This window comes from Pithys albifrons, chromosome 11 (assembly GCF_047495875.1).
Source record: "Pithys albifrons albifrons isolate INPA30051 chromosome 11, PitAlb_v1, whole genome shotgun sequence".
NCBI classification, from domain to species: domain Eukaryota; kingdom Metazoa; phylum Chordata; class Aves; order Passeriformes; family Thamnophilidae; genus Pithys; species Pithys albifrons.
This window is the reverse complement of record NC_092468.1, coordinates 11792455-11864543: the sequence shown is the minus strand read 5'-3', so window position 1 is coordinate 11864543 and position 72089 is coordinate 11792455. Positions and strand designations below refer to the sequence as shown.

At 41.5% G+C, this 72089-nt stretch overlaps 2 protein-coding genes and 1 long non-coding RNA gene across 5 annotated transcripts in view; 1 reads left to right on the top strand and 2 right to left on the bottom strand.

Annotated features, from left to right (window-relative positions):
* The window catches only part of LOC139676893 (uncharacterized), a 9880-nt gene extending 9121 nt beyond the window's left edge, over positions 1-759 (top strand). The window contains exon 3 of the long non-coding RNA XR_011698742.1: positions 1-759. This exon is cut by the window's left edge and continues 647 nt beyond it. This is a non-coding gene — a long non-coding RNA (uncharacterized lncRNA).
* A 14509-nt stretch (positions 760-15268) lies between these two features.
* Positions 15269-18617, bottom strand: CHST2 (carbohydrate sulfotransferase 2). Its single transcript, XM_071566532.1, has one exon. It carries the CDS (start codon positions 18202-18204, stop codon positions 16909-16911), a length of 1296 nt encoding a protein of 431 aa, XP_071422633.1. The 5' UTR covers positions 18205-18617; the 3' UTR covers positions 15269-16908.
* Positions 18618-29523: 10906 nt separating this feature from the next.
* U2SURP (U2 snRNP associated SURP domain containing) lies at positions 29524-68879 on the bottom strand. Of its 3 annotated transcripts, XM_071566088.1 has the most exons (28): positions 68775-68879; positions 62370-62417; positions 59487-59585; positions 58303-58417; positions 57790-57923; positions 56625-56666; positions 55813-55880; positions 54431-54525; positions 54312-54347; positions 54131-54213; positions 53583-53748; positions 52946-53157; positions 51965-52008; positions 48657-48761; positions 47422-47488; positions 47172-47335; positions 45992-46154; positions 45430-45509; positions 44339-44426; positions 42654-42776; positions 41647-41803; positions 41209-41304; positions 40570-40636; positions 39474-39636; positions 33039-33149; positions 32083-32201; positions 31149-31325; positions 29524-30035 (listed from the first exon to the last, which is right to left on the bottom strand). In XM_071566088.1, exons 1-28 carry the CDS (start codon positions 68817-68819, stop codon positions 29897-29899), a joined length of 3006 nt encoding a protein of 1001 aa, XP_071422189.1. In that variant the 5' UTR covers positions 68820-68879; the 3' UTR covers positions 29524-29896. The 3 variants fall into 3 exon arrangements, with proteins under 3 accessions (XP_071422189.1, XP_071422188.1, XP_071422190.1); XM_071566087.1 differs by lacking the exon at positions 56625-56666; XM_071566089.1 differs by lacking the exons at positions 51965-52008; positions 53583-53748; positions 54131-54213; ... (7 more) ...; positions 62370-62417; positions 68775-68879 and having other exon boundaries at positions 52946-53076.
* Between the last annotated feature and the right edge of the window lie 3210 nt (positions 68880-72089).

Genomic DNA, 72089 nt, shown 5'->3' with positions numbered 1-72089 from the left:
CACACCAAGGAAGACAGTGGCTTGAAGAGCCTACTTGTCTTAGATCCTAAATGAGCCACAACAAAGGCTGATGGCAAAGAGCCAACTTGCTCACATCCCAGCTTTATTCTCCTCCACACTTGCAGCCCAGCTCCATGGCTACACCAAGCACTTGTCCGTACACATATTTTGACAAAGAAAAAAAAAGTCCAGCCACTTAGTGTTGGGGATTACATTAACTGAGGCTAAGTTCAGAGCAACTTCTTAAATAGCTCTTGTCTGATCTATGAGGCAATCTCTCCACACAGTATATGAGCCAGGAGCATGGGTTGCCTTCCTGCACTGTAGCTGTCCCTTGTCAGGGACAAGAGAACCCAGAGGGCAGCACATCTGGCAGAGTTTTCACAAGAAAAGAAAAGCTGCTTCAGTGAAAGAAAAGCTCTAAATTGGTAGCAAACAATAAACAATATTGTCCAGAGAATGGATAGCACCCAACCCTTGTATGGATCAACTGAAATCAGGTGTTGCAAGTTAGTACTCAGAATTTCAGCCAAAATTTCTAATCTAGTGCTAATGATTTGAAAAAGCACAGATGTCCATTGCTGTGTACCAGCCTGCAAACTGTTTGCACAAGCAAAGTTTAATCTCAAAAAATAAATATGGGCAAAGGGAAATATTCCTGTTTACCAATTAAAAGATCATTTGCATAATCACCATCTGGAGTCACTTTTCCCTCCCCACAATTAAAATGAATGAAGAGACCCTTTCCCTCTGTGAACAGTAGATGTGCCCTTAATGGCTTTAGCCTTTATCTTGTTTTGAGTCAGATACTGAATGATCTTTACTTACTGCTCTAAATCAACTCTGAATATACCCTTTGATAGGACTGTTCTTTCTCAATTACATCCATTACTGTTAGTCATCTGCTTCTTTCATTTACTCTGGATCTTGTCATGTGCTCTTAACATAAATGGAGTTTTGCCATTGATTTCAGTAACAATAAAGTGGGAAACAGCATTAGTCACAACACAGCAGGATCTGACAGCACTAAGTCATAAGGCCCAACGCAAATTTTCCTTGCATCCAATTTACTTCTCACTACAGTGACGGAACCCAAAACCTGAGCCTTTCCTCCTCCTCCTCTCCTTCCAAGCATCTCTGTGCAATGAGCAACTAACTCTGCATAAGGTCCCTCACCTATGAGAAAGGTCATATTTGCGGACATCAGGCCTCTCTTTTGGAATTAGCCAAAAGAAATTCTGCTATGCACACAGATTAAACAGTATTTAATAAGCTACCACTACATAATGCATAAATTTCATACATTGCACAGTGCTTTTGTGGGATTAACTGTTGTAAAAGGCATTTCCAAAAGTCAAGCCAGCCATGTAGTTATTACTCAATAACTTTTAGACCAGAACTCAGCAGCATAAGTCCTGTCCAAACAGGTATATATGGGGTTTTTTCCAATAAAAATGGAGATGACTACAAGATTTCAACCACTAAAAATACTTGGGACTTCTGGAAACATGAGTTCAACAAAAATTCTTTTCTTCCTCCAGATTTAAGAGTATTTCATCATAATTCACTTAATTATATACCTGCTCTGAGCAGATATTAAGAATTTCATGGGCCTTGTAGAAAGAAGTGAGATTGTGACAGCAGTTGACAGGGTGCCTAGTCCATTGTAATTCAAGTATCAGCGAAACTTTACTACCTGAAGATTAATTTTCATATTTGGTACATCAACAGATGTTTATCCAGATATTGGTGTTCAAAACAGTTTTCTAGTTAAGGAAATTATTGACAATTTCTTAAGTTCCACAAAAAGTGGTGTGGCCCACTGAGTTACCTTGACAGTTTTAGATACTCTTTGGATGACAGGTATTACTTAAATGATAGTTATTCACATTACTTTTCATCCACAAATATATGCAGCATGAATAAGAGTGATAATATTTGCAAAATATGTACAGACTTTTACTCAATCTCAAGAATATATGAAGTCTTATTTCACTGGGTTTTAAAAATGAAATTCAGGTGACTTCACACAAAAATATTGTGGTACAGGAAAGCAGCAGAATCAAATCTCAAAGTACATAAAGGGAATAAATATTAAATGTAGGGACAACAATTAAAATTGAATTACTGGAAATACTGCTATCCTCAATACTAGATTTAGAAAATAAAAACATGCAATATGTTTGTACATATTGTATGTACAATATTGTATTGTTCAATATGTATGTACAAAGTGTCTCCACCCATGGCAGGGGGGTTGGAACCAGATGATCTCTAAGGTCCCTTCCAATCCAAAACATTCTATGGTAATTATATATTGAACTTAACGTTTCTTTTCATGTTCTTCCATATGCAAAATAATTTTGGTTCAGTTTGTGTGTTATTAACTTTCCAAAAAATGCATTTCGATTTCATCTGTAGCCTAATTCTGAACCATAAGTTAGATTGATTTAGTACACATTCACTAGATTACTGACATGGTTTAATTCATGTTATTTACAATTGGGAGAGCTTGACTATAAGTAGAAAATAAATTACACAAGTTTATTACACCCTCCCTCTCACTTACACCAAGGAGCGATTACAATGAGAGTTATAATCATGGAAGATTTAGGGATGGACACACAACTGTGCTGCTGGTTCAGCATCCAGAAACACAACACACGGCCCACATACTGATGAGGGCACATTATGCACAGTTGTCTGCACAGCACAGGCACAACACTGAGCTGGGCTTTTCTCTCCTGAAGCTGCTCTGCAGATTGGCCTGTGCCTTGTTTGGGCTCCATCACCAGGCGCCTTCAGCAGGGGCGGCACATCACACACAGAGAGCATGAACCCAGCAGATGGCTGCCACTTCTTAGAAGATGACACATGTTCCCAGAGCTGGCACTCAAGATGCATTAAAGATCATTTGATTTCACAGAAATTTGGTCTTGCATTGTTCATTAGGCTGCCATAAATATTTAGTACCTCACAGTTGGCTAGAAGCAGCTTTATGACACAGTTGTGTTCTATAATCTCACTTTTCCCTCCCCTTATTCAAAAACAACCCATATAACCTTGGCTATATATAACACTGGGGAGTGTAGAGCTATCACATGGCTTCTTTGAACCCTGCAAATTCAAATAAATTTGGAAGTACTACCCTTTTTGGAAAGTACTTGTGCCAGAAAGCTCTAAACCACAGAATCCATAAGCCAGTCCTTCTCTAAGAAGCAAAATGATTAAGCAAGATTTCAACTTCATTAATCATAGGAAAATTCTTGATTTAAATTTGCACATGACCAGGTTAAAGGTATATGATTTTTAAAAGGAGAGAAAACCAATTAAGATTTATTAATAGCTTTCTATCCCTCTTAAGCATTCTATACTCTAAACCTATAACTTCAAGAACCTTGTGTTGAGGAACTTCAGGACAGCATCTCTGAAACAGATCCCAGAGAGCTAAACATTTTCTGTGGAAACTGGCTAATTCTAAGAGCTTTTTAAAATAAGCTTTTTAATTCATGTGTTTTTTAAATGCACTCTACTAACACATTTGAGAATCACTTTTATAATAAAACAAGGTACCAGCCAGCACATTGGGAGTTTTCTATAAAATTGAGTAATGCTTCTCTGAGAGAAATTTCCAGCCAACTCATCTTGGATTTGGCATGATTATGAATCTGATGAGCTTCATTCAGAAATATTTGTCCTTTGCTGAACTAAGAAGGCCACTGATTTTTCAGCCCCATCAAATAACCATCTGATTTTGTTATATTACCTACTGAACATTTCTGTTTTCCTTCAGAAGAGCTAAACTTGCCATAGGAATAGAGGTACTCAGTAAAAATCAGACACATTGTCTAATGAGTCAGTGCGTGGCCCATTACAGCTGATGCCCTGCCTATCATTTCACATACTGAAATGTAAGGCATTTTGTGCTGAATATATTTAAGAATATAATACACAATCAAATCTGAATCCTGATTCATGGCAAAAATGGCAGCATCCTTTTTAGTCATTTCAGTCAATCAATCTGCATATTAAAGGCTCTTTTCAAGTTTTTAACAGTGAAAAACTAGGGTGCCAAGACATGACCCCTCAAGGTAGCACTTCAGTGAGCATATTTGATACTAAAAACCAACTCATTCTGTTCCCATGCCAAAAATCAGGCATATGCACAGTCAAAAGGTATATGGAGGGAACAAGGACTGGGCTGCATGTGCCCTGACAAACTTCTAGGTTTTCCTTCAGGGACTACAGGGGTATTTTCTTTGTTGTCTGAAAGGTTTTTATTTTAGCAGCCACCAGAGTCAGCACTGAGGTGACTGCCAAGGCCATCACTTAACTGGATCAGACTTTGATCCATTACCCAAACAAATACTGCAAGTGAACTTGATAGATCACCTGTTTAGCTTGTTGCTTCCACTTTCCAAGCATCTGCAGCTTTTCCCAAACTCACTGTATTGACTTTCTGACAACAAATGTCACTACAGTGAAATCATGATGAAGCAGCAGATAAGAAAGCAAGAGTGCCAGATCAGCAACTCCAACACCCACAATGCCTTAGAAATAAATAGGAGATTCAGGAAGCCAACTGCTTTTATAAATATATATATATACACACATATATAAAATATTCCTGGAAATACAGGGCAAAATTCCTCTTTTCCTTGGTTTAAGTGCATGAGATCATGCTAAATTTCTGCTAGGACCAAGTGTTCCTCTGACCCTACAGCTCCATTATAAGGAGATTTGTAAGCAATACCCTTGCTGCCTGGGCACAGACTGCTATAAAACTCTACATGAGAGAAGCTGTGAAACAATTGCCTGCCAGAGGTGTTGCTGGGATGTGGAATAGTTTCACACTGGTGAAAGTGCCAAGGCTGCTCCATAGTCAGCTGCAGAGCAAAACATGGAACTTACAAGGACATCTTGGGCAAGGTGAAGTGCCAGGAACTGAAGAAAGCCAAACCCAAGAAGCAAGACAAGTCTAAATCAAAATTCAAACACCTGGAAGCAATTACTAGGGATTTCAGTTCCACTTTAAGGAGGGGAAGAATATACTTCAAAGGCTGTTCAGCCTAACAGAAGGGAGGAAGTGTTGTTACAATGCAATATGCGTTATTAAAACAAGAAGACACAAAAAGCCCTATTTGTACCTCTTTACCCAGCCTCTATGGTAAATCTGTCCTGCCATACCTCAACTCCCAGTCCTTTAGTCAGAAATTGATTTTAATGGCAAAGCTTATCAGGCAGCAGAATCAAGTGTAAAAATGAAAGCGATCTCCATTTTCCTTCTTCAGACACATCATGTTTCCTATGGCCTGCTCACGTACCACTAGTTCCCTAAATGCCTGATGTAAGCACAGAAAAGGCTTCCTCTTTCTAGATTACCTTACAGCTCCCTTTTTTCCTTAAGAGGGGTTTATGTGAAAATTAAATGTCTGTGAGTTAAGACCATACTCTAATCTTAATGCAATTATAATTTAAAAATCTATGCTTAGTTAAAAATAAGAGTACGTCAAATCAATGAACTAAATGCCCCCTGTGCCCAACCATGTACTAATCCTCCAGGCACTGAACCACCTCATGTACCACAACACCTGCCAATGTATATGTTTATCACACAGCCCAAGCCTGGATAGCCAGAATGCAAATGTATATGTAATTAGCAACATTGCTAGACCATTTTAAAAGACTTTCTGCAAATATGTTCTTAAGCAATTGACTATTTTTATGGCTTTTTTTCCTCACAGCCCTTGGCTCAAAACTCTTGATTATTCTCAAGGGATTTAGACAGAAATCAAGACCTCTGGGACACAGGCTCCCTGTAAGGCAGGGTATCGTGTAGGTTACTCATGGCTGTTTTAAGTCCTAATTGCCCCCACCTGGGGTTGTCCAAAACCCCCAGAGTTGTGTAGGAGCAGCATGACCTCTTCCACCCATCCTCATCATAACCTCTCCCTGCAGAGAAGCCTCACTCATGTCAGAATCAAGTGCCCCACACAAGCCACAAGGTGCCTCTCCCAGGTCAGTCTGCCACAAGAAGAGTTAACGAGATTTTACAGCTAAGTACATGGATGGTGGAGAGGAGTAGATCTGCATCAGTGATGTATCCAGTGGTCTGAAAAAACAGAGTTCTGCACATACATAAGGATGCCAGTATGGTGCATTTTTGTCACTATTATAGTCCAGTAAATACCAAAGAGATATTGCTTTCACTGAAGTACCAGAGAGCTGAGTTAGAAACAGTAATAGCTTTGTATAATGAGATATTTACTGTTTCTGCTAGAATAGCCATATGTCAAACAAACTTTTCAGACAATAACATGGTCTATTGTGCCAGACATGTTATCATCTCCTCACTGCCCTCCTTGTCCATCAAGCCCCAGAGTACCCAGCACTGCCTTGTACCCCAGGATGCTGGTACACTAACAGGCAGTGTAGAGACAGGAAGTTTATTCACCATCTGGGTATCATGGGATATGCACACTTCTCCCTCCAAGACCACCTGCATAACATGGAAGTAGAAAGCCCAAGCACTGGCAGCCTCCAAAGGGAGCTCTTTGCTCTCCTCTGGGCTCAGATGAGTCAGAGAAGAAATAAGAAAAGTAGGCATCTTGATTTAGGTTCAGTAACCTAATGCAGAAGAACTGCTGGGAGCACTTGAGATAATTTTCTTAATTATAGAACAGAAGTACTAACTAAATAGTTATGAGAGGGTTTTTTTAAGAGACAAACCATTTTAAATGCATCATCCGCCTGTGCACTTAGCTCCTCTTTCTCTAAAATTATGTTGAGATTTTTCATTTCTCCCATTTCACCTTCCCACAGGGATAAATTCAGCAGCTATGCAGAAAGCTGTTACATATTGCCTATATACCTAAGGCAAGAAAATCCAAGGTTTAAATGTGACAATAATTTACGTCTAATGTTTTAGCCAAGAGTTACAGATTACAGGGACACACATTCACAGGGCTCAGAGCAGTCAATAGGACTTCAGCTGTGAGCCACACACATGCATTTTCTCAGCATCTCCTATACAAAGGCAGATAAGAGAAAATGAGAAGCCATTACTAGATGCTGTACCAAGATCTGAAGCCTGCAGTGAGGAAAAGACCATTGATTTCTTGATCTGATTTAAAGAATCTGTCTAAGTATAGTTTACAGGCTGTGCCACAGTCAAAGCCACCTATTGTGAAACATTAAACTCCAAAATATTTCTTCATTCAGATAGAAATGACAAAGATAAATGGCTGGCTACCACTCAGCATTTACCCAAATTATTCATTATGGAAGGACTAATTAAGTGACAGGGAGCCTGATCATCTCCAGGTTCTGAGACACAAGCAAGGAAACGAGAGCTCACCTGTACAAGTGGGGTAGGAAGTCAGTACAGGCACATCCATTTCAGAAATCAGAGGAAGAGAAACAGACACTTTCTGTAATTCACCTGCAGCTGCAGGTATGGGACAGGACTGCCATTAGATACACTAGAAGACTCCACATTGAACCGCAACAAGACTTAAAAAGGGTAAGGACGCGCATACAGATTTTTCTGTCAGTACACCTGTGCAAGGAACCATCAACTCCAAAGACTCTCCTTACCTGTAGGAGAGTTGCCTGAGCATGTCCCTCAAGAGGTGGACAGGCACAGGAGTTCTCAGGTGTCCAGAGCCCAGCAGGACACCATGCCTGTGGCACCACACAGCCCACAGCAGTGTGCCAGCATTCCACAGCACAGACAGGAGTCCAGTGACCTCACAGCAGCAGAGCACCCACAGAGCACGACCCCACACCCCAACAGCCCAGGCAAACAAAGCCTTCACACCCTTTGGCTGCAGTCAACAGCCCATGGACATCACTACTCCACAGAGGCCCCTCACAGGCTGGAGTCATTCCCCAGAATACAAATGGGGCTCCCCAGCAGCAACAACAGGGCTTCCAGATAGGAGCTAATTCCCAGCTTCCCCACAGCCTGGCCCAACACTGTTCACCCACCCTGGGCTCCCAGGGGACATAGACCTTCCCCACACATCTCATTTCCCCCTCAGAATCCCCTTGACTAAACATGGGCTTTGTGCCCTATTGACTCATTTATGACACCTCCCCAGAGGAGTTTTCCTCAAGCTCCAGCCACTCCAAGAGTGCTCCTGCCAACAGTAACAGACTGCTGGTGCCCCTCTCCTTGGCACAGCTCAGCAGACAGTGCTCCAAAACCAGCTCCCCCCTCACACACAGCCCTCACTGAAGCTGTGTCCCAATGCCCCAGTCACCTCACCCTCCACACTACCCCGACAACACAGCAACCCCCCAGTGACCCACCTGCATCAGTCCTGAGGTGCCTCCTATGCTGTGGGTCCTGCATACCATCCATCCACCTGCATTGCTCCCAAGTCTTATTTCTTGCTTCAGTGCACTCAGGAGCCTTCTTGGTCCCAGCTGATGCGCTTCCATGGGTTTGGTCAGCTCTTTACACTGAAAAGCATCTGAGCATGGCAACCCCACCACCTGTCCCCATTGCTCAGAGCACAGCAAAGCCTCTGCACAAAAGAAATTTTTGCTCAGGCAACTTTCTGCAAGTTCATGGCAGTCCTGGAGCTACAGACACCCAGAGTCTGCAGCACCCCTTCCCCTCTAAGATGCCACAGACAAAACTACCCCACAAAGCACCTCCTCTGCTGTACTTATTCCCCGCCCCCACCCCCCCCACCCCCCCCACCCCCCCACCCCCCCCACCCCCACCTCCCCCCCCCAAGCCCACCCCCAGGTGATCTCCATCAGTGCTGCCCCACCCCACCCAGGTGTAGCCCATGAGCCTGATGGCACAGGGCAGTCCTGAAACCACACAAGCCAGCTTGGCCTGGCATGCACTGCACCTGGTAAGCCACAGACAGAAATAACGGGCAGATCAGCCCCCTAGTGTGACCTAGGAGGACAGGGAAGACTTCTGCTTTTATCCTGTTTTCCTGAGAAACTGTTATCTGTCTGTGAGGTGACAGGGTTGAGCAGCACAGCCCCCAAGTACTTTCAGGTATCCACATTCCTAATTAACACCTGCAGGGCACAGCCTCCGGAGAGGCAGTGGTTGCCTCTCTGGTGTGGTATCAGACACCTTTCCTATTTAAAGCAAAACAGAAGGGAGGGGGCTCATATGTCTGTGAGTTGTGAACTGGGATGAGGGCTCCTGGGCTAAAATAACACAGCAGGTACTCTCTGGGCATTAGCCACAACACTGCACTTTTATACTGTTTATTTTTACCTCTGCTCAGTATGAATGTGCAATTAGGGACCAGATATTAAACTTACAAAATCAAAGTGTTATGATCAGCTCTGGCTGCTGCATGCTCAGTCCCATACAGGACCAGAGAGGCAGAAAGAACTGTTTCCCACCACTTAGTCTTTACCATTGTACCTCTGTGAAACAGGTATCCTTCACCTCTGGCAGTTTGTGCTGGACCTACAGCCAGCAAAGCAGGTGCAAAGCACGGAATGCCCTGGCGGTCAGCATGCTTCGACCCCAGCCTCTGCTCTGGCAGTCAGACCTTTTTCACTGCTTCATGAGAGACTCCCAATGTCTCCAGCCCCCCCCCACGATGGCACTGGCAGGGTCTGTGTACCCAGCCTGTCACAGAACCATTTAGGTTTTAAGATCATCAAGTCCAACCATTACCCAGCACTGCCAAGCCCATCACTAAACCATGTCCCTCAGTGTCACATCTATGTGTCTTTTCAATACCTCCAGGAATGGTGACTCCACCACTTCCCTGGGCAGCCTGTTCCAGTGCTTCACAACCCATTCAGTGAGCAAATTTTTCCAAATATTCAATCTAAACCTTCATTTATGCAATTGAGGCTGTTTCCTCATGTCCTATCACTTTTTACTTGGGAAAGGAGAGAGTAAGCAGATATAAGGGTGTTCTGAAGAAGAAAACAGGGCACCACTTGACCAACTAAGGTAGTACACCTAAAAACATCTGCTCACTGAGTGTGGAAGGTATCTGATTTTAGTAAATGGACCAAATAATGTGAGATCTGAAGAGCTGATCCCAGATCAGAACAAGAAACATCCATAGTAACCACCAGTGGCAATTAAGCAAATAATGAAAGCTGCCAGAAGTGACTCTGGAAGTTACATAAACACTAAATATGTCACTTTTCCATTTTATATCTCCCATGATAAACTGTTATGAGACATGCACATGGCTTGAAACAGATAATTGTTGATAACCCTGACTGGTGGGAGAAGGAACCATCTGGCAGATGGAAAATAAGAAGGTGCCAAGAATTTAGCAGACTAGGGAGCTTGGGAATTTTTGCATAGAGGTCTGAAGAAAGGCATATTTAGACAAAAATTCAGCAACTCTGTTTCTATCTATACACAAAACAAACTGAAACATCAAAAGTATCCAAATAATTATGAAAATTATTCCTGTTTGAAATTCATCTTGAAATTGTGAGCAAAATCAGTGAATCTAAAACTGTGAACTAAGAAGTGAGGAATTCTTTCTGCATATCATGATTAATCACAAATGGTTACAGCACATAGCACCACCACTTTTTATCTTCTATTCTTCAGGTCTCCATTCTTGCTGTTTTTAACATGCAAATGCCTTTATTCATCCTCTCCTGACCTTGCTGCATGGTATCATTTGTTTCTTTCAATTTTCCTTAGCAGCATTTCTTTCTTCCCGTAGCAGAGAAAAAGCAACTTCTGATAAGCTCTGCTTTGTATTCCTTTCCTTTCTTGTAAGTGAATTTCTTTTCCCCCTGCTCTCCTCTTTATCCCTCCTGGGTAAAACAAGGGACATTGCTGGATGCAGCATTCTAATTGAATCCGCATTTTTCCACTGAGATCACTACTCATTAGCCATTTTGCTGCTGACCCTTCACAACAGCTGAGCTGCAGCCAACATCTATTGCCGTCAAGGGGAAGTGAGGACATGACTCAAGTCAGTAGTCACAGGCAAAACACAAAATTAATAAATTTATGTAAGATAATTAGTGATTTGGGGCTGGTTTTGCTGAAACATCATGGGTCACCATGAGGACCATAAAGCACTGCAACAGGTTGCTCAGGGAGATTGTGCACTCTCTGTCCTTGCAGCTTTCCAAGACCCACCAGGATAAAGCCTGGAGCAAAGATAAAGCCTAGTTTGATCTCATGAGCTGGCCCTGCTTTGAGCAAGAAGTTGGACCAGAAACCCCGAGAGCCCCTCCAATATGAATTTATGAGGCCATGATTTCTAGAGGCTCCCTGAAACACAACTCCACTGACTCCTGCATAATATTGCCATTCTAAAGAAAATGGCAAATACAGATATTCCTGAAAATGCCACTTAATTCTTACTAGCATCTTCAGAGTTCTTAAAATTGTAGCTGCAGAACCCCCTCCAGTCAGCAACTTCCACTCCAACTGATGCCATTACAAAAAGGTTGCTCATCAGATCCCACCAGCCTTGCTCACTCAGCCCTGCCTTGCTAATAATTTTTCATCTGGCGAGCTCCTGCCACCTAATTTCCATCCTGTTTTTGAGCATGAAATTCCTATTTTCATTCAAACTCCACCAGAATAATGCAGTTATACCCAGACAGAAGTTTATGCCACCTCATCCTAAAAGATCTGCAGGCTGCCCTGGCTACTCACCAGTTTTTCTGATGGGAACACACCTACTACAACCTTAATTCCCTTCTCATCACCCTGTTTACAACAAGTACATTCCGAGCTCAGACACTGAAGTGGACACCAGAGAGCTCACCCACATCAATGGGTGTAAATGGGTCCCTCACATACAGAACTTCCTTCTGTGAAGGAATATGACATGCATTTTTACACACATTTTACAGCTTTAACTATAGAAGCAGATGATTCTTTAATCCCAGTTCTCCCATTTGCAAGGCCAATAAACTATGATTTTTTTCATAGCTTTCACAGTATCAGTGTGTGTGAGGAATGCTGGCTCTTCATGCATCAAGGGAAGACAAGACACCTAAAGTTTTGCACTGATTCTCATTGAATTTGCATTGCTCCAAACTCTAAACACTCAATAATGCAGGCCCATTCTTGTGATCTTTCATGATCTCATGATACAAGGAACTTGAAGCCTCAAATGAAAATAAATACAAGGAAATTTTCCAACTTGAAAACCACTCTGTGTTGTACCAATTCTATGCATTTTCTTTGCAGAAATGACAACTTACATGAAGAATCATGGAGGTTATGGCACCCAAGAGCCATTATTTAGACACATTAACTGAACTCATTTGTTGCCAGGGAATCCAAATAAACCAGATAAACCTTATTTTTTACTCAAATGTGTGTAATATAATCAGTATTGCTGAAATGTTATTTCACATATTTTTTAATTATAAAACTTGTACAGTTTTGTAAGATCTTGCTCAGGATCTCTGACACAAACTGCAAACCACATCTGCAGATTGCCAGAGTAACTAGAAGAAAGTTGGATACGTCAGTGTCAAGCAGTCTCCCCTCAGGTAAAACCTCCAAATTAAATCTGCTTACCTTATTCATATGTGTAATTCTAGCAGAGTAATATTTATACAACACCCTTAATTGAAATGGCACTAGAAAAAGAACATTTTTGATCCATTTGATTAAGTAACATAACACAGGCAGCATTTGCCTGATGTTCAGTCTGTTCATGTAAAGCAGCCCCACACAATGTGCCACAGTTGTCACTCACTGCTCCAAAGAGACTCGTTCCTGCACTAACGGGACACGCAGGAGCAAAGCTGAGACACTGACCCTTAGATCAGCTCTTTGGGTGTGTAAGGGCTCAAGTTAAGCATTTTTCACTTTCAATGGCACAGCAACTGGAAATGAAGGGGGGAAATACAGAATAATCTCACTACTCTTCTCATGGCCTACATGAAAAACACTTGTCTCAGGATTGATTATAATCACCAGTATTTCATCTCCAGAGACCCACATTCTAATCATAATGGGAAAAAAATGGTTTGTGGGTTTAAATTATGTTCCCCTTCCCAGTCGGGGTATGGAGTTTAACAATTGACAAATTACAAAGTGATTGGAAAAATAAAGAACTTCCTTCTTTTGTTAGAAATATTTAAAAATACTTGATCTAAAGATTTCTTCATTTTCAGCTCTGAGGTTAAAGGCAGCAACTTGCACACTTCTACACATCTTTTTAGTTGATTCAGTGGAGCAGAGAGGGTTTTCCTGCCCTGAGTGATCATTGCCATTTGCCACACGTACAATTTTCTGGCTTTGTTCACAGCAGAAACCAACACATAGTTGCTCACTGGCCTTTCTCTTTCATCAAGCTGATGGGCCAAGTCTTCAGAACAGTCTCCCTCCCATGCAACTTAGTGCACCCTGTACCTTGTATATGCTATTGATTCTTCACTAATACAAGTATTAGCTTCAGCTGAAGAAACACACTGTAATTATTAAATTGGACAGAAAGCAAACCCAGGCACTATTTTTAAGCATAAGAGTCAAGTTTATTTAAGTGTTCTGACCTCAGTTAGCTGTCCCTCTTCACAAAAGGAAAAGCTCTTTTTTACCCATGTTCATCATCTTTCTGATATACTATTTTGTCTATTATTTCCACATTTAAAACTTTTTAACTATTTTTTACATTCCTCTAATCCTCTTTTCTGAGTACAAAAAAGGACTAAAAATAGTCTTTTAACTGCCAGTTGTTCACATATGTCTTTTTTAATACAGCAGCATTAAACATAGGGCTTAGCCCACCAGCATTTTACACAAGCAAGGTCCCATTCACTTCTCCTGAAGCTTTACTCAAACAAAATTGCAGTCCTTCATTTTCACAGAACAAGCATTGCATTACTTCTGTTCACCAAAACACGCCGAGGTACAATTGTACAGTATGTTGGGTGATTCCTTGCTGCAATGTAGTAGGTGGAGCTCAAATTATGGACCAGAGTCAGATGCTGTAACTCTACTGGCAGTGTTCATGTGAGTAAAGTGAAGCAGATGCTTGCAATGCAACATTATTAGAAGAGCAGCGAGTGCTCTCTCAGAACAACAGGATGAGCTTTTTAATATAATTAGAATCCAAAGGAGATTTTTTGAAGCTAAGTCAATTGGGATCATCTGTTTCACACTCCCAGAGGCAGTTAATTCCTGCTCACTTTACTCATCCTGAAAACTTTCCCAGAAGAGACTGAGGAATTCTGCACACAGAAATGACTGTGCTTCAGCTTCCAGAATCAAAAGAGCTTATGCTGGAACATGCTATCATGAAAAAGTCTCATTTAGAAACGTCAGCAAAGTTCCACACTCAAGACAGCAGGGGCTGAGTTCCCAGCTCAAGGTCCCATCCCGGAGGGAGCTGGACTGGCCCGCAGCAGCAGCACCTGCTCTGCACAGGGTCCCAGAGCTCCCACCTGCTCCGCCCAGGGTCCCAGAGCTTCCACCTTCTCCGCCCAGGGTCCCAGAGCTTCACCTGCTCCGCCCAGGGTCCTAGAGCTCCCCCCCTGCTCTGCACAGGGTCCCACAGCTCCCACCCTGCTCTGCACAGGATCCCCCAGCTCCCACCCTGCTCTGCACAGGATCCCCCAGCTCCCACCTGCTCTACACAGGGTCCCCCAGCTCCCACCTGCTCTGCCGGCAGCAGCGCTGGCAAACACGCGCGGCAGCTGCGGGCACACAGACAGGACGGTGCGTGGGGACTGGGGCAGCCTCAGAACGCAGTGGAGGGGTGAAAAGCAAGCGACATGCTCTATAAGCGGATCAGATTTCCAAGCACTGCCCCAGGACACTCCGATTGAAGAAAAAACCCCACAGGATACAACCCAAACCCACACATCCAAAATCCACTCAGCACCGCATTGAACACCTACAGTGGTAACACAAAACACCTCATTCCACAACACAAGTACCTCAATACATATTTTAAATACCAAATGAAGTATCCCTCTTTTTTAGCACTGCTGTCTGGAATTTGGTAATATATTCTAACAGGTCAATTAAAAGATCTCCCATTGCTAGATTTTGTGTGATTTTACTGATGGTGAAGATGAGCTGAGGGAACATGACATGTAATGCAGTCATTCAGCAAGTGCATAGGCAACCTTATGCAGTAATTTTTGAACTAGTTTATTAAATGTGTTTCTTTTTCAGAGTAAGTTCAATATCTAATGCCAAAATTTCATCAAGAACTCAAAAAGTCTAGTAGCCAGTTATTGGCTGTTTAACTTAGAGTACTAATACAAGAAATAGACATGTTACACATCACTGAAATTTTCACAGACACGCACACACACATGAGCATCCTGTTTATATCAATTTATTTTCACAGATCAATTTCCTTTTTCCTACTCATACTTTTCACATTTTCTGAAGGCACAACACCCAAATAGGCAATGTAAAATGTACTTCCTATAGAAAAGTCTGTAGTCTCCTAAGAGAACAGTTTGGCAAAACCATGTGTGTTTAAAAACCTCAAGTTCCAAAATGAGCCTTCAAAGAGCAGCAGAGACCACTACCAAGAATAAAAATTACTTGAGGTGTCTGCACTTCTCATATGCAACACACCGCTTTAATAAATCAGGACTTTTTCCCGGAAATTACAAAAGCAGAAATAGCAAAATCTTTTTTTTTTTCAATCATCAAGTTTTGACGATGGGACAGTCTCTAGGCAAGCTCCCAGAAAGAGCCAGACCACCATCTGGCTCCATCACAGAGCAATGACAATTCACAAGCAATGAGTCTCCAACCAGCGCTCTGAAATCAAATGCTAGGCTGGCTCCATAAAAGCTCTATTACAGCTATGAACACACAGCTGTACATTTCCTCCCTCTTCGTACATAAATATACCCTTGGACACAGACAAAGGGAAAAAATAAATCATTCTATGCATTTTTCTATGCTTCCCTGCTATGCCTGTTACCAATGAATGTCAAGAAATATCTTACACATCTTATGTATTGTTAGCACTATAGAATATATATAATATATATAATTTTATTTTTGTTTTTATACATGCTAATGTTTCCAATATGATAAATGTCTTTTTGAATCCTGCATTTCTTGTCACACTGTAGATCCACTTCTATTTGACAGTGACTCCTGGACATACATGTCAAGACAAAAATAAATACTGCTGTGATGGCAAACGTTTTAAAACTCTTAGGACACTCATACAGTGGCACTTAAAAGACTTTTTAAATACAACAAAAAAGACAATAGTTAAATAGAAACCTGCTTTCACACAGCCATAAAACCTGCACTACACTTGTGAGATCTCTACATGATTCTGTGAGAGCAGCCTCTAATCTTTGAACACGTCAAGTGTTGCACTCCAGCCCTCCACCCATACCCTTTAAAAAGTCCACTTTGCTATTTTAAGCAAGCATCCCCTCCAGCTGTACATAAGCAACACTAATTCCCAAACAATTGAGGTAATTATAAAAATGAATATCATTTATTATTTTCTTTTATTACTATCATGTCTGAACATTTGCTTTCATACAAAAGTCTGATTTTCAACATTATTTTTTCCAAGGGCATCCCCTCTGTACCAAGGGAGATAAAGAAGTGTTAGGAATTGTGCAAGAGTTTTTGCTATCATCTTCAAACCCACAAGAACTCCATAAACAAGATTTTGGTAGAGTAACTGCCTAGCTCTTTAGAGAAGGAGAAAGGGGCTTTACACAGACTTTCAGTTCCACTTGATTTCTTTTTTTTTAAATCGCATCTAACCAAATGCAAGGGGGGGTAATTTTTTTTTAAGAAAAAAAAAGAAGGAAATTAAAAATAAATCATCACATTACTATATGTTACCCTTCAGCAGTCTTTGGAGGAAATTGGAAGCCAGGCTGCTTTTCCCGGCTCCGTCCCTCACTCCAACCAGCCGGAGCGGCTCCGCTGCCCGCAGGGCTCACCCCCCGCAGGGCTCCCCGCACAGCCCGTCACAGCCGCGGCTTCCTGAGCAACGTTCTGCTGAGGTCCTTCACCTCCTCGGGGCTGCCCACCCTGTCGTAGCCCAGCAGGGCCATGGGCTGGTGGCAGTACTCCTCCACCTGCTTGATCTGCTGGTAGCTGAGTGCAGTCCTCCAGGCGCTCAGCGCCTGGGTCGCGTTCCGGGCCGACACCACGAAGGGCTTGGAAGAGTAGCCGGGGCCGCTGGTCATGTTGAGGGCGAACTTCTCCATCTCCGGGCTGACCGCCAGGTTGACGAAGCCGTACACCTGCCGCAGGGTCTTGATGGGCTCGACCACCAAGTCCTCGTAGCGCACAGCCATGTAGTTGCCCTGGAGCCAGTCTGGGGGGTGCAGAGCAGTCTGCAGGGTCTTGGCCATGCTGCTGCAGATGACTTCCATGGCACCCAGAGCATGGTAGTCCGAGCCGGCCCCCACCTCCTTCTTCCCTCCCAGCTTGTGGCCAGCATCAAGGAAGGGCATGCGGTGGATGTGCGGGTCCCGGCTCCGCACCACCTGCAGGCTCTCCCGGATGAGGCCGTGCCGGGACTTGATGCGGGAGCTGGCGACGGCCCGGGGGTCCCGCACCAGATGGATGACTTTGAGGTCCAGGGTCGGGTCCCGCATGAGCGGGGCGAGGACGCCCAGGTCGAACACGCGTACGCCCTTGATAACCAGGGTGCGGTACTTGTGGCATTCCTCCTGGAAGCGGCTGAGGCGCTGCGGGGGGCACTTTTTGCACACCCGGTCGTCTACCATGCCCACCACCTCCTTGCGGTAGGCCGGGCAGAGGGGCGAGGAGCAGATGACCTTGTTGGTGGCCGCCCCGAAGATGCCGAGCGTGGTGAGGTTCTTGCCAGCGCCCGCCGTGCTGTAGAGCTGGAAGACGGAGAGGTCGCAGCGGTACAGGGAGCTCAGCATGTCGCGGGCCGCCCCTTGCAGCGAGACCGCGTCCCCGGGGTACAGCTTCTGCCAGACGTGCCACACCGGCTCGTAGAGGAAGAAGACTTCGGGATTCTGGTTGAAGAGCTCCCCGAAGAAGGACGAGCCCGAGCGCCAGGTAGTGAAGACATAGACCAGCTGCCGCCGTGCGCCCGCGGGGCCGGGGCTGCCGGCCGGAGGCGGCGGGGGCGGCGGCGGGGGCTGCTGGCGGGGGGCGCCGGGGGTGTCCCCGCAGCGCCGCGGCTCCCGCCGCCACTTGTACTCCAGCAGGTTAAGGGCGGCGAGCAGCAGCAGCAGCGCGTAGCCCAGGCACAGCGCCAGCGCCTTCCGCCGGCACACTTTCATGCTGGGCGGCGGCGAGGCCAACTGTTGCTCAGCGCCCCGGAGCCCCGGGGCCCGCGGCGGGCAGGGCGCGCCGCCCCCGGCGCCGAGTCCCGGCCGGCCCCCCGCGCCCGGCCCGCATAGCGCAGCCGCCGCGACGGCCCCGCCGCCCCCGCCCCCGCCCCCGCCGCTGCCCTACTTAGCAGCGGCGCTGCCGCCCGCCCGCCCCGCGCCTCTCCCGCGCCGCCATCGCCGGGAGCGCCCGCGGGAGCCGCCGCAGCGCAGCTTCTCGGCGGCCGCCGGGCCGAGGCGGTGCCGCGCTCCGCTCCGCTCCGCCCCGCAGCGCGGGCGGCAGCAAGGGGCGGGCAGGGGCCGTGCCGTGCCGTGCCGCCCCGTGCCGCCCCGCCGTGCGGCGGGAGAGCCCCCGTGCCGCTGACGCCGCCGTGCAGGGCCGGCCCGCGCTGGCCGTGCCCGCCCCGCGCTCCCCATTGGCGGCCCCGCGGGCACGCACCGCCCCGCGGGGGCGGGGGAGCCGCCCCGGACCTGCCCCGGTCCCGCGTCGGTCCGCGGTGCTGCCCCCGCTACGCCCGTGCGGCTTGGGGGACAGCGGGCTGCGGGAAGCGCATCCCTGCCGGGGGTTTCCGCCAGCCCTGCCCCGGGCACAGGCGGCTCACCGGGGACCCCTCGGACAGCGGAGCTGTGCCGGGATCGCGAATAGTAAAAGGAGTGTGGGAGGGGAAGAGGGGTCCGGGCCCAGCCCCGCGCCCTGAGCGTGGTGTGTGCAGAAACTCAGTGGTCCTGCGGGAACACGAGGAAACCGCAGCCCAGGCTGGATCTTCCTGACAGAGCTCAGGCACGAATCGCTCCGCTCGCAGCCCCCCGCGGTGTTTAAGTGATGCCCTGCTCCTGCCAGGGACCCCGAAACTCCGCGCTCCAGAGCGGCATCAAAGGGGGAAGGGCTTTCTCCTTAACCTGTGTGCTCTGGGGCTCTACATCCAGCCCAGTGTATGCAGCGGAGCAGCTCCAGGCACCACCGGTGCTTTAGAGATGGCCACGTCCCCAAAAGGCACCTGAAAATGGCACTGAATGGCAGGTCCGTGAGGATAGGACACCTGTGGACACAGGCTTCGGGCAGTGGCCGCTGTTGTGTCCAGGCATTTTCTCAGAGGTCCCTCCCTTCCCCAACGGAGCTCAGAGCAGTCCGAGGGGGGCTCGCGAGTTATAGAAGCACTTGGCGACACTTCTGTCCCTTGCTTTCTCTCGCATCAGTGTGGCCTATACCCCGCCGTGCAGAGACTGTCCATGTCCCACGCTCCAGGGAGGCTGGAGCTGCTGCGGGGCTGCACCTGGCCCGGGCACGGACTCATCCCCCCACAACTTTGCCCTGGAACATTTATTTTCTGAACAGCGTAAACCCGACACTACAGCAAGCACGTTTATACTCAGAGAGCAGATAAAACACAAATTCATGTCGTTTGTGTCTTGCCTGGTAACACAGTGTTTGAAAATGGCAAGAAAACAGGGTGAAGGAGCTAAATGTGTAAGCGATCTTTATAGCCTTTATCAAAACATTTTCTGCACTTCTCCCACATTTTCTACAGGGATATAAACAGCCAGGCTGCCTCTCTGAAAAAGCTTATAAGCCCCTTCCAGCCCCAAAGTGAAGGGTGACGTCCACAGAAGGAGGGCTCTTCCCTGCTCACTCCCCAAGCCGCGAGTCTTGGCAGCGAGAGCAGTGCAAGGGGAGCAGGGAGCCCCCCTGGTATGAGACACCACAGGTGTCCCTGCCACCCACACCCTGCTGTCCCACCTACAGCGATCAAACCACACAGGACGAGGCAACAGAACCGTTTCACAAGAAGCCAGTGACGGAGCATTAAAATGTCACTGTGGCTTTTCATGTAGCAGTAACTTGTTAATAGCAAAATTTAAACAACCACAAAATATTTAAGAAAAAGTTTATGTCATCAAACAGTAAGGGGGGAGGGGAAGCCACTTTATTGTCACGTACAGCAATCAAGAAGAAGCCTTTAAAGCCACATTCTGAAAAAATTATTTGTGTCCAGTTGGCAAAAAAAGCCTTTAAACTTGATGAGTTTAAAACAATTGGTAACTTTTGAAACATTGTATATAGTGAAAAAGGATAACCCTCTAAAGCATTTTGTGGCATAAAATTCTTGCGGTTATTTTATTATTTAGTTCTAATCTCTGAGTTCTTCACATGCAAGACTTCTGCTTATATCCCTTTTATAAAGGTACACATCAAATATTTATTTGGCTTTCCATGCTCACTACAGAGGAAGTGACTATCACCCAGCTAAAGCAGAAATGTTTACTTTTCACTTTGGAATAGTCTGTAATAGCATCAATTAGTCTATATTAGGTGAATAACAACAGCAGTACTGGGACACTATAGCTCATAAAGCAATATCTGCTGCCAATATTGTACTGCAGCACTAATGCAATAAAGGACAGAGACTACAGGGAGCAAAACCAATTCACAGCAGTGAAAATTCATTAAAATGCCATGAAGTTAAAATTAATCCCTTCTTTCCACTTAACTTCGTTCAAGAGAGAGAAGAAATTTTCTGAAATAAACCTACAATGCCAGCTCCAGTTCTTACACAATTTAAAATTTAGCAAGTAACAAATAAAGATAAGCAAACATGCTGCAAATATCACATCTGAAATGGTAAAACTAATCAGTAAACCCAAACATTAAGAGCTGTAATTAGATTCTGCACCTTCCCTGCTGTTACACAATGGTCACATCTCTAAATCAGTGAGTGCAGGAGTACTGACAGCAACGCTGCCTCCATCAAACTGCTCCACCCCTGCTTGGGAAACACAGCTCCAAGAGGCTCTTTAATTCAACCTACATGCTGCAAAAGAGAGTCTTATTTTTCAAAACTAGAGCTATAAATATATTTATGCTGTGCAGGTGGATTCAAGTACCCATGCAGAACACAACTACCATCAGTCTGGTTCAGTACAGCTGCTATATTTGATCCTCCCAGAAGTTTCAGCCCTGCCAGTCAAGTTATCACTTCAAGTAACTCAATATCGATGAATATTGAATAAATTTATATGGAAAATATTTATACAACCAATTTTCAATTCACAGCTTGGGAGCTTTTTTTGTTTTATAAATCATCTATACATCTGTTGCAAAGTCTTAGAAACATATATGGCAAAAAACCTTAAGTGGTAAGAGGCACAGAAAGTGTGTGAAAGAACATTCTGCAATTGAACAGATAGAGCCCTTCACCAATTTATTCAGACATTTCAGTGTACATTTTCCACCTTCTATTTACTTCAGATCAATCTATTTTAGGGTCATTAATTTCAGTACACTAGATTACCTATGTGAAATGATAAAAAGTTCCTTTTTCTTTGAGAAGTAAAATTCATCATTAAAAAAATAAAAGTCAAGACCCCCACACTTATTTCTAGATCAGCTTCACTTTTTGAACGTAACATCCACTTTCCTTTAATAGAGCAGAAAAGAATACACCTTTTCCAGTGCAGGTAGTTCTACACTATAGCCCGCAGATATAAGGTGCTGTATTTACCTAAACTCTGCAGCCAGCAATGTATAAAGTGAGGAGTAAGTAACTATGATAAAAAATCCTCAATTTAAACTATGATGGGAAAAAATATTCTTTTCATTTAATGCTTAAATATTTTATGTTGCTGTTTAATATTTTATATTTAGTAACTGTATTTATGAATTTTACATGTAATATTTAGGCAACCCAAATCCTGACTCCTTGAATGTCTCCCCCCCTCAAAATGATACTGCCCCAGTCAGAATTCTCCAGGATCACCCCCTCAACATCCCTTAATTTAAGCAATGGGGCTGGAAGAGCCCATCCTTACTGGAACACTTCCTGACTTCGTTTTTTTTTCATGTTTAAAGACTTGCCTTTCTCATGTTCACAAAGAATGTTTTTTTTCCTTAAGTTAGACTTCAGCAAGACTTTATCTATTAAAATAAATTGGGTTTGGGTGAAAGATGAAGGTTTATGCTGTTGCATACCTACTGTAAGTTCTGGGTGCTGATTAAATACTCCTGTATCTGGCCTAATCTATTCAGGACAAATATAGATGCTGAATTCCTCAAACAGTGCTCAAAAGTGAGATTCTTAAAACTGAAGAAAAAGTTATAGACCACAAAACGTGAAAAAAATTTATATAAAATTGAGTAGCTCTCCAAACTTAGGAAATTTATGAATTTGTTTAAGACTGTATTTTGGTGTCATCACTAGAGGTGAGTGAGAATATGCACAGTAGCATTTAGGATTGGAGATGTTTATATTTTGCTCCCTTCCTTTTAGTGCTGTGCATGAAGTCTAACATGCCATGCAGCAGTGGCAGTTGATTTCTCTCAGAACACACTTTTTTCTGGTAATGTTGAATCCTTCAACAGCCATTTGATTAAGCAATGGGTGCAGCAATCTGCCTTCTAAAGGATCCATTTCCTTCTGGATGTTCCTTCTGAACAGTGCAACTGTCCTTCTGCTGTGCAGAAACAGCTGGCAGGGGCCAAAATTAAAGCAATAAATCAAAAACAAGAAATACAAAGCCAAGTGGACAGTCTGTCTATCTGTAGCACACTCCCCTAACCTTCCCCATGCCCCCCACCCAGTTTTTCTTTTATATTCACTTCCACTTGCACGGGTGACATTTTCAATAAACTTAATTTTAATAAATATTTATACATTCTTGTTTGTGCAGCTGAAGGAATTCCAGAACTTTGTGAATGTCCTGGGGACACTGCTGTGTAGATTAGTCTCTATTTGACTTTTATTAAAATTTAAAATATTTTTTAGCTGTTGTGTAACTGGGTTAAGTTCTGAAGAAAATTAAGAGATTATACTTTTATAACCACATACCTTTAAAACAACAAGCAACACACTGTTTCGCATCAAAGGCTTCCAAAACCTTTAGTGGGTCACAAGTCGAAGCTACCTCAGCCTCGCACATTAAGGCATCTCTGAACTCCCTACAGCCAAACCCGTGGTGCTGGGTTGATGACTGTCCTGGCACCCTCCACCCCCATGGTTTGCGGTGCCCAGGAACGTCCCTTCAGGTGCTCAGGGCAGCCCCTGTACTGGGGGGCTCTGCCTGGGCACTGGTGTCACCTCCTGCTGCGCTGCAGGGTCCTGGGGGCCTCCCTCCTGCTGGCTCCCCAAGGACAGCAGGCAGCCCTGGAGCTGAGCATCCACACGATGGAGCAAAATAGCTGGCCCTCATTTGACTACAGACCGGACAAATTTAAATCCTAGGGAAGAGAGAAGCCAATCCTTGTCTAAAATTTCAAACACAGCTCCAGACAAAAGAGTGAAAATTCAGTTTGTCTCATAACTAATATACAACATGCTATAAATGTCTAGGATAACCTTCTTGAAATTAATGCATTGCATCTCTTCAAAACTCACAGAGTAACATAAATAATTTCCTGTTAACTCTTGAAAATCCTCAGGATTTGAGAAATGGGGACTTTGTAACATTATCAAATTTCTAGTCCATTCCACAGTGAAACCTCCCTGCCAGCTGAAAGATGAGCTCCCCTGGTGAAACTGAACTGTCTGCAAACCAGGCTTTATTGCAAAGTTGTGGGTTTTTTAATTATCTAGTATAGTTACTCTCTGCAAAAACAGGATGAGAATTCACAGCCCCTCAGTTCACACAATGGACAGAACTCAATCCCAGTCTCCTGTCTTAAATTTTATAGCCAATTCTTTTCCAGTTTGCCCAAGGCAATATTCTCCATTCAGTTAATCAGCAGACAGTTCTTTTCCCATAGCACATGGAAGATAACCTAAAATGCCAGGGAAAAAACATAAATCACCAGCAACCCAAGATGCAGATTTTATGATGAAAATGACGAGTATCGGCTATAATGAAAACCTCTATACAATAATAAGTTCAGAAGATTCATCTCCAGTCTCCTGAGTTTCTGTTTGCAATAGTGCAGTGTTTGCTCTGGCAGTATTAGCAGGTGAAAACAGCTGGCTAAATCATTCCTGAAACATCAGAGGTGTTTTTTAGCATGGCTAAAAAAAGATCAAAACTGGTTTCTACTCCCAATGATGACTTTGGTAATGATTCTTATTGCTGGTAATAATCCTGGAAGTTCAATCCTGAGCACAGGCTGATCCATCTTCCACAAATCCAAACTGCATGGATGAATTTCACCCTCCTCTTCCCACAACAGCTAAATTTTATAACAAGAACAGTTTGTCATACAGAATTAAGCTATCCTGCTAGGTTAAATCTTACCATGGAAGATTTCTGAGAGCTTTACACAGACCTTACGCTTACCCTTTCTCTGTGCTCACCTCTGCACAGGCACAGTTACCGTGCACAAGCTCTAATGACCCAAGTCTCAGACCCAGGTCCAGCCTCGAGCCCAAAAAGCAGAATCAGGAGGTTCCACACTTGCCTGAAGGCCACCACTTAACAAGGTCTTGAAGAGTAAAACTGATGGTCTGTATGTAAGGCAAACAGCTACAGGAAGTTCCCCAGTCCACACAAAAGGAAAGTCCAGGGATATCACAACATACTGTGTTCCTGAACTCTGAGCTCCAAGTAAAGATTGTTTGTAACTGGGACTTCTTATCTATCCCAAAGGAATACTCTGGGCTCTAACAACATCAAGAGTTTGTATTTCAGCCTTTCCTTTCTTGTGGGAGCATCTGAGGTCTCTTCCCTCTTTTTGGTCTTTCACAGATCTTGCAGAACCTAAATCATCTTGGAGGCATTTGCTCTTCTTGATGGATTCAAGTGTCACTGGAGAAAAGGAGAGAGGCATAGCCAGGGTGACAGCTCACAGCTGCCGAGATGGTCCCAGTTCCACATTTTTCCTTCCGTGCATCTCATCCCATGGACCTGCCCACCCTGTGACTACACTACCTTTCCGCAAGGAAAGCTGTCCAACAAGGCAGCAGGAAGGCCATAAAAGAGAACAAGAGGCACAGGGAAGGCAGGAACAGCACCTGCACCACAGAGCAGCACCAGAGTGCCACACTGGCCCAGCCACAGCAACAACCTCTCACAACAGCACAATGTTCCCTTTGCCTGGAGTGGCTGCAAACTGTTGTGAGTACTGAAAGGCTGTTCATCATCTCTGAATCCGAGCGGCAGTGCCAAGTGGGAGTTTTCTTTGTTCAGGAGAGAATTATACAGACAACTGCACAGTGAGCAGCCCATGCCTCATTAATGAGCGTGAGGAGCACAGAGGTCACTGTTGACAGAGGAAGAGCAGCAGCCTTTACAGTTCCACAGCACAGGCAGAACCAGCACCAACCAGCAGAAGAGCTGATGAGGCCAAGGAACTGTTTGTGCATAACAGGCACAAACACTGCACTCTTCCAGGTTAAAAATAAAACCATTTCTGGATATCAGCAAACTGACAATTTTATTGTCGCCATTTGGAAAATTTTCCGCATAAAATACAAACCCAAAAGCAAGGAAGACAAAAAAGGCCATGTGAAACTACCATTTCCCCTTTAAATAACCACAAACAGAAAACTTTCCAGCTTATGACAGTTATACAGAGAACATCCTAGCACAAGATTAGACATCAGAAGTGACAAATGGCAGAGGCCTACCCATGAAAACTGACTGTGCTGACAGAAGCAGGTGGAGGAAAAAATAGTATGCAATTGTTTAAGCCTTCTCCATCCTACAAGGGAAAGAGATTTGGACAAAATTAAAATAGCATTTTAGTTATGATTCTTACAAGAGTGGTTTACAAACTGAGGAGCAGCAGCTACAGCAGAGGCATGAACCAGCAAAGAGCTGAAAGTTTTGCAACAGCTCATGAAACAATGAGAAAAAGAAATTTTAAAATACTATTATGAGCTGTTTTAATAAAATCTAAGTCCATGACTTCAACAGCCTTATTCAGACAAACTCTGATACAATTTTCAGGGTCGGATTGACAATATGATAAATATGACAATTTGATAATTCTCATGATGACGAGCAGTTGATTATAAGAGAACTAAAATTCTCATCTAGGTTATTCCACTGCTGCTGTCTCTCTGCTGTAGAGAATTCACATTTTCAGTGTAGACCCACAACAGCTGAGAAACATCCCTCCCCAAATTCCCCACGCAGCTGCATGAAAGTGCAGCAAGCCACCTATCTAAAAGCTAGATACCAAGTTAGACCTTAATCCATCTGCAGAAATACAACGCTTTTAATTTTTATTTATTGAAAGCATTGATCCACTAAAGCACTGTAAATGCCTGTGGAGGAAAACCCCACAAGTAACCTGCATGAAGGGAGGTGGGGGAGGACACATGCACGTGCCCAAACAATAACCTGACACCAACTTTCAGCAACCAACTCTTCCTCAAACAAAAAATACATGCAGCTGGTATGCACAGAAGTCAAAGGAAGTCACAGAGTTTTTAAAAAGGCAGTTCAACTAGAAACACTTCAGCAACACTGGTAAGGAAATAATTTAATTATTGGAAGGAGACTGTACACCAAGTAGCTTTTCTGCTCTGCATCAGGGCCCACAGGTCAGGCCTGACCAAGCCTTATGGAGACACTCTTGGAGCCAGGACCAGCTCAGAAGAAAGGGATGAACCTTCAACCATGTTCCAAGGTGTCCTTCACAGAAACATTGGGGTGCCCTGGAGTGCAGGGTGGGCTCCACCAAAACCCATTCAAAGGGCAGTCTCCAGTACATCTCTGGAACATTCCATGGACATTCCAAGGTGACCCCACTCTGAGATGGGCCTGTTTCAGGCTGCAGGGGCTTCTCAGCCACACTAGAACTTGGACGTAGCAGGCAACTTTTGGTTCCTCTGCTTTGGCTAAACCCTCTGGTGTCATCCATAGGGCAGGGCAGGAGAGGACGGAGAAGTGTGACCCACTTATGCCTCCTCCCCTTCCCACAGCAAAGGGCTGGACACCCACAGACTGAGGGGTCCCAGAGGACAGTGGGCTCTCTCTTCCCCTACAGCCACAGAAACCATTGAGAGACACTGGACCCCACCTCCCTGGGTCAGGACTTCATTCCACAAAGATTCATTGGAATGCTACTTTCTGAATCCCAAGATGAATATTGAATTACTGTGTTCACCATTTCACCCCAAAGGGCTGCAGAAACACAAGTCACACAGTAGTGGCACACTGAGACTGTACCTTTTCATTGCAACATGACCTAAAGAACAAGAAATTTCCCAAGAAGCCTAATTTTAAGTCTTCAATATTAATTTTGCATCTTTTACAGAAGATTTGTTACCACATGCTGTCTCCTTCACGCTTTTCTCTGTGGAAAAGCCAAGCTATGAGCAAAACTGTAAAAGCAAGAAGAAATCAAGAGTAAGTAGGATCAAAAGATGCTCTTTTATACAGCACAAAAAACCAGGCATCCAGTTAAGGATACAGATTCCTAATTGCTCTTAAGAGACTCTCAGGTAAGAAACAGCTGTTCTAGAGTCCAGGGCACAAAGCAAAGAACAAGAGGTATGAGAATGGTATTTAGAGAATAGATACTGCAAAAAGGTATGGCGTAAAAGTCTAATGAGTGTGCTACTTGGCTTAAGTCTTTTATAATCACTGATGAGAATTTTATAAAAGCTGAAATAAAAATTAATTATTGAAAAGTACCTGAAATGCTGAGTGATTTCCTACCCCGAGGGCTTTTAGCTATTAAATGAAATATACAATTGATTCTGCAGATAGAATATTCCTGTGGCAAACCATCTTTAGTCTTACTTGACCCAGAACATTGACATTTACCCCTCCTCCACTTATAAACAGTTACAAGACAGAAGTAATAAAGAAGTTAATTGGATCTGAAGCGATTGATTTCCCACTGCACAGTCAGGATTCTCCCTGTCCCCAATTGGTTTTAGCAACTACTTTTTGCTCCAGACAACCTCATCTAGTCTGTGTCAGGCGTGAACACACAGAAGTTAAGAAAACAGATTTGTTTCCAACAGTTTAGCTACCCAAATTTATGCATCTGAAACACCTTATGTTACAGGGAGAAAAAAAATATAAAAAATAAACTCAGCATATTTCTAAAACAGATTCTTTATAATGTAATAGAGATAAAAGGTGTATTATTTTCTCATTATCAATGCTCATATTCAATACTCATTCTAGGAAAGTCTTTATAGTACACATGCATTCTCCGTATTTTCAGTGTTCCAGATCATCTTGGTTCTTACTAGCAAAGAGCATTCTTCACTTAATTATCACATTTGCAACAATTTATATAATGTTATAACAATGTCTCCCATTAGAAAAAACTAGAGAAAATATATCTTTTTTTTTCTTTTCAAGACCTTTTAGATCCTGCTTCTGCAAGCACTGCAATGAAGTTATATACAAGTATAAGGTAAGATCTTCCCCAGCACAATTAAACTCTGTGTGTGTAAAGCCTGTGCACACCCCAGTGTAACAGTAGGCCCCCATCCAGCACTCTGTGCAGTAAAGCACAGCTTTTGCTTTTACAAACAGTTCACCAGAGGCCAGATCCCTTTAATTTTTTGCTTTTATTACAGTATCCCCACACCTCCACATATAAACACTGAACCCTCTCCATTCCTCATCCCTTCTCCCCTCCCACCCACAAAGGTTGCATGGCAAGAGACTGGTGAAGCAATTTAAAACAACATCAATGCCTAACACACAGAACAGGTCTGGAGAAGGGGAAGCCTTTCTCATAAAAGGAAGTTAAACAGCCTCTTGATTCAAAAATACTAATAAATACGCAGTAAAAAATTAACTTTTCCCATTTTGAAGAATTTCCACAACAGAGGAATAAATTCAATAAAAGCATGTAAAAGCTGTGCTTTTGGAGTAAAAATCAGTTTTAGAAAACAAGAGTGTACTGTAAGTTGCAATTATTGTATCTATGCTTAGAAGGCACAGAGCCTCAGGCTTGCTGTCCTTTTAGTGTTCCCCATGTTACTGAGATACCACATCTATGCTGTGCAAACACATCCATATGACATGTCCCTGCAGAGGCCCTGTTTTAAAAATGAACAAAAACATTACTCTGGTGTTACAAATATTCCCTGCAATTAAAATGGAGAAAAAGGAAGCAAAGATTTACTTGTAAAGCTTATCAGAGTAAGTATGAGACTGTTCAGCTGTTCTTCAAGTACAATCTCACAGCAGGAGAGAAAACCCATCCATGGATTCAGAAGGTGCCTTTATCTGGATAGTCAAACTAGTGAAAACAGGAACAGAACTACACTACACTGAAAGATCCAAGAACCACAGTCTGTCTGAAATAAACAGTACTCCCAAACAAACTCTGCATTCCCTTAGAGATCTGCATCACCAGTGGGGGAAGAAAACAACATCTTCATTTTCTGTTCAGATTTTATTTGAAATCTAGTTCAAATTGTCAAAGCTACAAAAAGGGGGAACAATTGAGTTATTTCTGCTATGTCACAACATTCTAAAACAAAATATCACTAGTGCCAGCAGATCAGTTACACACATTTCTGATGAAACTTCTAAACACAAAAATGTTTCTGTTGGGAAATAGTCACAATGAAGATATTTGTACAATATAAAACAATGACAAGTCTACAGATGCCAATACTCATGAGTATACACGTGCATTCACAAAAAAAAATCAGGAATGCTTTTTTGTTTTTTAACAGACTGTTCAGGCACAAAAACAAAACTGCATTTCCAGTAAGTGACAGCATCATAAAAAATATTAACATTGTCAGTGTTTGCTTTTCTTTGACTTCTTGTGAGATCTGTGAGGAGAACGGGACTGAGACCTGGATTTTTTCCCTGACTTTTTAGGGGATCTGGATCGTGATCTTCTTGATCTTTTGGGTGTCCTGGAGCCAGATGGCGACCTGCAAAAAAAATAAGGTTTTATGCCAGATACTAATTGATAACAGCATCTTTTTCTGCAGTTATTTGGCATTCAGTTACTGAGCCAAACTTTTTCCCCAGAAAGGGGAAGCAACAGAATACCTTGTTTTTGAGAAAAGGGTAATCTTTGCATTGTAAGGTTTTTAGAGTATTTTGGGTTTAACTTCAGTGCTTAGAATCCACAAGAAAAATAACACCAATTTGTGCTTTTAAACCCACATCAGGATTAACAAACTTCCACATATGCCTAAACCACCCTGGCTCTTGTAATAATGGCAGTCTATGTCCATATAGAAATGAAAAATCATGTTGAATTGTGTGAAAGGTTAAATAGTTTTGATTCTCATCAAACACATTCAGTTTGTGATGTAACCCCACAGAAGAAAAACAGACACTGGATAAATTTACTGTCACCTAAACCCCCACCTAATACACTGATCTAATATAATAAAAATTGAATGACCATCATATTAACTCTAAAAAAACCCTTCCCATACTCTTCTACTTCTATTTGAAATCCTTACTTATATAAGCACAAGAATCTGATTACTGTAAGTATGTACTATGATTTTCTCAAGAGCATCAAAGAAATTATATATTCTACACCTCTAAAAGAAGCTGAAGCTGAACTTTCAAGTTTCAAGTTACAGCAGCATCAAAACAATAATAAAATTTCACCTTAAGTTTAACATTAACTAGAGACAAATATTTGTGTCAGTCTGGAGATTAGGAAATACCCAGTTCAGAAACAAAATCCCATAAACAGATTTTTTTCCTTAAACAAACTATGGTAGAGAGGAGCTTCACGTGAGCTAATCATAAGTGTGAAAGACTGAACACATTCACTGCAATTTTAGTGGTTCTTTAGCAAGGATATAGAAATTTTAGAAGGGTTACAGAAGATTTGTCCTTTGAAACAAAAAGCAACATGCTCTGGTTTAGAGCAGTATTTCTCAAAATGACCACTACACAGGTAAACAAAACCATTACGAGAGGAAGTACCTGAGTATCAAATGTGCTCTGCTAAAACACACAGACAAACCCCACCCCGCACCCACCTACGTATTTCTGAAACGGAGAAGATACCAGCTTACCTCTTGCCTTTTTTACTGACATCTCTGGGAGAATCTTTGTGTGACGAGCGGGACCGTGAGCTCTCTTTGTGGGAGCGTTCCGAGCGCTCCGAGCGCTCTGACTTGGGGGACGGGGACTTGGCGCGGCGGCTGCCGCTGCTGCGGGACGGGCTGGGGGACGTGCTGTGCCGCCGCTTCCTGCAGGGAGGAAACGGGGGTGAAGGACAGTTACTCCTTTCTGTACAGATTGTTTTTTGCCAATGTTATGTTAGATACTTTTGAGCAATTAAAATATAAGTATTTTATTATTAAAGAAAAAAATAGAGTTCGACATGTGCAACAGATTTTCCCTTGCTGAAAAAATTAAGGCCTGTGAGTCACCTTACAGTGTAAAAACATTGTCACAGCTTCCTGAAAAGCAAGGGATTTTACCACATCTACACTTAAAACCCTGGCAGAGTTTGGCCATGTAAGTATTAAAAGATCAGAGTGTACAATCAACTACCTAAAACCCAGCTGTTCAGAAGGATTTCCACTATGAGATGAGTAACATTTAAACCACTACGAATCACTTGTGCTCTGTCTTCAGGAGAGTTTTCTGGCTGATACACTGCAGGCAATTCACTGCTACAAGAGTTAACACATCCTGTTTTCAGCTGGTCACCATTTTACATTTCCTGGGGGCATAAATGAGCCAGAAAGGGATTCTGTTCCAAGGGGAGCAGTACCTCACTTGGGGCAGGATAAAAATGACAATTCCTTTGAAATTCTGAAGCATGTTTTAATAGCCAAAGCATGCTTTCTGTTGTTGGGGGTTTGTTTTGTTTGGGTGTTTTCGTGGTTTTCTTTTAAAATAAGATATATGATACAAAGCAATTTCAAAGCTGCCATTACACACAAAGATGATACTGTGTGGTTTCTCCTCTTATCCACTTTACTCCAAGGAACACCATACCTCTCTTTTCTTGTTGGTGTACATTCCTCCTTTTCCTTCTTATCCTTGGACCTGGTCTCAGACTTTTCCTTGTCCTTTTTGTCTCTGTCCCGTTCTCTTTCCATCTCTTTTTCTTTTTCCTAAATTATTAGAGGTATTCATGATTTCAGTTGAGGTGTGGCTATTATTAAAGACAATCAAGCTAATCCCAAACAGCATAAAAGCCCTGAGCACTGATGGAACACAGCACATGATCTGAACTAATGGTCACACCATCCCAGCTCTTCCAACCTTTATTCCTGTGTTGTGCAGAGCACAAACATTGACTGTAACACAAACAGAAATGTCAGAGCTGTCACTCTACATGAGAAAATCTGAGTATCTAATTGGAAATCAAAGATTGGGGATCACACGATATCATATATATGATGGTAGTTTTGAAAGCCACTCTGACTTCACAGAGCAGAGAGGACTACTAAAAATGGTCATGGTACAGAATTAGTCACATATGGGTGAATGTATGAGCTGGAATTGTTCAGGAAACTTAAGACACTGGAGAATCAGGAACACAGAGGCTGCTGACTACTATTCTTTCTCTTCCTTGGGAAGCCTTTAGCACAACAGATCAATTGCTAAAAGAAAAATGGACAGTCTGATGAACATCTTCACCTGACAGCTCTCCCTTTCCTTTCCCACACCTAAAAATTTGCTTCATGCAGCAGATCTAGAAGTGATCTCTGAGGTTTCTGTGCACTATGACACCCAACTGCACAGAGTGAAATACTACACTATTTCAATTAAAAGGGGAGGTTATATGTATTCTGCAGAAAGCACTTGGGACTTGAACATGCAATTTGACGTTACCATAGTATTTTAACAAGAACCGTGTGTTGTTACACTTAATGCCACCTTACATTTGATAAACACAGTAAAAGCCTATCACAGAATCAGAACCAGACATAAAGAAGAGTTCTTACCCTCTGGAGCAGCTTGTCTCTATAGTGTTCAACCTGTTCCTGAAAACTCTGGCCTGGTTTCTTGGGTCTTTTCCCAGACTCTAACTCGTCCTGAAACTTCATCACCTTAAGCTGTGAAAATAATACTGACCATTAGGTTATTTGGCTTATTATTATGTAATTAAGCAGGTGGCTAAAAATGAAATTTCCACGATTTATAATTTGTGTTCTTCATTCTTTCTATACAAGCTTGTGAACAAAGACATACTAAATTTATTTAAACTGGATCAGTCACAAACCCGCACATTGGTCTGCAGGCACCCGCAGTTGTTCACAGTCGTGGCAGAGAACTAAAAATAGAGGGATTTTTTTCTGTTCTACTACTAAATTCTGTTCCCACCATTACAACACTGCACCCTGGTATTTCTTTGGTCATCATCTGTTTGTTTTTCTCCTTTCAAAATGAAATCATTTACTGCAGGTGTCAATGTACTCTTTCAACTTCTCTTGTCTACATCACGATTCCCCTCAGAAATTGACTTTTCTTCCATTTAACTCTAAATATTAAACAAATGATTGACATACTTAGGACATAAAACAAATACATCTCCTTTTCAGGGCTATTTGCAGAGAGTGGCTGATTTGAAAGAACTGGTTTTTACTAACATAATACATTTTCCTGTGCTATCAAGCTTAGCAACAAAATTGAGTTCACAAATGCTGCTAAATGTAACACTAAAGTACCCCCAACAGTGTCACAAAGTTAAGCAAATGTCAGAATTTTTCCATGTGTCCTTTTCAGGGTGTTTTTAGTTTGATTTTGGGGTTTTTTTGTCTAGATGTACTCAAGCCTTTCTCCAAGTTGATTCACATCATGAAACTTCACTCACATCTCCTGTCAATCTTCCATTCCCAGTGACATGTCCTTGTGCAATCCTTCAATTTTTCTAGGGGGGGAGGATGGGGAAGAGCTTGGTAATAAGTCAGGTTGTATTTGTCAGCCCCTCTTCCAAATGCGTATGCTCTGACCCTCCTGCACTTCCTGTTTCAATACCAACCTGCAGTTGTATATGTGAGTAGATTTTTCCAGTGCTCAAGGTTTTATTTTTAGCAAACACACAAAATTGTTTTCTCTTTAGAAATATTTAATTTTTCCACATTGAAATCACACCAAGAAGACTTTGCAGTTGGGTCTATTTTAATTATCTGAAAGGATCTTATTCTCAATTCCCTAATATGAAGTAAGCACAAAATCAAACCCTAAAGGTTTTTGATTCCCTCTCAAAAATAGTAGGCCAGACTGGATACCATATATTCCAATCAGCCCTTCCAATTACTGACAGAAAGGAAAGGTATCACAGAAACAAACTAATCACAACAATATGTTAAGAAACATAAAACCCAAGCAAGCATCATAAAATTTTGAGAGCAAGATCCCTTTCCCCTTCAGCTACAGAGCTTATGCCAGCAATACATTTTTCATTTTAGTCTCAAATATAATGGAGCAACTCACTTTGGGGGAAAAAAATAAAGACAAAACACCCCACCACTGTTACCTCATCCCACAGTAAATTTCTGTCAACTGCTGTGCTTTCCTCCCTCCCTTAGGGCAGGCTCTACCTGGACTTGAGCATTTTTCCTTACAACTCAGCCAATTAAATAGTCAGCAGCCAATGGAAAGCCAACATCACCATTTGTCACAAACCACCTTCCAGAAAGGCACTTTTTCTTCTCATCCCCTTCAAATGCCTAAGTTTGAAAGGCAGGAAAACCTTTTGGAACCACACACTCTGTGTCCCCACATGCCCCCCATTCTGGTAAGAAGGGAGGATTGCACCCTCTGCCACCATGTGAACGCCAAGGTCGTCAGTGGCTCAGCAGGGAACACAATATTCTTATTCCCATCACACAGTTCCAGACACTCCCCCAGGAGAAAGAGATCCTTAGCACTTAGGCTTAAATCTGCTAATTTGTCTAATTGATGAATTTTGCAAGCATTTCATTTTGTAAACCTGCATTTAGAAAGAACTAAGATATTCTCAGTGCACTGGTTATTTTTTAACTATTCTTATCCATCTGACAAGAACTTTAAGCCTGTTTATCCTCAGGAATAAATACAGGGACTTTTATCTGGACTATCTCTGAAATCAGCAATATACAGGATAAAATGGAAGGGGAAAACTTTTCAAAACTCTGTGCCAAAAGTTTTCAATACTAATTCCCTACACACAGCAGGCTCCCACAGCAGAGAGTTTACAGTCTGCAGAAGTGTCAAATATCCTTGGAGTTCCTGTGAGCAATCCCTACGAATGCCCCAGTGCAGGGATCACATTTCTCACTGACATAAGCACAAGGAAAACAGCTCCACAACCTGCCCCTTGTCTATTGGTTCCCACCTTGAAACTCCTCCTCTCTCTCTCAAACTCATTTGAGGAGAGTTTAAAAGGTTCAGCCATTCCTAGAAGTTGAGGCCTTGATTCCAGCTCCCCCAGGAAGCGAACCAGCTAAAGCAGAGTAACACCACAGAGCGCTGCAACTGCAGCTCTGCTTTGTGTATTCTGACAAAAACAGGTGTGATGTTTCCTCACTTAAAACAAATGTGTTTTTAAAAGATGTTCTCTTGGTTTCCTGATCTTTTGCTGATACTGTCTGAGCCCGTACACAGAGCCCTCAGTGGAAAAAGGCTTTTTCTCAAGGGTGTTACTCCACAGTTACACAGTCTCAGAACTTCAGTGGCCAGGTTCAAACATAAACTAATTCCAGGCAATTTAGCCACATACTACATGTTAGGATGAACTAGGAAGTTCAAGCATCATGAGGTACTTGAATAAAGATAGGAATTTCTGCTTGGTAAGTACTTGCACACAAATGCAGACTGACTACAGACAGGACAGACATCCAAGCAGAGGAAGGTGTTTTGATTTTCCTTAAAAGTCTTGCCCCAGCAATGGCTGTCACAAATCTTAGACTTCACCGGAAGCAGAGCAAAATATTTCTTTGAAACCTTGATTTTTCCAGCAAGTCTATGAAGAGTGGAATTTCTGCAGCTACAATATTATCAACAACAGATGACAGCTCTAACGAGGTACACATGTGAAATACCTCCTCTGCCATAACAGCCCTCTGGCATGCTCAATCCAACCCACAGGTTGCCAAGTGCCTTGGAACTAAGCTACTCCTTGCTCCTGGCTTTGTGTAAAATAGAAATAGATTCAAAGATTTAAAATAGACCAGAATCTTCTGAATAGTCATCATCTTCTAAGAACAACTGCTATAAATAGTGAAACTATTGGTTAAGTAAGAGCAAATTTGTCTCATCTGTTATTATTAAATCAGTAAGATATTTAATAAGGTATCTTTTTGTCATTTTGCAGTAGCCTCAAATGAACCAGGTACAGAAACCTCCACCGACTGCAAAGACCAAAGGATTATTGTTCTAAGGATGATTACAAGCCTCAGGCAGCTCCTGTGACCTGATAAACAATCACACAAAAGTTGAGTATTCTGCACATTAAGCACTATAATCCAGAGAAAGAAAATATGGAAACTGTATGGACTTTCAGTTTCTTAACAAAGGTAGCCACTTGTCCTTTGTGATATCCAAGAGAACTTCTTTGGCTCTTAGTAGAAAAATAAATTGGACCTCAAACACCAGGGCAAGTTTGAGGATGGGGGATGTTTGGTGTGGAACGACTGTGTGTGCACTTGGCAGGGTCTGCTGACACAGCACAGACAGAGGACAGTGTAACAGGATCCAGCCTTGCCCTTCTGGAGCTCAGGGGTTCCCAGCAGAAAGGCTGAACAGGATGACTCAAGACCATCAATCTTTTACCTCAGTCAAACGCAACTCTGAGGTCTCAGGTGGTCAACACTAAGGTGAGTAAAGGCAGCTACTACAGAGGACTAAACACCTTGACCCTTTAGGAAGCACCACGATATCTGGATTTGTGAAGAGCCTCCTGCTGCAGATGAAGCCTGTGCTGGGTTTTTTTGTTTGGGGTAGGATTATAAGATCCTGTGCAGCAGAGTGGACACAGAAGTACCTTTGTGAAAGGTCCAAGGAGGACAGTGCTGCTTCATTTTGTCTGAGTTTTTAACCACGCTGAGGAAACAAGCTGAGTGAGCAACTTAAACAACAAACTCCCATTTCTCTACCACTTCACAGCACCGAGCTCTCTTCACAAAAAGGAATACACCTTTCTTTTACATGTCTCAGGATGGGGGAAGAAAACACACACATGCACAGCACCATAAAGACCATTCTGAAATTTGAGTTACAATGTAAAGAAAATAGCCAATATTTTCAAACTTAAAAAAACAGTTAAGAAATCACTGGTTTTGGTGCTACAGGAAAGCCTGTGCTCTTGCTAAGTTCTGGAAAGAATTCACCCTTCAGAAGGATTACCAGGGGTATGAAGGAAGGCAAACAAAAGGTTACTAACTTGCCTCCTCTGATGGCACTGGTCTGATTGCTGTGGGCAAAGTTTGTTTCTTGCTGCTTTTTCCCCTCCCAGCTGACAAGCTCAATTTACTAACTGTGCCAAGAGAAAGAATCTTTGTTTGTATTCATGAATTTTCAAAAAATGCATGAAAAAATCTGTTTCAGCTTCCCTGACACTCACTGTGTAACTGCCAGAGAATCAGACCACCATTTTTTTTGCCAAATATTTTAAACAACTTTTTTAGACGGCATAATTGTTAAAGCTGGTAATTGATTGTTTTTTCCCCTCAGTTCCTTCCCTCAAATTTAATAATGGATGTGGGTTTTGGCAGGGTTTGGGTACATACTAAGAAACTTTGAGTGTGAATGCTTTAAAGGAGTACAGAGAGTACTTTCCTGTCAACGATAAACCTGATGAATTTTAAGTACTCCTACATAGTGTCAGAAATGTTCTGAAAATGAAAAAAAATTACTCTCTTTCTGCCAATTCAGAAAGTCTAAAACCAAGATGGTAATTTACTTAGAAAAAAAAATTAAATGCAAACATGAGCTTGGAAACCTGAAATATTTGCCACCTAAAGTGTTAGACAGGATACACTGATGCAAGAAGTTGAAACACTGGTGCCGTGTAAAACTCACAATGATTAAAATAAATCACTTCCTAATCTGCCTCCACTACTGCCAGGATAACATCTATAAAACAGATACCGAAAGGGGTCCTCTCAGGCTGTGGAACTGCTACAATCCATACTGAAGCAACGTGAAAATGAGTTTCACTTGTACTTTCATTAGTCTAACATCATGTATTTTCTACAAAAATACTGCCACCATGAGTCAGGTCAGACATAAATCCCCTTCAGCTTTTGTCAAATTCAGAATTTACTCACTTAATATGGCTATATACATATATATATATATATATCAAACCTTCAAACTGCAATGCAAAACAAGAGATTTCTATGTGCTTAGTTATGGGCTATTAATTTCAATAAAATCTGAATCATTAAACAGAAGCATATTTGAAAGAAACAAAAGTTGTGGCATTTTAAAATAAGACTGCCTGAACATCTTAAAAGAATATTACAAGGCTTTGCCAATGTCTGATTTCAGCTAACTAGCACATTATAGCATAAACAGGCAGGCAGCCACAATTCCACCTTTAAAACATTACCCAGGTTAGAACCTGCCACTTGGAGATGCTACACCTGCAATAAGTAGTTTAGCAGCTTAATATCATTTAAATGCACAGAACAGAAAGTGTAAAAATTCCTGCATTCAGTGTACTCTGGGTTTTAATACTGAGTACAAGCTGGAAAGCTGTATACAATTTTAACCCTGTTTCTGCATGGCACTGTATGTCAGGAGGGTTTCACTGCCAGACAAGGCTTGTGCTGAATTCCAGCCCCAGTTCCATTCTCAGGCAGACACAAGCTCCACAGCTCAGCATGAAGGCATAACAATTTGTGCTACAGCAACGCCTATGCTTGGAGAAAGAGAGAACCAGTGAGCCCTATAAATGGCATTAAAATACCAGATTTCCAGGACTACCTGGGTTAGTTGCATCTACTTTTGTGTTTGATGGTTGACACAGTGAAGAGGCATTTTTAAATGCAATAAAATACAGACACTTCAAGGCAAGAAACAGAGAGAACCAGAAAGGCATAGGACTAAGGCCACATCCAAAAGTCATTCCCACTTGCCAAGAGGAGGAAAGCATACAGGGACTCAGGCAGTCTAAGGCTACCAGAGGTACTGAAACAGGACACTGAAAAGCAACAGTAGTTCTCAACACACAATACCCAATACCCCCTGACTCAATTTTTCATTTTTTCCTGTGTTATTTGAAAGTCAAAACCAGGCAAGGCAAGGCTGTGGACAAATGAACCTTTACAAAAATACACTGGATGGGAAAAAAGGACTGTAATTGTTTCATTAAAAGTAACTGTCTCCTATGTAGAGCACTTGGAGGGGACTGGAAAGATACAGAAGGGTGGCACAGAACACCACATGCTCACCTCTATCTCTCGGAGCTTGGCACGTTTTTCTTCACTCATTTCTGAATATTTGACCGATGACTTGGAATCAGGCATTTCTTCTTTAATAGGATTGGAATACATGTGTTGTTCCTCTGACTTAGAACTCTGAGTGTCTTCCTCATCTTCACTTTCTTCTTCTTGACTTTATAGAAAACATACAGAATTAATGAGATAGTTGTCTTAAGTATATATAAAATTTACTATTTCTCCTAATTAGTTTGTATGATTAGTTACTAGTTTTCAAATCTCCTAAGATGGTTATGTAAAAGCCTGCACAAATTCATCTCCATTTGTGAGACATATACCTTAGTATTTTCATTTAATTGTTATTTAGTACTCACATAATCTACACTTCTCTCAGTGCATAAAAGAATTCACTAAATTCAGAGTCATCAAATACATATCTACCTCAGCTACAAAACAAATCCATTACCTAAACAAAATCCCCTCAAGTGCTGTAATCATGCTTTTCAAGTATAGTAAGTTTAATACAACAAAATTTGCAACACTTTTGCTTTTGGGAGATGAACCTGAGACATGCCAGATACCCAAAATTATATTCCCAGACTGGCCACTAGAGCGCTGCAGGGCTGCACACAATGCAGGAAGGCATTTTCAGATGCTCTCAATTGCCTAAAGAACAAAGTGAAAGACTACTCCAAACCAGCTTCTCTTGGCATGGATCCCACCAGCATCCAAAGGAACATACACTTCAGAACACTCACTATTCACTGTCTACCTCCAAAGCAAAAGGCAGAGGTTTAGATATGCTCATACACACCTAATTACAAGATTTCCATACTATACCTTAGCTCTTGCCATTTGACATTAAATTATCAAAAAGATTACAGTTAACAACTCTACCAAATGGTGTAATTTATCATGTTAGAAAAAAACTATGGGGGGTCTGAAAGCATGCCACACCAAAATCCTGAGCTGTCTCCATTTTGTTCTTTTCCTACTTTCAAAATTTCATTTTTGTTCTGGTCTTATAATACATATCTATCTTACAGGGAGTTCCAAAGACACTCAATGCATAATGAGTATGTTTTAATCGGAATGAAAAAATACTTACTTTTGAATTTCCTCCTCCTCAGATTCTTCATGTTGGTCAAAAAGCTCCCACTTAGAAGTAGTAACAGCTAGAAGAGACAGTAAGATAATTTTAACAACAAAAAAGCTATCAATTAATCAGAAAATTAGTATTTAGAGATATAATAAGAATTACACTGCACTAAAACTTACCAGCAACCAGCACTTAGTACAGACTTTCTGTTTCACATACATACTCAAACCAGTCCATTATCAGAATATTTACTACTCACAGAGCTATTCACTTACACTGCATACCATGTTTTAGTAAATCCTTCAAAAGCAGATAAGTATTTGTCAGTTTGTAAAATATTATCTTACAAGCCAAGATTTGAAAAGACTGACAACCACATACCCAGACTTTTTTTTTGTTTTCAATATTTACTCTTAATGGACTGGAAATTATTTTTAAAGATTGGTAGGTTATTGAAGTAGAATAACCAGAACAGAAAACAGTATTTTCCATTTTTCAGTTAAAACTTCAACGAACAAGTTGCAGCTGAAAATCCTACTGTGTTACTACAGGAATCCCATTAGCACTTTAGCACAGATCAGCCAAAAATAATCATTACGTAAGTGACATTATGCTTTCATTTTACTTACAGAAGGAATCTAAACTAACCTTGAGCTTCCAGTTCCGATTCATCCACTGCTTCCCACTTTGAAGGGGCAACTTTAAATATAGGCTCATTCTTTTTTGAGTCTTCAGTTGTATCCACTGTTGGAGAAAGAGACACAGAAAAATAATTTCCAACGCTTATCAAAAGCTGAAACTGAAAAACACTGAAATAACAATCAGAATTAAATACTGAAATAGATTATACCATCTTATTATTTGCAAAGAAAAGAAATCAGGATACAGAACTTGATGTGCATGACACACCTACACTTCTGAAGCAATTATGATTTAAAAGCAGGAGGCAAAACTGAAATGAATCAATTCAACATTTTACAAAGTTACAGGCCTATCAGTTCTTGGCTGTAGTTGTAAGAAATACTCAAGAAAAAAAGATCAAAGATTGAAGACTCGAACTGAAAGTAAAGTTGAACCACTTCGTACAAGGAACTCCATCAAGATCATCATCCAGCGACTTAATTGGGACTCCATCCAGATCATCAATAGGAGCAGCATCAATGGGAATTCCATCTACATCTTCCAGCGGAGCACCATCAAGCTCCTCCTCAATGGGAGCACCGTCGAGATCATCCGGTACTTCCTGAAAGCAAATAATAATCTGCATTGCTTTTCTTTATTTCTCCAATTATCAAATAATTCCTTTTTAAAGAAGTACTTTTAAAAAACACCAAAACTTCAAAAACCTCAACTTTAATGATTTTTACTAGTAGAGTTGCCTATTGTAGAGGAAATAATATAACAATATCCTCCTATAAAAATTATAGGCAAGAACTTGGAATTTGCCCATAATGTACTGGAAGCTTTGCATACCTATATTCACAAGAAGAGAATTAATTTGAGGTTTAGCTCAAAAATGAGCCAATTAGTCAAATTATACTTACTAGATATGAAGGATTCCCCAAGACCAGAAAACGAACAACTATTTAGCAGGAACACACCTAACTTATAAATACAGCTACATATTCTAACTTGTTCAGTACAGGCACTGTCCTTCACACACACCTGTTAACCCTGCCCCTCTGCTAAGAGAAATAAGTACCCTTCTAATTAAACTGTGGGTCTCCCTCCTGCCATTCTGAAAGGCTTGTTTCCACAGTTACAATGCCTGAAATTCCACGCAAAATTCAGACCCAGATATTAGAGTATTTCCAATACAAAGGAAATACCTATCATTCTGCACTGGTCTGTGCTCTGAAAGTTTCACAATATAACTCTATCCCAACACCCCATCTACAAGCAAAATATCCATAAACAGATTAAACAGTATTTGTATTTGACAACATGTTACACCTGTATTTAAGAGCAAGGACTCACAGAAAAGAAAGGTTTTTTCACCCTAAAAGAGACAGTAAAATAATCCTTGCCAGCCCTATTTTATATTTACACATTTTTCCCTGCCATCTGCGAGCATCACCACTGAGGTCACTTACCTCTGTCTCTTTATCTTCCATGATATTTACAAGCCCCAAGAAAATATTCTGCAGTTTGATCAGAAATGGCTCTGGATAGATTGCCCAGTCTTCCCATGCTCGGAAGCACGTCATTACCCGTTGCTAGAAGCAAGGGGGGAAAAATGCTTATGAATTTGTATTAAGAAATTGTAAGTGATGGGAAATAGACCACAGAGACCTACTACTGTAGACAGCTATTCCTAAGTAGTCCCACACTAAAGTATATTACAATGATACCATGCTGGGCAAGACTAATATTTTGCAAAAATATGTATATAGGAACTACTTTTTATAAAATCTCACTTGAATTTCATTTTCACTTTATATTCCTGTTACATTATCCACTTCAGCTGTTCACAGCTCTCTCCTCACAGTAAGTTTCATTCTGCCTCAATGCTCTAAGCAGGTGCCTCTACTAAAAGTAAGGTGAGATACCTTTCTTTGCAAAATAAAACTACAAAAATTAACACTGGCCTATACATATTATTGAAATGTAACTGTGTTCCTACTTTCATCCTATTCAGCCTGGAGAAGAGAAGGCTCTGGGGAGACCTTAGAACACCTTCCAGCATCTGAAGGCCCTACAAGAAAGCTGGGGAGGGACTTTTTACAAGAGCAGGGGGTGACAGGACAAGGGGGAATGGCTTTAACCTGAAAGGTTGGTTTAGATCAGGTATTAGCAAGAATTCTTCAGGTGAAGGTGGCAAGGCCCTGGCACAGTCTGCCCAGAGAAGCTGTGGATGCCCCATCCCTGAAAGTGTTCAAGGCCAGGTTGGATGGGGATCCTGGGCAATGTGCTCTAATGGAAGGTGTCCCTGCCCATGGCGGGGGGGTTGGAATGACATGATTTTTAAGGTCCCTTCCAAACCAAATGATTTTAGTTTTTTTGCAGAAGTGAAGCATATTTGAAACGATGGCTTTCAGTTCAAGTTTGACACATTAAATGTAACTGAAGACATAGGATATAAGAAAAAAATTTACCTACTGACTCTCTTGTAATTTAACAAAGAGTTTTAAAATAGCAGATAACTAAAATTGATTCTCAGTCAAGAGAACTTGAGAGCAAAGAAAGCAGGACAACCAGAATACACAAATGCTAACTACACTGTAAGCTTTGTATTTAAAGCTTCTGATTGAAAAATAAAGAAGAATAAAGAAGTGCAGAGGCATCTTGGAAACAAGAGAAAGCCAAGCATGAGAACCGTGAGAAGTAGAGCACTTTATCTCAAAAATCATGCTCAACTACCCATAGTCAGACTAGTTATCAGAGATCTAAAAATAAAGCCTATCACAAAAACATTAAAAGTAACTTTATGCTGTTCTGTCCAGGAGTTTCTTTCCACACTGAGCACCCAAGTTTATTTTTCAAATTGAAATATAGGTGATCCAAAAACAGTGAGAAAGCTCGAAGGCCTTGTCTGCAATTTAAATACGAGATGGATATCCTTTCAACTCCACAGCTGTGTATCCACCTGTACACTTCAACTGGAAGATATTAATTTTCTTCCTTAATTTAAAGGCTAGCTTTGAAAAAGAGAAAACTTTTTTTTTTAAAGCCTATTTAGGAACCTTGATGTCTAAGCCACTTATAGTATGCAATCTCTTGTGCAGGAACATCTATTTATATGACCTCTATGTCATGTAAACAACAATGAAATACATACCTTGAAATTTTCAGACTGTAAATGGCCTTGTATTGTACGGTAAGTAGCATTGAGATCAGAGAATATCTGACATAATTTTGTTTCAAAACTAGAATTAAACATATACATTTCTTTAGTTAAACTTCACAATATATGCTTTCTGGACATACATAATTCATGAAAAAATACCTGGGACACAGGACTCAAAAGCACAAGGTTCTGATCCCTATTGTAGCCATGAACTGAACTATAAAGCAAATATGATTACTATGTATTAAATCACCTTGGACAACAACAGAACTGTGAAGGGAGATCTTCACATCTGCTGCAGTCTCTTTTTACACCCTGGAAAGACTGGAGGACGATAAAAGGAATTTTACAACCTTAAATACAATGAAAGAATTGTCTCAAAATGCAATTTGTATTTTAAAAAATAAATTTCTTAGTTATGTTTCTATTCTGATTTACTCAGTGAGGCCCCCAGTGAAAGCACAGTGCCCTAACTTCCCTTGAGCTTCTCTCAATGTGCAAAAAATAAACCAGCACAGCACAGACACACTGCAACCTCTAGAGTTTTGTAACATGCTGAATATTTCCCATCATGCCATAACATTAGAGAGACTCCAGGAAGTAGACACAAACATTTAATAAGACAAAGTTACTGTCCCTTGGACATTTTCCCTAAATTCTGCTCAGCACCCTAGAAATAAAGTATAAAATCCCCTCATACCTTCTCCAAAGTTCATGGAGAGTTAAAACCCCATGAATAAAAATAAATGTTTCAAAAATTTACTTCTTTGAATTAATTATTTGCTATACCAGATCTTGAATATTATCTACATGCTCTTTCTGCCGAGACACATGCGTTATTCCCACCTTTATGGGGTTCCATGCAAGTGCTCCCTTGTGTAGGGCATAAACATTTCTTGCACTACCAACATGCTGCATCTTACACACTTTCATGCAAACAGATATAAATACCACCAGTCCATAACAGCAGCATCACAGAAAAGTGTGAATTGCTCTACAACCACGTTTATCCAGAGATATACACACAGAGATGAACGTAAGAACTTTTTTTAACTGCCAATTACCCAAAACATTATACTTACAATTTTCTATAGTAGGAAGCATTGGCAACTTTAGCAGAAGAGTTGTATAACACATCCGAGACGAGATACAACCTTGCGATCTGCCAGAAAGAACATCAAATTAACTGCAGTTTAAATCATCCTGAGAACACAGGCTTATTTCCAGCAAGAACACAAGACAGCTCCATCTACAAGAACCTACTTAGAACTAAGTGTAGCACAGCTATACTATTAATAAATGTGCAAGAGAAAATTAGCCCCCTGTTATGCTAAAGGTACTAACTAACATATTAACACAGTATTACAAATGAGAAATCACATCATTTTAACTGCCTTGTTTGAACACATCATTACACTGTTTTCAACTTCACACTAAGGAAGAACATTATTTACCACTAAGTCCAGAAAGAATAAAAATATGTAACAAAATTCCAGGAAACAAGTATACTCAAATTCAAGCCCATATTCTAGAATGAAACCTCAGCACTGTCTGAAACTTACAAAATAATGCTTATAAATTATATGTTTATGCTGCTAAGTGAGATCTTTCCCTAAAATACAAGAATACAGAAAATCTACACACCTTCTTAGGAAGAGGAGTCTTGAGAATGGACAGTGATTCTGTAATGCAGTCTACAATTTCCTCAGCAGCTTCTGCATTATTCAGACAGAACACCATTGCATCACCAATATCGTTCTTCCGAGGTGTTAACCCACGTAGGATTTCCTCTAGTTTGTCCCTCTGTCTGTAATAGCAAGAATTTGAGCACTTTCAATATTTCATTGCCTGAGTTCTTTCACTGGCTCACAAATTTATGCATCAGCTTCACATGAAGTGAAAAAAATTCCCACTCAAATCTTGACCACATACAGAAAAAAAGGACAAGAACTGAGAAATACCTAATGCAACACATCAGTTTCTATAATAAGGTACTTATCTTTTTAGATTTAGTTTAGGCCTAACCCAAAATGGATAAATCTAAAACATGTGTGTAATTTCTGCTACAGAGTAAGAAACATCAGATTCAGAAAGTTAGTAATAAACAATTAGGTCACATTTTTCCTGACCTCCATATTTAGAGAACATTCTCAAAGAAGCATCTTTTTGAGCCTTTCCAAGGTATAAGAAATAATTGTGAATAAAGACCTTCAGAACTACAATTGGTACAGTAACTGTGATGAGAAAAATAAAACAAGAAAAAAATCCATATGCTAATAACAGTTGGAACAACAGCAGCACAAGAAAGAAAACCAGGTTTCTATTTCCATTACCATGGCACACTGACAATCCACAGCAAGAAACTCTTGATGATCTGCTCTTCCTGCTTATTAACAACTGTTCCCAATTTTATTTTCTGATGAACAGCATCCATAAGTTTAAGATTATAATAACTGATTAGCTCATGAGGTGTTGAGAAAGGTGCTACAAATTCCTCAGCTACAGACAGCAACAGAGAATCAGGAAACTCTCATCTTCCTGAACCCTTTCAAATTAAGGGTTAATAACAACTGAAATGAAAGGACTCACTGTTCAATGACGACAAATTTAACCAAACCCCAAACATATTTAGCAACAACAGACTAACAAAATAGACTAACTGAAAAGCACTGAGGTTAAGAGACATTTACTTAGACACTTAAGTACCAGTATGACAAGTATGACAACATTTTAGGGATGATATATTAAAACTACAGAAACCACAACAGGAAAAAACAAGCAGACCAGCAATTAAAATGTCACTATGAATGACAGTAGTACATACTCTTCCTTAAGTGCACCCTTCTTGTTCGGCTCCTCCACAAATGCTTCTGTTTCTTGCTCTTCTGACATCCCATGCAAGTATGGATTCAAAGGTGGTGGCCTCCAAAACGATCCATTCTTGAACATACGGAAATCTTCTGTCCTCCACTTGGTTGGAGCATCTCCCTGCAAAAAAAAAACCAATTTTCATTTTTGTGTCTTTTTAATTCACTATCCTTGAAGTTATGAATTGTCACTAAAATTTTACTTGCCTGAAGAATTGAATAAAGCTTCCACCTATAATACACATGGGCTGGAGTCTGGTTTTCAAATAAAAACCTAAACCAAAGAGCAAAGAAGAGACAAAACATATTACAAATAATTAAACTGAAGCAAAATCAAAGAAAGCAATAAAAAAACCCAAAACCCCATTCGGACTCCCACCTTAGCCCTCAAGTGAACACCAACAGCTAAAAAAATTACATGCACCACAGCATAGCTGGGCAGAACACATGCAATTGCTCTACACCGACCCACGTGCAATGGGCAAAGCAGACAGCACAGGTCCGCAAGGGCACAGCGTTTCTCAGAAGTTAAAAGCAGAACAGGGTCACAAAGAACTGTGCAACCTCACAGCAAAACAGAGGAATCATCAGTGTAAAGAGTCACCACAGGAGCAACAGCAACCTCAGCAGAAGTGCTGCAGGAGCTTGTAGTTACAGTTTGGTGTCTCAGATCAAATACTAAATGACTTGAAGTTTTCCATCAGTAAATTGTCTGTCAGAACACTGGCAACATTGGATGGGGGATGTGGGGGGCAAGGAGCCCATTTTTAATGGCCAGGGTATTTAGACCTGCATATTTTCTCATTCTATATATAAAAATCATAGTGGAGCACTTCAACATTATTGCAACTAAAACACTGCTAAAAGGCCATTTAGCATTTCCCTCAAGATGTTTTACAAAGACCGCATTTCAGAAGAAATTTGGAAATTGATCCTTTTTTATTTCATTAATGACAAGAGTTGGAAATTCTCACAACTTCCCAATGGCCAAAGTTTAATCCTATTTGCATTGACATCAAAGATGATTTACTCCCAGCTGTTGCAAAAGGTTAGAAATTAAGCTCCATGAAGAATGGACTTCACATTAACTTTGTCAGGCTGTTTCTGGGAGGACTTTTTCCTTTTTCTAAAATGCATACTACTGCTTCCACTATAGCTGTGAATCCCTCAGAAAAACATGTGTTAAATGTTACTTATTTATTTTAGATATATAGAAATGTATTTTACAGTGTGTGTACCATGTTTTATTTATATATATGTACACATTAGTAATAACTGGAATAAAAGCATGTTCTCCTTTATAACCATCTGTACAATTTGTAAAGTTTAAATTCACGCACAGACATAGTAAAAGCAACTCGCATTAGTATTTCAAAACTGCCAGACATTAACAACAGTGACAGCAGTCAGTGCTATCTGCACCGAAGCACAGCAATAAGCACCTGAACATGGGGTTGTTGATCTCGCGGTTCATGATCATGGCTTCGAACATGGGCCCTTCCCGAACCACAAACTCTATCATTCGATGGATCAAAGCGAGCAAATTCCTACAACAACAACACAGTTAAAGAAAAATTGATTCAGACCTAACACTATATAAAACTACACTCCACCTAAGATACTACAACTCTGTAGCAGATTATTTTGCCGTATTGTTAAGAAATCCGTATGAAAGATAAGGTAACATGGAACACATGATAGCTTTGCATCACAGATATGGGCGTTCTAAAAATCAAAACATGCCTAGCAGTGGTAGAGTAAGAATTTAAGAGGAGACCTCTTTCCTGAATTTCCACAGCTTAGCCTACAACCATCTCTTGCTTAGCAGAAGACTGATACACAAAAATGGGCAACCGAACACCAAAGTGCAATTAACTATCAAAAACTAAGCCCTCCTCTACAGTGTCTAAAATAGAAGACTGAAGTCTTAGCTGAAGTTCTACAGGGGAACAAGTGGCTGAATATTATGCTCAAAATAAAACACATATAATTTTGAATATTCAATAGAAAGGGCATTCGGCTTTCAAACTATTCAAGTATGAAAGCGAAAGCCAACAGCCTTCTGTATGCCAAACAAGCCAATGGTTTTATTAAATTTAGATGATCTTTTGTTCATCAAGACTTAGCTATTGGCATAGAACAAAACTGCCCATCATTTCATGTCATACCATCCCATGTTTCCTCCCTCATACACCCAGGTGAATCAAATCACAATTAAAAAAAAAATTCTGTCATTTCATACAGCACTACACCCTGAGACAGGCAAGGAGTGGATGTGAGGTGTACATTTTTCAAGCCCCATCTGAAAATGCAGAGTCCCTTCTAAGCATGCTAACAGGAGACAGCCATCTAAGTTTTATCAAAAATAGTGACGGCCAGTTTCCACCCCTTTGGGTTTTTTTGGAAACAGGGTCCTTAATTTTCAGAGTAATTACCTACATATATCAAAAGCTTCACAGCACGTGTCCTTTGAATGTGATGCAAACCAAAAAAAAACAAAATTTACATTTTTTGATTTATTTTCATAGATGCAACAAGTGGATATTGGTTCTTTACATGTATCTCTTTAGACTTCCTTTTACCACTTTTTTAATTATTGAAGCTCAATAACTGTTACATTGAAAAGCTGCAGAATTTTCTATTCCTTCTTAGTAATGTGACTATATTCTACCGTGAGTATTCCAAGTTCTGCCACCGAGAATGCGTAGATCAAAAAAAATTCAACTTAAAAATGTAGTAATAGAAACCTGTTCCTGCCATCTGCAAACTTGGCAAATGTTGTTTTAGACCACTTAGCATTGAATCTACACTGATCTCAAATACTACACAAAAAATCATACAGTTTTCCTGTCTGCTTTTTATAATCCCAGAAACATTGTAAAGAGGATGTAGACTCAACAATTCTGTAGCCATTTTATTTAAAGCAGTGTTCTGCAAGTCTAAATACAGCATGATTGCTCTTGTTACATGAAATGCATTTGAAAATATCAGTAAGAAAGAAATCTACAATTGGCTCCCAAGCCTCTGAGCTATTACACCATCCACTTATTTTTAGGCAAGTCCGATGTGATTATTTCTGGCTTCCCACAGAACGCCATCACTGGTTTTCATCTCATTTTTCTTTCTTCCAGTAAAATAGAAGTTGTGTAAAAGCAGCTTATGCTTGAACAAGAGCATCTGCTTTGTGAAGCCCTAAGATGCATGAAAATAGGTTCAGTACATCCCATACCTGAAGGAGGTTGTTACATGCATTTTGGTGTATAAGACATGACCACCTGGAAGTGAATTTCTAAAAAAAAAACCTGACTGTATACACTCAAGTGTTTATGTTTACTAAATACTACAAAGTAAAAGATGTTTAAAATGGTATTGAACATTTTCAATTAAAGGAGAAAAATAAAACACACTTTCCCACTGAAGTCTGTTGAAATTTTTGCATGTGATGCACAGTGTAATAGACTTGGCAGCTGCCATTAACAATTTCGAAAGTCATCAGGAAAAGAATAATTAAAAGTATTTTCAAATACAATTCATTTAACATGAGTTCTTATCATACTTTATCATATTTAGAAGGCTACAGTAAATAAAATGGACACATTTTTTTCTCTGAAAGCTAATCACTCTGTGAGTACTGACCACTTTCACAAGTACTCAGTATGTTTCTCAAATCAAGACTCCTTCTGGTCACCCTAAATATTTAAATCTCTCGCCAACAAAAATTATACTGTCCTAAAATTTCATCAAAAATACTAGTGCATTTGAGCATCTGTTGACAAGTATGTTAATGCACTATAACTAACTTCACAAATCTCTTTCTGCCCCCCAACACACGCAAAAAAAAAAAAAAGAAAAAAGGGACTTTGTGACAATTAAAACAGTGTAGTGAAAAATGATAGTTTAAAGTGCATTATTTTAAAATGTCATTTAGCTTAAGTTGGCCAACAAAAAAAAAGCTTTTCATTTATAATAAAACCACATTTATTGGAGCCGATCGTACCAATGTCTGGTCAAAAACTGTATACTTTCCCAATCCATCCCATGATGTTTTCCTGGTCCCCCGCTGCCGCAGACAGTTCAGCTGGTGTTGCTCACCAAGGCCAAGGTCAAAGAGAATTTGGTAATCTTTTGTGCTTCTTTATTTTTAAAACAGTGTTGTGTTCCTATGTTTGGGAAAGGGTTTTAGCTTAACTGAGCAAGAGTATACCTAGACTAGTGTGAAGATGGGAGCAGTGCTGGGGACCAAAATGTAAAAATATCCTTGCAATAATATAAAACTACCTTTTCAAGTGACCAAAATTATTAACTGCAGCACATTTTAAAAAAAGAGCAGAAATAAAAACTGATTTTAATTGAACTGGTTACAAAATGTACAAGTCAAAAAAAGGAAAAAATAAAAGAAAGAAAAAGCCCCCCAGATGCATCCCAGTCCTCAGAGGTTTATGTCAGGACTTATGTAGTGTCTGCGCAACAAGCTATTTCACTCTAGTGTTCACTCACAAAATTACCCTGAAACTATCCCTAGTGTTCAAATTAAATGCAAAAGATAATGACTTAAATCTACTCTCACTAAAAAGAGTTATTAAGATAAGAATAGTAAGACTGTAAACCACACACATTTCTTTCAAATGTCATGAAAGAACCATTGCTCAGTCAAGCCATTACCTTTTCCTCAACATCAGCATTTTTCTTTAAAATTCCGAAGGGGAAATTTTCTATATTTAGATCAGTAATAATAAAGAAAAACATGTACCTTTCTGTTGGGATAACCACTTTGACTATGGCTTGCGACAGAGTCTGTATATGAAGTCACATCAGATAATAAACATAGAATATGTGAGTATTGTTAACAAGTAACAAGCAAAAATACACATATGCAATGAAAATACTACACATCTATCACAAGTTTTGCAGGCAATCACTGCTGTGAAGTTATAACTAAGCAATTACATAAAATGCAAATGGTTGTGTCAGTGAACCATAAAGGTTCACTAATTGCAAAGTATCAGAACATTCCTGTCAGAATGTACATTGAGGCACTGAATAGGAACTATGCTGAATATAATTACGAAAAGAGTTCTTAAGTTTATGAAAGATTCTAAACTATTTGACTTGGATCACATTGGTATTACTTTATTCCCAAGTCTTACAGAAAAGAGCCCTGATATTTAAGTGTCATTCAAAGAATCCATAAATTCTTACAAATGTAAATCAAGTTGGTATGTGATTACAAGATACTTACCCTTTTATCAGCTAATATCCCAGAAAAAAAGTTTGAAAACTGACTCCATAAGTAGCATAAAATACTTACTCAATGTCCAGATTAATTACCTTCTACACAACATACATCAACTCCTCTAGTGCAAAAATAATGCTACCTAAATTAAAATGTAGGATTTTCTCTAAATAAATCAATTTAGATACTGCAATTTGGCAGCCAAAAACGGGGGGGACGTAGGAGAAAAAAATCCAGGGAGCCTGGAGGGGGAAAATGATAGCCAGATTTGAAGCAGTACTAAATTAATCAAGAGCCAGTAACTGTACCCTAACACAGACATGAAACAGAGCTTCAGGAATGAAGCAGGTTCCCTTGGGCTACAGCAGGGAGCCAGTGAGTTTGCAGACTAAGGGCTGCCAAAGTCAGCCTGAACAATGCAAATCTATGAAGCCACTGAAATACTGTCACAGATGTAGTATTTAAAAATAAGATATGGCCCAGGGTACTGTAAATTACCTTCTCAAAATCCTCCTTGTTTTTTGGTGGTGGTAACATAGGAGCATTAGGGTTCTTCAACCTCTCCCTAGGCTGGGCATTAAAAGGCAGTCCTGATGGAGGAGGTGGGAGGGTGTGCTCCATCATGGAAGGTGGAATGTAGATGGGATGTGGTGGTATGGGCACAGCTTTGCCCCAGCCCAGCTTCATTTCAAACGACATAATCATCTTGCCTGAAAAAGTAAAAGCAAAAGAATCCCCATCAAGTTATGAATTGGTTCTGATCACTTGAGATTTCCCTGTGCAAGTGCAGCACTTCAGTTTGCCTGCCATGGTTTACCTTTTGCTTACATGGCTGATTACTGATCCCATCTATCAGACTACAACAGGTGCAAATGAAGGCCTAGTACAGGAAATGTTTTAATACACTTCCCTCCCTCATATGTCTTCAGGACACTACAATACACGATTACTGTAGTCTGGCAACATTCAGTAGCCAGTAAAATAGTGTAAACTAAAGTCACTGCCAGCCTGGTACCTACTGGAGCTACAGAATATGTATCACTACCCTTACAAAACAGCCCGAAAATGTGCTTACAGTTAGTCCTCAAAATTCCTACAAGGGCTATGACAGCTCTCAACTGAGAAATCTGTTTACCATTTAAATTCTTCAATGCTCTTTCAGCATCCCTCCTGTTCATAAAGGCAACAAAGCCACAATTTCTTTCTCTTGCTCTTTCTTCATCAGTTCTTGGCCACATAATTTTAACACTCGCTAATGGTCCAAAGCGTCCAAATTCTTGACATAACATCTCCTCATTCATCTACATGAAAAAAGGTAAAAATTAGCATCTTGCTACTTTATTTCTCTAACAGTTGTTCATGTAATTGTCCAAATGTTGAAATGTTAATTTTGTCAGTTTCTTAAAAGACAACATTTCACTGACACCTCCCCAAGGTAATCCACCGCAGAAATAAGAATTTTTTAAATTACATTTTTATCTGCGTACACTCAAATTTTTGAGATATGATCCACCTTGCTTGGAGATATACATGGAAAAATAATTTTAACTGAGCTACTGATTGATAGTCTAAACCTTAACTTTTGCATCAATATGTACAGAGCTTTTATTCCAATGAATACTGCAAAAAAATTGATCTGGACACAAACATGCCAGCACAGCCACTGCATGGCTCCAAACTTACCTGAGGATTAATGTTTCCAAGATATAAATTTGTTGTGCTTGGATCTCCAACATCATGTGACCCTGGTGCATAATCATCCAGTACTAAAATGATAGAGAAAAAAACAGAAAAAAAAAGTCATAATCTCTGCTATGCATTTAAATTACAACATTAAATTGAGTAAGAAAAGAATCTGTATTACCACCAGATGATCTGTTTCTTCTTGAAGGAGCATCCACTGAATAAAAAGAGGAAAAATATGTACCATTTAGTCTACAAGTTTTGTAGCCCAAACCAACACAAGAAATAACATCTACTTACTTGAACGACGCTGCCCATCTGAGTCAGACTGGGGTGGTTCAAAACGACTCAATCTACCTTTTGTTTTGTGCCTTTCATCACGCTCCTCTTGTATTCTACAAAACAAGTTGAATGGAAGAAACAACTTAAAACCATTTTGAAGTTTTGATTCTGAAAAATGCACTTAAAGAATTTTAGAATGAGAATTTTTAGTATTAAACAATAGGCTTGTTAAAAATTTCGTATTGCCAGTATGTTTGAATTTCTGTTTCATCAAGTGGAATGTATCTACCAGAACTATTCCAGCTGCATGGATTCTCATTCATACTGTCAGGGGACTTTATTCTCCAACAGAATTGACTTGATCTGAGAAGCAGTTTACAAGACCAGAAGAACGTGCTTTGGAAAAGCAACTTGAATTCCACATCCAACTGTCAGAGATCTGTGGACCATTCAAAAGACTCTCCAAGATGCACAGAACTCCTTAGTGTTATTCCTCCTTTTTTACCTTAAGACTTATCCACAGGCATACCCACATGACTATTTCCCAAACATGCAGGATTTTGTTTCAGTTGGTAACTCAGAGGACAGCAGTCAATTATTTGATTCTTTGTAATTTGGCCTTAAATCCTGATATGAAGACACTGTGCATAGGAATACAAGGCTATCAATGCAACTCATTGACACCAATTAACCAACAGACAGCAGTGAAACTCAGACATTACTCACAAAAGCCATGTATGGATTTACATAATGTTGCACTTATTGTTTTCTAATGCATACAGATTAATTTGTTTTCCATCTTTAACATCAGGATAAATGTATGTCACTCAGTTATTCTCTCTGTTGCATTACACATTCAAAAGTGAAAGAATCTGCTTTTGCAAGCATTATTCATCTTGGGTTTGATGTTACATAGTTGAAGTACATCTCTAGACTTGAATTAAAACTCTTATTTCTGCATTAATACAAAAGCTCAACCTCACAGAGCAATTCATCTGGTTACAGTTTAGAAACACTGACAAAACTTATTCTTCCCAAATCTGACAGACATCTCAAACTGCCCCATCTCTGCTCCATCCCTGTGCAGGGTTTGCAGGATGGGCTTTGGTGTGGGGGCTCACAGGGGTGGCCTCTGAGAAGCTGCAAGAGGCACCCCCTGTGTCTGACAGAGCCAAGCCCAGCCAGCGCCGAGACTGACCCGACACTGGCCAAGGCCAAGTCAATCAGCCATGGCAGTAACTAACTGTGAATCAAGTTATACCATTTCACAAGCATCTGGGGGAAAAGCAAAATAAAAACCTTCAGCAAACAGCTTAGCAAGAATGATCCTAAATACTGTCTCTAAAACAAGGCAGAAATCTGGATCCTCTTTATTTACAGTAAAAACTAATCAAACTTACTGCTTTAATTCTTCTTTGAAAAGTTCCAAATTACTCTTTTTCTTTTCCTTCTCTCCTTTCTTCAAAGGCTAAAATTAAAGATGTATCAGAAAATGTTTTAGAAGACAAAATGAATAAAATTGAAAAGCATAAGTTTGTAACAAAACTTTAGATAATTTCCATGCATATTTTACCCACAGCTTTCAAACCAAGGAAACTACAGGAGGAAAAGAAAAACCAAAACAACAACCAAACAGACTTGAAAACATTCAGACTGAGCACTATCAAACACAAAGCTAGAAAATATAAAATTAAGGATAGTTTAAACTAAACGTCATTACTTCTCATTCTTACAATGCATCATGTGTGATCTAACACTCTACAACATACAAATTTAAAATAACTGAGGTATTTTGTCAGTTTGTTCCACTTGGAAACTAAGACTCTGACTACATCCCTAGAAATCCATCATGCTCTAATTAATTTGAGAAATGTGCACACATATATATGTAAATTACTTTACATATATATATTCTTATTTTTTTAATCCACAAACATTCTACTTGGAAAGAATTTCCTTCTCTTGCTTCCTTTTGGATGTAAATACACTCTGAAAAAACATAACACTCCTGCATGACACAGGATATGGATTTTGAAATATTACTTTTTTAACAGTAATGTATGTTCCTTAACTAACTCATGTGAAATTTTATCTTCAACAACATTGCTTTTATATCACCGAATTTAAATGAAAACGTTTCCAATAGGCAGACATACAAAATATTTATTGTGTTACACACTACATCTTTGGAAAAACTGGACTTCCTACTCACCCCAGGCAAAGTTGTTTGTTTGTTTTTGTTTTTGGGGAGGGTCTGCCAAATAAATAAAATCATTTTACCTCATTATCTTCAATCACCATTGGACAGGGCAAGTGAGTAAACTGATTGCATTACTTCATAAGTATTATGATAAATTTGCACAGCAGTAATATTCTTACAGTACAAACACTTGCATACGACAGAACAGAGCTCAGCATAAGAAAAAATGCTACAATTCACTTCTGTACCTGTAGAGCTTTACATACAATGAAAATCAAAACTGCCATCCAGTGTCACCCCACTAGTCTAAACCTGAGATTTGTTTAAAGCTGGAAGGAGGTCAGGATGAACTGCTCACAATTACCACATTACACTTCATTTCCCACCCTAACAAGGTAGCACTGTACATGTTTCACTTTAGCTTTAAAACTGCAGTAAGCTCTAGTAAAAGACTTTAAGACATGCAAGACATTCATTACACATATACAGTAATAACAGTGATCATAGGTAACTATCATTTGACTCTAAGATGATGTTTTTTTCATAATATTTCCAGTACTTTTTATGGTGAAATCTTTTTGAAAAAGAAAACCCCACCTATCAACCATACAGAAGACAAAGTAAATTAAATAAAAACACAGTGTTCAGCTTCAAAACTGTGCAAGTTCTACCATTTATTTGGTACAACTCAAAGAGGGACTTCTTAAAGGGACTTCTCAAACTTCACCACAAAAAAGAAAAATTTAAAAAAAATTCAAAGCACCTCACCAAGAAAAATTTGGATTAATGCAAAAGTCAGGTTATTTTTTGGTTTTAACTTAAACTCAAGTCAGATGAGAGCAAGCATTGCTTCTAAAACTTCAGAAATGCTCAGGACTGAAGATGCTGTTACTTTTCCACACCCGTGAGCAGCCTGTCCCCCTGGCAGGGGCAGCACAGACAGAGCAGCCAAAGGGCCAAGCAGCACCGGCTGGGCTGGGCTGGGCTGGGCAGCAGCTCTGGGGCCCCCGCACGGCACCACCTTGTCCTGTGCTGTGGGACTGGGCAAATCACAACATCCACCTTCTTCCAGTATGTGTCAAACACAGACAAAACTGCTCTGCAAGACCACACAGCCCTTTCTCTAAGTACTTCTAAACACTTCAGTATGGGGTGAATATTTAAGGAAGAAACTTACAGGCTTTTTGGTTTCAATCATTAGGAGGGATGGAGGCTTCTCATTAGATGGCTGACTGGGTTGATTTTTTTGATCTGAAAACCGTGACGAAGGCTTATAGATTTTACCCCGTTTTTCATCTGTTTCATGCTCCTCTGAAATTAAAGGCAAATTAAAAGCACATTTTATTAACTAATGCTGCAGAATACTATTCATTAGAAAGAAGGCAGTTCTTTAGTCTTGGTAATTCAATTCAATATATTTAAAAAAGAGATAACACAAACTGTACATAATTTAACATATGAAGAAAAAGAACAAAAATTTGGTATTTTAAACAAGAGAACTTTTCCTTTTAAGCTGAAAAGACAAATCATGCCACTGCCTACCTAAGTGAGTCAAAGCATAGAGTAGATTTTAGCATCGAGTTTTCCACTGCTGATGTAACATTCCAATTTTAAAATTAAATTCAAAGCCAATCTCCATCTTTACTCAAAGCCAAATGACCCACCACTCCCAAAAAAAGATCAGTTTTACCTTTAGATGCATTAACGATTCCTCCTCGTACAAATGTTTTCACTTTATTACCATCACCTCCTTCAAAGGCAGCAAGGAACTCTTCATAAATTTCTGCAGCAGCCTTCTCATCCTCCTACATAGCAAATGTTAATCTATTTACTATCACCACTTAACAACCCTCACCAGACAGTTGCTCTTAAATTAGCTATGTCACAATCCTTTTATTTTCTAGAGTTCAGGCTACAAACTGCATGACAGGAGTTTCAGTTTTAGACAATTCAAATTTCTGAGAAATGTGGGGAGAACACAGCACATAAGATTTAAGGTCTGTAAGCTCCAATATGATTGTTCCTTTACAAGAGTTTACATGGCAATTTAATGTTCAAAAAAATGGCAAATAGGAAAGCTCTGACCAAAGACCGGCATTATGAGCCTGGAGCTTTGTTGGCCTCAGCGTGAGAGGACAGCGCTCATTCCATCTTACCCAGTACCATCAACCCACGTGGCCGAACATCAACAACAGGATCACCTTTCTGTATTTCCCAGAGAATAAATTAATTCAATGACTTAGGCTGAGATACTGAATTTAGCACAGCCATGATCTTTAGGCCACTATTTCCAGCAACTGGGTAGGAGATTAAGCCACTGAAATACAGTGCGAGTTTTGAGTGTCAAGTTTAAAGCCTACAATTTCCAAAACTTTACCTTACCAATCACCAGCTAAATATTTCTAAAATCTGTACACTCCTAAGTAATCCAAAATGCAGTATGAAATTTTAAGATTTGTATTAATACCAAATAATGATGTTTTGCAGAACAACAGGGATATGTGCTGAAACAATTTCAAAGATGGCAGGTACTCTTTCTAATTACTGAAATCCAACAACAGAGAGCAAATGAAGAACAGAGATCTCCTCCAGGTGATGCCTGTCCCCATTTTGAACAATACAAGAATCAACAGATTATTGTCATTTGTGTTTCAGGACAGTGAACTTGATTTCTCACACAGAAGGAAAGAGTAATCCTCTCTATCTTAATGGCAGGGATACCAAAAACAAATTAAACACATAAAATACAAATCACTTTCAGTGAGAGCTCCAGTTATCAAAATAAAGATATTTGGTGGTAAAGCTGGTTGCAATCTAAAAGCAAACTTATTCCAGCTCTGCATACAAAGTCAAATTTTCACTGTATACCATTACCTTCTTTTTCAATTCTTCTTGCTCCTTCTTGCTCAGAGTCCGTTTGGCAGCACTCATTTTGCCAATACTGAATGCTTTAAGTTTACTTTCCATTAGAGGCTGCAAAAGGAGTTAGAAAACAGACATTAAATTGTTTACAAAACAATTTAAATAATGTTACTGCTGACCTTGGCCTAGACCAGTAACTTCAATAAACCAAAGAAAAGGCTTCCAGTAGTTATCTCTGAAGTTGTCATTATCTAATATAACTATTAAAAAAAAGGATGTTTTTTTAAACAATTCATCCTTGACTTAATGAGGAAGTTTCTAATACACCCCTTCAAACACAGCTGAAATCTGAAGGGCACTGGCTGTAAGAGCCAAGGGATCTCACCCCTGTGCAATACAGTTTCTAAATCTCAGAAATAGATGCTTTGCACTACAGGTCCCTTTTGATCACTGCAGTTTCCAAAACCCAAAACAAACTAAAAGCCAATAAAAAAAGGAGAAGTTCTAAACGTTTTTCTGACTATTTTGGCCAGAATGCTGTTTGTGCAAGGCTGAACAGCTGTAATGGAACAACAAAACTGATGCTAAACTTCAGTTGTACTTCAGGGTAAAATATAATAGCTTTGCTTGTACAGAATTGGAATTCTTGGGATTCTATTCAAGTAGTTGACAGGCCACAAAGTGTCAAGAGAAGAAAGACAAGAGGATGAAGAGCATGTGACAAAGACATGGGCAATGGGAAGTAAAAACAGAGAGAAGATAAAAAACTTCTCTGAAAACTCCAAGCTTAACACAGTAATTCATAAAGAATCAGCACAAGAACAAAGGCCCAGAAGAGCAAAACATAAACTATGAGCCTTATCTTCAAAATATCTCTGGTGCTCTTACACAGTGATGCTTAAAAGTAAAAACCATTTTAGCAATGACAGTTCTTAAAAAAAAAAATCAGTAAAACATCAAGATAAATCATATGAACAACTTCACTGTTGCATTAGGAAAAAAATTCTGTTATCAACTACAAAAAGTTTCCTCTATGAAAAGCTTTCTTTGCAGTTATTTCCAATATCAGCTTCCTAGTCAAAATTTTTTTACATTAAAAAAGCACCATGAAAAACAAACTTTGAAATATCCCCAGTTTGTAACCCCTGCTTAGTATCACAAACCCCTCTTAGATCTCTGCCAAGCATATGACCAAATAGCTCGTATTTCTCTGAAAAGTGTTCCCTGCTTCATCACTGAAAGGAAAGCTGTGGGTTCCAAATGAATGCAGCATTGTTTGTGAAGTTATCTGGTTTATGACACCATGTTTGAGCTGCTGTGGCAGGTTTAGCAGAAGGTTGTGATGCATCTGTGCGTTTTTAAAGTTAATAAAATCCAGTTTCCCAGATGTCTGAAAAACAGTTTAATTTCAGTCTGACAAACAATATACAAGCTTGGCACAACGTGAGCACATTGCCATGGCCCAGCACTGCAGAGAGAACAAACACCACACTCCTACCCAAAGCTTATCGTGCCCTCAGAAAATAACATCTCACAGTGATGTCACAGGGTACCTGCAGATCAGCCAGGTCAGTGCATGTTCCAGTGACATAAGGGAAGCAGCTGTAAGACAGGAGAGTTCTGGCACTAAGATCTCCTCAGTTTAGAAAGGGTCTCAGGAAAAAAAACCAAGCCAAGACCTCCAAAGTGACTGGAGTAACATAAAGTTAATAGGACTGAACTAATTTATGTCTGCTAGTTACATTCCAGTAGGCAATTAAAACATTATTATTAACAATATAGAATCATAGAATCGATTGGGTTGGAAAAGACCTCCGAGATCAGTAAGTCCAACCCTTGGTCCAACTCCAGTACCTTTATGCAGCTTTACAAAATTCCTACCAACAGAACTATACAAAACTTGAAGGTCTTTCTCCATCAAAAAATGGAAAATACCAAGAAAAGGGTAAAGCACGTGACAGAAGCAAAGAAAAACTTGCAGCTGAGTAATCAAATCTCTGTATGAAAGCACATCCATTGAAAAGAACACTGTATTGATTATGAGGTGGCACAAAGTACTGAAGTCTGAGCTCCTTCAACAACACAAAACATTCAAAAGAGATTAAAGAGTAATTTTCCAAATTGCAGCAAATAAAGCAAGTCAATAAAACAACCTACTTCTTTGTGAAAAGTTTCTGCTACCACAACTTGAATAATGCCATCTTACAGGCAATTTAACAGCTGGTAATTGACTTCTGTATATAAAACATCAAATTGAAATCTTTTAGAAAATCCAAACCACAGAATGAATTGTCTGGTATTAACTCTCTGTTTGGTTCTCCCTGCCTGGTTTCATTTTAGCTCAGAAACAGGTGGGTCTTCATGCAAAGTACCAACCACGTGCCCAGGCAAAGCCTCTTCACTCGGGAGCAAGGGCTGGGGTGGCCACTGAGACAAAGGAATTACTCCAATTTTTTGCTTTAAGTGAATTCTATCAGAAATTAAAATAAAGGATGGAATTAGGGCCACACCAGCTCATCAAGAAGCCAACTGTATTCAAGAAGGCACTTTGATATCCTGACTCTGACAACTGATCATCTCTTACTTTCAACTATTCCTCAGTACAAGAGACAAACCTACAGTCCTTACAGCTTATTCCTGTCCAAGTGTCTGTTTTGAATGCAATTCATGCAGCACAGCTTCCTACACTGGTGGCCGTTTTCAAAGTTCCAAGGAGTATTTTTAAACATGAAAATCAATGGTTCATATGCAAACACCTACAGGTTACATATCCAATGCATCAGGCTGACTGCAGCAAGTAGTTTTCTTTCAAAACAGGCCTATTTTGAGTTTGTGGGTTTCACTGGAATTTTGGGGGTTTTTTTGTTTGTTTGCTTTTAAATATTTTGGACTTACATGTGACTCAGCAGATCCAGCAGGATGTCCTGCATCTGGCCCTCTGCCCTGGGGAGAGAATGAGGTGCAGGTGAGGCACAGAACACATAAAAACAAACTCTGAGGTTTTTATCCAGTTCTTTAAATGTGACTCTCATTTCAAATTCAACACCCAAATACACAAGAAAAAAGATACATGTAATGTATTTTAATGATGTATCTGAACAGGTCACAACGTCAATATAACATAAATGAGGGATCAAAGACAGATTGTTCTTGCTACCACTAAAAACATTTCCACAGCTGGATTTTATAAACATGCCACTAACAGCACTATAAGGAAACAAAAAGTTTGTTACATTGCATCTGCAAAGGGTGCCATTAAAGGCTGTTAAAAGATTGCATTAAGTGCTTGGTAACTTTTGTCTTACTATAAAGTAATTTCCAAAATTACAGAAAATAAGCACTTCTCCTTCTTACCAGGAATTTATAATTTCTACCAGAAATAGTAATATATGATGCTCATCCCCAGTCTTTCAAAATAAACAAGCACCAAATGTTACTCTAGAAGATAATTTACTAGACCTTGTTTTCATTTTGCATCCTTTTTCATCAGCTAAGAGACATTTCTCTTTTAGCAAGTATGTTACAGTAAAATCCATTTAGAAAAAAGACATGGCTCACAAGGTTGCACAGAATAAAAAGTTCAGGTCACGTGTCCCAGTAGCAGTTCACTAAAACACACATGGAAGCAAATACCACAAGCACCTTTTACTAATAGTGCTTCCCACAAACTTTTCCTGCGTACTTGGTGCTGGATGTTTTCGTGACTCACAATTCTCAGACCAGTCTTCTGTTCTGTATATGCAGCTTAAGGAAACCTCCCCTGGGAGTTCATCAATGCATAGCACATCACACAAATAAAACACACTGGGCAAAGGAATTTCAGAGCATGAGACGGGAATTTTCCTGCTGCCACCACCACCCTGCGGCACCAACACGGCAGCTCCAACTCCGCCCTTACAGAAAACAATTCCGGACCCGCAGGCAGAAATACCAGTCACAAACGGTGATACAACGCTCTCTGCCTTGGTGTGCTGACAGAGCAGAGACCACGCACTGCTCAGGCAAAGGAGGCTGGTTGGCAACAGAAGAATGGAATAACAATTTCTTGATTCTCCACATCTGTTTCATTTAGAGAAGTTCTGGAAAGCAACCCCTCCCAACAGGGGTAGGTGCAGAAGCTGCTTATAGGAAGGACAACAGACAAGGCATCACAGAGTGACAAGGAGTACCAATGCTCAGTACAGTGACACAACATCCTGAGGAAGAACATAAAAAAAGTAACAGACACTAAATCTGTTTCTCCAGCAACAAGCAGATGATGCTGCTCAGAAAAGCTTCAGTGTATGGCAGCACAGAGATCCTGCAGGAAAGCAGGCCCGAGATAAAGTCTGGAAGTCACTGAGCTGGGATTACGGTGGTGCCCCCAATCCATCAGCAGGGACCACAACACTGTGGAGCCACTCTGAACATCAGCTGAGCAGCACAATTTCTCTTAAGGTGCACTCAGAAAACTTCTAAAAGCAGTTTTCAGATCAACTTTATCCCACAGCAAGTAGCAGCTTTGGAGAGCCACATTTTTTCTTCTCCTTCAACAATTCTTATTCTTAAAGTCCTCTCTTCTCGTCTATACATTTAGTCCTTTGACAGTGCTTCTGACCATCCAAGCAACTGTACTGACAAAGCAGAAGATGGCAAGATTCTTAACAAATTTACATATTGCTATCTGCCAATTTCTAAATAGTGGTTATTAAAAAAAAATCAGCAAATTCTCACAGCACTGCACTTCGTATCCACCTGCACCCCTGAGAAAAGGGACACTCTTGTTTCCTTAGGAGTTACACCAGCTGCACTGACTCAGCCAGATCAGTGTCTTGCCAACACTCACGCAGAGGAGCATTTTGGATGATGTTGCCCACACACATTGAAATCTGAACACAAATTCTTTTTTCTGTTCTCATCTGCTCTGTTAAGTAGCTCAACTAAACTTCACTGTTGAAAGAAAGATACCCAAATTTCTGTCCTGCACCTGATGAGATGTGAGGACAGCTCCTTCATGTTCAAAATAGCAACAAAAAAATGTGGTGAGTCCACCTATCAGTCAGTGTCAGCATAAACGATGACACAAGTCATACTCCCACTTCACCGCATCTACCACTCCGCATGAAACCTCATTTTGTTTTTTGTAAAGCAGACTATTTTACAGCTGGATCACTTTTTCCATCACTTGCACTCTGCAGGTTTCTCAGAGCCCAGTGCCATTTCAGCACCTGCTCTTGCCCCTGCAGTAACACAGGCCGTGTCCAATCCCAGCCCCGGGGGTCGGGTCACCCGAAGCTCCGTTACTGACTCCAGACAACTTTACTCAACCTCCAAGAGAAAAAAACATCTTCAAAGGACAATGCAAATGAGACACGATGAACTCCTCTGAAAATGCCAAAGCACAGCCATCTCTCACATTCTGATGTTTAGATTTTCTTCCAGCTTCATGGAAGCTTCCAAAGAAAACAGAGAACTGCTCTCCCAAATGCTCCTTCCTGCCCACAGTTCACACGGCCACAAATCCAGCTCTTTAGGGCTTCTACACCTTTAACAATCTCCTGGTAAAACTGGCATGATCCTGTTATTAGACAAATATTTAATGCTAAATGCAATAAATTCAATTATTACTGATGTTTAGTAAAACAACACAGCAACAAAAGGACAAAAGCAGCCAATAAAACCCAGGAGACGACCTGTGGCCTTCCAAAGGCTGAATGGTATTTGTGCAACTGTAATGGCTACAACTTAAACATAAATAAAAGCCCTGTCCTTGCGAGAACCAACAGCTCAGGGTAAAGTGTCCCGCCCTGTGTCAACACCCTCCATTCATCCTGCCCCAGCCCTGGGCAGCTGGTCACACCGAACCAGATCACTGTTCCTGATCCAACTGATCACCCAGCAAAGGGAGAGACAGGCAGGTTCAGCCAAACCAGTTTCCAGCTTGTAACAAGCTCCCTCCTTGTTACAAGCAGCTAAGCAGCTAAGGCTGGGACTGGTTTGTGTCAGCACTGATAGCAAGGAAAAACAAATGGAATCACAGCTTTAACTAAATTGTTAAAACCCAGCAAAAGGAGGTTTCCAGCTCACCTTGCCTTATTTTATTCTTCCTTTCTCTCTCAGGAAAACAAATGCCTGAAAACACCTGCAGATCATGATATGGCAAATCTATTTAGTCTTTACACTTGCTGGAATAATGTGTATCAGTATTCCCTATTTAAATAGTCCTAACTTGCAGACACAAAGGTAAACAGAAAATTATTTTCTCCAAAGTACTTGCAAGGAATGATATTCCACTAGAACCTTAAACTCAGACGAACAAGGACATTTTTCAGAATGAAAGAGGCAAAAGTCCAGCTTGGCCCAAGTAGATTCCTCCTTCTGTGCATGGCAGCCAATTTGGACAGCACTGTACATGTAAGAGCAATGAACGTGCAACACAGTCCTGGTTCTCAGAAGACAAAATAGGAAAATGGAAGAGCCATTAAGGAGCTAAAATTCCATTATATAAAGATAATAACTGAACATAATCTCTATCTGTCATTTCAAAATCATGTCCTACACTGACATTCTGTGTAGTCCTCAGCAATCTCTATTTTCTCTTTAATTATTCTTCTTCCCTATTTAGAATTCTGGAAATCTCAAGTACATATCCTGCTATTCTGATCTCCCAGTGCCAAAGGAAGGGATGAGGCTTTTGCAGCACATTTCACTCTGGAGCCTCTCAAACTCATTTAGCAGCTGACAGGGACACACGAAGCAGCTGCCACCGCGGCCACGCAGGCAGGGGGAGACTCTGAACCTGCACCATCTTCAGTGACATTTTTCAAACAGTGAATCAAACAGATAATGCCCGACTGGAAAAAAAACTTGATTTTACACTATAAATCAAAATAACTGGTTCAAATTCAGTCCCTGCACACTAAGACAGAAGAACAAACACCAACTATTCTGAAAGGGAGAAACTATTTTATTTCAGGCTCTGGGTCACAGTTCTTTGTAGAGCACAGAAAATGAAGGGTCACTGTGCCTTCCCAGGAGGGAAGTAGAAGCCAACAAAGGCACATCTTGGAATTGCCACTGAAACGTATCACATGGAATCTACAAGATTTGTTTTGCAAGTACAGTTATTCTGACAACTTGCAAATACAAGGCACCAAAACAAACTAAGCCTACAGCTTCAATACTGACATGTAAGTGAATACCAAAATTATTTTAAAAATCAAAATGTTTGATAAATAATTACTTTAAGAAATTGAGAAAAGCGGTTATTTAATTGTTAAATGATAAACATTTTCATGTAGGCTCAACTAAAAATATACTTTTTCATTCTTGTGTGAAGAAATTAATTACAAAAAACATGGACTATTACTAATTTCAGTACCATTATGTCACACTTTCCTCTGCAGACATCTGAGAAGTATCTCCATGGATATACATTTCACAGGCAAGCATGGAATGACAAAACAAAAGGTACCAACAAACCATCCCACCACCTGAGATCTAACAAGACTTATTTTTTGGGAAACAAATCCCAAGAACTAGGCATGTCTTATTTCATCTCACTTTTCAACAGAAACATTCTCATGGATCCAGGCATGTACCACCCCTGTTTTCTCTGGCACATAAAATAACACTGACAAGAAGACAAGCAAGATCCAGAATGTATAGCACGGGGAAAACACTACTGAAATCCAGCATGGACATCTGGGAGAATGGGAAACTGGGATGAGGGGCAAGTGCACAGAGGTGGCAAGGCAGGGACAGGACCCCCTCCTGACTGACAAATGCCCGTCTGACCCCACATTCTGTAGCTGTCCTGCCTCCTGTGGGATGGAGGAGTTACTGGGAAGAGTTGAGTGTCTGCAGATACTCCTGCAGAACTCAGATCTAGGATGGAAAACAAGTCTTACAAATTAATTATTACTGCATATTAAAAAAGAATATCATCAGTACAGAAATAGTAAAAGACAAAAAAAAAGTCTATGATGCAATTGTGAAAAGAAAGGGATCACATTTGGGTTGGTTTTGTGTACCACCTTATCAGCTGCATTAATGAATAATTAATTACTCTATGTCTAATTATACTTAAAATCTCAAAATGTCTTACTCTCTGAAAGCCACTGTCCACAAATTAAGACCTATTTTCTTCTCAGATTTTCTGTCCAGCTCTTACTTGCAATTCCAAGTGAAAAATAAGATTAAAAAAATGTTTCTTGGCAATATTTGGAACAGATCATAAAAGGGAAACAAAAACAAAACTTTCCTACTCTAATAACACGAAGTAAACAGACAAAGGCTTTTGGTAACTACATTTCATTACCAACTACATGGGTAACTACAGAGTTTTCTAGCAGCAAAATAAAAACCACAAAAATATCCTGGTTTTGCTTAATAAAAAAATGCACAAGAATTATAAATTTATATAGCACTAGAAACTCCTGAGCCCAAATGTGGCTTCCCCCTTAAATTATTACACACTCAGACACCAAAACCTGGAGAATTTCTATACTTCTGGCCTAAAACCTGAAACAAAAGTGAGTGAAAAAGAGAATCAATCACTAATCCTCAAAGCATCAACTCCCAGTGCATCCCCCAACACGCGTCTCACCCTCCCACCCCCTCGGCAGAAGGGCTGGGCAGCTCCGGGCCGGGACCACCCGTAGCCCACCAGGCGAGCGCTGCTTCGGCTCCGGGCGAGTTTGCCGGAGCTCCGACTCTGCCTGGGCTCCCTGTCTGGACATGTGCCCAACGAGAGCCACAGAAGTGGAGCGAGTACAGTGAAAAGCGCGGGGAACGCCACGGCAATTCCACCGAGCTTGGAATTCCACAGCAAACCGAAAGCACACACTCGGTCTCACATTATCCCTGCCCTTCACACTGACAAGTTGGAAACGAAACCCGCGCGGGCTTCGGCCCACGAGAGGCTCAGTGAAATTAATCCCGCGGGCGAGGGGGGCGCGGCTCGGGCATCCCCGGGCACGGCCGGGCCCCGGACACGGCCCCGCTCCGCCCGCCGCCGGGCACGGGGACGCGGCGGACACACACACGGGCCCGGGGCGGCCCTGGAGAGTGAGACTGCCCAGCACGAGGCCCGGGCCCCTTCCCGTCCCCCACCCGGTCCCGGGACCCGCAGTCACCCCGCGCACGGGGCGGGAGCGGACCAGGCCGCGCCGCCCGCGCCTCGCCGCCCCGCCGCTACCGGGCCCCGCCGCCGCGGCAGCGGGCCGTGCCCCCCGGCGGGGCGGAGCCCAAAGGAGCGGGCCATGCCCCCCGGTAGAGCGGGCCCCGCGCCGCGGGCCGGGCCGGGCCGAGCGGCCTCACCTTCCCGGCGGGTTTCTGGGAGCCGCCGGGCGCCTTGTCCGCCATCTTGCCTCTCCCTCGCCCAGCCCTGGCGGCGGAGAGGCGAGCGCCGATCACACCGAACCCGCGAGCGGAGGCCGCGCAGCCGATGGCCGAGCGGCCGATGGGCACCCCTTTCCCCGCCGTGCCCGATCCGCCCTTGGCACCGGGAACGGGAATAACACCCCTGGAACAACACCAAGTGTCACAGCGGACCGAGAAAATCCCTGGAATAAGTAGTGGAAAGGCTGGCGCAGCCAATCTCCCTATCCCACCTCAGATGCAGCCTCATCGAGCTCTGGTAACTGGAGAGTGTAACCAGCGGTCACGCTGCGTTTATAACTTGCATTCCTGCGCTCTCGGGGATTTTCAGCATAACGTGGGATATGCTGGAGCTGAGACAAAACTTCAGGAGAAGACAAGTAGATACACAGGAGTTAATGAAAGCTTTAATCCCCCTGCCCACCGCTATCCTGTGCTCGCGCTAAAACCCGCCCGGCCCGAGGAGGGCGGGAACTGAGCGGGGCCGGAGCGGAGGGGAGGGGAGCGGGAACTGAGCGGGGCCGGAGCGGAGGGGAGGGGAGCGGGAACTGAGCGGGGCCGGAGCGGAGGGGACGGGAGCGGGAACTGAGCGGGGCTGGAGCGGACGGGAGCGGGAGCGGGAACTGAGCGGGGCCGGAGCGGAGGGGACGGGAGCGGGAACTGAGCGGGGCCGGAGCGGAGGGGACGGGAGCGGGAACTGAGCGGGGCCGGAGCGGAGGGGAGCGGGAACTGAGCGGGGCCGGAGCGGAGGGGACGGGAGCGGGGCCGGAGCGGAGCCGGTGCCGAGGGCAGCAGAGCCCGAGCGGAGCCGAGGGCATCGCAGGCACCGGCAGGGGGCAGGCCCGGCCCGGCTGAGGGAGCCGAAGCGGTAAAAAAGCCCCGAACAAGCTGTGGCGGTCCCCGCCGTGCCCCGGGGCCGAGGCGGGAGCGCCGTGCAGGGCCACACGCGCCTCTCCGGCCCTGCCGCCTCCGCAGAGCGGCGTCCGGGGTGTCTGGGCACGGCCCGCACGGCAGGCGGAGGCAGCGCTGGTGCTCGGGCACAGCACCAGTACAATCAACACACACCTGTGCTCTGCCCAGGCTGACCCGGTGCCGCCGCGCTGGAGGATCCACCTGCACGGCTCCCTTGGATACAACTGAGCTGGAATCACTAAGCCTTGGAAGGCAGTGACGGGGGTAAAACCTACGCCTTGACAGCAGAATTTGGGCACAATTCCACCAGTCTTCTTAGGTATTTTGAGCCCCAAACTTGCCCATGGAGGAGCCCCTCCACAGGAAGGAATGGCGTTGGTCAAGGACCTTTAGACATGGGTTAGGCAAGATTTATTGCTTTGGGATCCAAGTCAAGCCTTTCCCTTCCCCAGTCTTTCACACTGTTTACTTCAGAACCATTTCACAACTTGCAGAGAGACAGCATTAGTATCATCTGTGACCTGCTTCTGGGATTTTTTAACATAGTAATGGAAACAGGTGCAGCAATGAATTGAAAGCAAACCAGCTGGGGAACTTGTACTGGATAGAAAGGGCATTTAGGGCCATAGGAGAAGACACTGAATGCTGCTCAGCTCTCCTGGGACTGCATTAACAACAAACCTGGCATGAAAGAATGACTGACACTTCTGCATAAAAAATACCTAGCTGGAAAGAGGAACGTGCCCTTGTTAGAGTTTTGGGGCCACTAATGTTTAGAAAATTTGTGCTCCATTTGGCCTCAATCCCTTTATTTAATCCACCTCATTAATCCTTTTTAATTATCCACCTCATTGTTTAAATCCTCTGCTTACTGCTCAGCCTCTACGCTCTTTTGTAATTAATAAACTGCACCAAATTAAGAGCATCATGATCCAGAGCATGCTGTGAAGAACAGGAAAGATAGAGTTTCAAAGGTCATCTCTAAAGATAATTTTTTCAGAATGAACTGTTCTGCTGAATCTGGTCTATTTATAACACATTGTAATAGTACGGTAGCACTTGTGTACAGATAGTGAATGAGAACACATGTCACTGTCTTGGGCTTAAGGGGAGAGGAAGGGGAGGAAGGAAAGAGGAAAGGAAGCTGTGAGGTGCAGAAGTCTGTGAAGGAAAAATGCTGGAAAGAGTGGGTTAATACTTAAAAGTAAATTGTAGACATTTTTTATTATAATGCAGTAGGTCTGGTTACCTGCAGACCTGGGAATTGGTTATTAACTTGTTACAATGACAGATATTATTCGGCATTAGGGAAAATCATGAATTATCATAAATAATTAACACTAATCTACATTACATAACCCACATGCTGATGTACGTTACTCATGTCTTTCTGGCTGGTTTTTTTCCCCATTTTCAGATGAGAGCTCTCCATTGCTCTCATGCCAGGCCAGGGCACAGCAGAACTGCTGCAATCCTTTTGCAAAAGTGGATGGGAGGGCAGGGGAGAGGAAGGATTTAAAGTGCTGTGGAAGTTCCCTGCCTTGTAGCCAAGGAAGCACGTTTGAGGACATGAGGCAGAGGGATCAGGAGCAGGACAGAACTGTAGCCTCTGGGAGCACACACAGGTTTGGAACTCTGTGTTGTTTCATGCTCTCCATAGTGGCTCCGGGATCGCTAAAGCCACAGGGTCTGTGTGTGTGTTCCCCACTGCCCTGGCAGCAGTCTGCCAGCTTCTTCCCTTATTCCACCCTTGATCTCCTCACATCTCTGTGACTGAAAACCAGTAGGCAAGGATTCTCAAGAGAGGTTGATGCACCTTCCCCCATGTACTCTGGTGTTGCTGGGAGAGTCTGAGCTCACAGCACAGAGACGAGGAGAGGCAGCAGTGTGTGTAGCTGGAGCACAGAGAGCCTGGGCTGAATTGAGATGCTCTAGCAAGGACCCCCAGAATAAAAAAAAAGAGCCAGTAGGGCTGTCTGGGAGAGAGAGGGCAGTTTGGCTCTAAAGTTCCCAGCAGCCTGGACTTGCTGCCACCACTCTGTTCTGTGTCTCCTGGCTGGAGCCATCTCAGTGTTACTCTATTTCCCCATGCTGGTGATTTCATCCCTCAGCTGTGAGACCTGCTCTCCTCCTGCCACAGTTGCTTTCCCTTCCAGGACCCCACTGCTCTCCCAGGACACGTCCTGGGTTCTTTCTCCACCTGGGATTCCTCAAGCAGTGAGGCCAATTATGCAAACCAGTCACAGGAGCAACATCTGACTTGCACTGTCTGGTTGACAAAAGTCAGTAATTTGCAGTGTATTTTCCAGGCATTAGTGCAAGAATCAGATGAAGGCTTAATTG

Bases quoted from the DNA above. Each gene is read 5' to 3' on its own strand.
- CHST2 (XM_071566532.1), bottom strand. From the start codon at position 18,204: ATGAAAGTGTGCCGGCGGAAGGCGCTGGCGCTGTGCCTGGGCTACGCG.
- U2SURP (XM_071566088.1), bottom strand. From the start codon at position 68,819: ATGGCGGACAAGGCGCCCGGCGGCTCCCAGAAACCCGCCGGGAAG. The intron at 57,924-58,302 runs GTAAAACTGATC...CTTTAATTTCAG, and splicing joins AATCGTTAATGCATCTAAAG to AGGAGCATGAAACAGATGAA. The intron at 52,009-52,945 runs GTAATTTACAGT...CTTCATATACAG, and splicing joins ACAAGGAGGATTTTGAGAAG to ACTCTGTCGCAAGCCATAGT.